This window comes from Pholcus phalangioides, unplaced genomic scaffold, assembly GCF_987345545.1.
Source record: "Pholcus phalangioides strain wild (caught in Gottingen) unplaced genomic scaffold, Ppha-v1.0 ptg000015l_1, whole genome shotgun sequence".
Lineage (NCBI taxonomy): Eukaryota > Metazoa > Arthropoda > Arachnida > Araneae > Pholcidae > Pholcus > Pholcus phalangioides.
In genome coordinates, this window is record NW_028301608.1 from 62,418,441 (window position 1) to 62,479,388 (window position 60,948).

The 60,948-nt window shown below is 33.0% G+C and overlaps 3 protein-coding genes across 4 annotated transcripts; 2 read left to right on the forward strand and 1 right to left on the reverse strand.

Moving 5' to 3' along the window:
* Window positions 1–5,809: 5,809 nt before the first annotated feature.
* Mekk1 (mitogen-activated protein kinase kinase kinase 4) lies at window positions 5,810–48,911 on the reverse strand. Its single transcript, XM_089243990.1, has 26 exons — window positions 48,679–48,911; window positions 45,909–46,431; window positions 42,942–43,115; window positions 39,050–40,138; window positions 37,877–38,110; window positions 37,204–37,356; window positions 36,753–36,910; window positions 35,559–35,678; window positions 34,964–35,066; window positions 32,087–32,170; window positions 31,865–31,907; window positions 31,039–31,244; window positions 28,594–28,743; window positions 28,074–28,235; window positions 27,699–27,832; window positions 27,217–27,298; window positions 26,447–26,670; window positions 24,142–24,197; window positions 23,408–23,581; window positions 11,347–11,417; window positions 9,346–9,462; window positions 8,909–9,068; window positions 8,098–8,217; window positions 7,401–7,507; window positions 6,856–7,035; window positions 5,810–6,390 (listed from the first exon to the last, which is right to left on the reverse strand). Exons 1-26 carry the CDS (start codon window positions 48,780–48,782, stop codon window positions 6,367–6,369), a joined length of 4,752 nt encoding a protein of 1,583 aa, XP_089100116.1. The 5' UTR covers window positions 48,783–48,911; the 3' UTR covers window positions 5,810–6,366.
* On the forward strand, window positions 15,360–21,195 carry LOC149076430 (angiopoietin-1-like). 2 transcript variants are annotated; one of them, XM_089243992.1, is made up of 8 exons: window positions 15,360–15,743; window positions 16,561–16,769; window positions 16,922–17,211; window positions 17,681–17,814; window positions 17,945–18,087; window positions 18,452–18,548; window positions 18,767–18,937; window positions 20,533–21,195. In XM_089243992.1, the coding sequence occupies exons 1-8, from the start codon at window positions 15,566–15,568 to the stop codon at window positions 20,937–20,939; spliced, it is 1,629 nt and encodes a 542-aa protein (XP_089100118.1). In that variant the 5' UTR covers window positions 15,360–15,565; the 3' UTR covers window positions 20,940–21,195. The 2 variants fall into 2 exon arrangements, with proteins under 2 accessions (XP_089100118.1, XP_089100119.1); XM_089243993.1 differs by having other exon boundaries at window positions 15,445–15,743; window positions 17,948–18,087; window positions 20,533–21,042.
* Window positions 48,912–49,061: 150 nt separating the features above from the next.
* On the forward strand, window positions 49,062–59,938 carry LOC149076431 (mitochondrial pyruvate carrier 2-like). Its single transcript, XM_089243994.1, has 5 exons — window positions 49,062–49,239; window positions 50,621–50,661; window positions 52,765–52,849; window positions 54,011–54,122; window positions 59,721–59,938. Exons 1-5 carry the CDS (start codon window positions 49,155–49,157, stop codon window positions 59,755–59,757), a joined length of 360 nt encoding a protein of 119 aa, XP_089100120.1. The 5' UTR covers window positions 49,062–49,154; the 3' UTR covers window positions 59,758–59,938.
* The last annotated feature ends 1,010 nt before the right edge of the window (window positions 59,939–60,948 follow it).

Genomic DNA, 60,948 nt, shown 5'->3' on the forward strand with positions numbered 1-60,948 from the left:
AGGCTGTTTTCTGAAAAAAAAATTGTATACTAGGTAGCTAATAAAGACCATGTATAGAAGAAATTTATCAATCTAGGACCATGAAATGTCTTTATATTCATAAATATTTGTATGAAGTTGATACATATATATGCGTTTTTATACCATACGCGATGATTACTAAGAATATACCTCATTTCTATTAAAAATATTTATTTATTTATGAGCTATACTGTGTATAGGAAAATTTGTAGTTTCACATATTACAATACTATCAGGTCTATGTATATATTTTTCATTTAAGGACTTTATTGCACTAAATTTTAAAACATTTAATTCAAAATTTTGATTAAACGTATAAATATTAGAAAAAAAATATCAATATATTAATGAATTTATATTTACTAATACTATGCAAAAAAACAAGTATAAAAAATCTCTACAGGTTAACTGAGTGTGTTTATTTTTCTTTATTTCTTTTCAATGTTGTGTGCTTACTTGTAACGTTTGGTATTTTACAGTTCACTGTCTCTTTACATTTTTGTTTGATTGTATCTGAATGTATAATAAAAAAATAAAACAAAGTAAATAAAAAAAGTAAAGCAAAAAGGTAAGTTTATGCAAAAAAATAATAAAGTTAGAGTAAGAAAAATAAGTAAAGATGATTCCATTCATTGGTTGATGTTACTAGACGTTTGTACATCATAATATTGATATAGATATTTAAATTTTATCTAAATTGTGATATCTAAATGGAATATAGCATTTTAGATACTGAGAAAAGCTATTTTCAATTAAAATGCTCTAAATTACAGCTTGAGAAAAATGAAACAAAAATATCCAACATACTAAAGAAAAAAAAAGAATTTATTACTTCTAACAGTCTTATAACTGAAATGCTTGAAAAATAAATCTTTACAACATATAAATGCTGCATCATTCCTGCAAGAAAATATAATCAGATGAAAGGGATAGGACGCAACTGGCCACATATTGAGAATTCTGTTATTTCAAGTAGCAGGTATATCACAGTACTATCAACTGTTTGCAAATTTTTATTTTTCCTCATAAATTGTGACATCAAGAACAGATAGCACTCACTGCAGAGGCTGAAGAGAACATCTATGGCAATAACAAAGATTTTTACATGGCAAGAAACAAACAATTCCATAGCATATATCTGTACCTCAGAACCATGCCATCATATGTCCATTTCTGTCAATTTTGAGTTCTTGTAGTTCTCATCCTGTAGTTTAAGGCCATAGTATTGTATTGTATTTTAGCTAAAATCATTTTTAAATAAGTAGACACAACCAGACTATAGTATGTACCAATATACTTTTCAAAGAATTGACAAAATGACGAGATAAATTATTGTTTTCTCTTCATACTGTAAAATCACTCAAAAAAAAAAGGAAACACAATAATATGGGTTCCAAGGTACAGATATATGTGCCATGAAGTGCATATATGAGAGTAACACTTATTTGTCTATCAATCTTCTGAATGAAAAAAAAAAATTGCTATTGAATTTTAATATTAACTTAAAACATACTGCACATGTCAACGCCAAAAAAACCTGATATAATATACTGCACACAACATATTTTGAATGAGAAATCGTGGATTTATCCTTTTAAAATAAGTCTTAATGAAACTAAACCTAAATTAAATAAAATAACATTTTCAGTCTGAATTAGCTTCCCAAAAATTATAATAATCAGACTATTTTTGTATCATTAGATAGCTTTTGGCATAAAATAAGCAGAGATGAAAGAAAAATTATCATCATAATTTAGCAATCAAAATTTCAATTTTTAAAAAATAATGAAAGAATTAGTAAGACACTAATGAACAACTCCTTTCAAAAACTAGTCTGATGAAAGAAGATTCTTTTGATTGAATTCCAAAGAATTTTCAGTTTATACAAAAACCTGTAACAAAGCCATTGCTCCAAAGCATTACTACAAACAAAAAGAAAAAAATTATCAATTAATGTTTAATTCTATTTGAAAATGGAAATGAATCAAACTTAAAAAACGCAATAAACAAATGATAACTAATAATTTTTTGTTTAACATTCAAAATACAGTAGACTCCGGACTATCCAGCCTAATGTGGTAGAAAGGTGGGTCAGATAGGCAGGAGTTCTGTAAATACAGTACTCACTTCCTACCCTCCCCCACCCATACCATCAAAAACATCGTTTTACCACCAAAACTTGCTCTAATTCATATATTCTGAACCTCTTAGTACAGGCAGGTACTTTATAAAAGTTACCGTATGATTTACAAATTTATAACGGAATTAATGGTCCAAGAATAAAAATATTGCACATATTTCAAGAACAACTTTATAATGTCTAACTTAAATTGCAGGAAACATAAAATTATATACACTGTATTGTAGTGTTTTTCAATGGACCTCTGTGGGTCCTTGGGACCATTTTCATTTGCTATTATTACATGAAGGAAACATTTAGTGTTGTGAAATTGCAATTTACCATTTCAATTTTTTATGAAATCTAAATTATAAAAAACAACATACTTTGGGTTTCATGGAGAGGCAGTGTGGAAATTTAACTTTGCTACAGGAAGTTTGTGGTGCCACTAAATGGGGTCTACTACAGTAAAAAAGGTGGAGAAACACTGCTGTACAGTACAAATATCCCCACTTTCAAAATGAACAAAACATAAACATAAAATGTAGGGCTAAGTTTTTAAAAAAATTATTTAAACTTATTTCACTGTTCATTGATAAATGATTGCACAAATGTGAAAAGATAACATTGTAATTCATTAATGTATTATTGTTTTAAACTCAGCCGGATGGTCGAGAGTCTACTGTAATCAAAAAAGAGAAATTATGAAACACAATTCTTGTGCATGAAAATAATTGCCAATAAAAATGGCTCTCAATTCCAATTAAGTAATGAATTCTTACCTCAATTAAGCAAAAACAAAGTTCCAACAAGAAATACAAATTACTTTCACTTCAGTATTTATCCTTGTAATCAAATAAAAATTATTACATAGAAACTTTAAAAAATATTCAGTACATATAGCTTTTTGGAAATGATATTTATCATTTGTAAAATCATAGCATTCATTTTTCAGAAGTGATTAAAAAAATGAAACTTCAAAAAAATCTTGATAAAAAAAATGTAATTTATGAAACCACGAAAGTTACATAAAAAAGGAATTATTTTCAACCCTTTATATCCGACATCATGAAGAGTAGAATAAAAAAAAATTATAATAAAATAAAAGTATAAATTTAATGATATAATATAACAAATATAGTTATCATATAAATTATTTGGTAAGCATTTTAGTTCTAATTATAAAGATGGAAAAAAAAAGTTTTTGAAACAGTGAAAAACAAATTATCTAATCTGGTACTTCAAAGTCTGTCATAATATAAAGGGTTAAAAAAATCATGACACAGTAATACAGAAGAACCTGTATGAAACAATATAGTCAAGAGACTGATATGATACTCAATTTTCATAAAAGTGCACATCAAATCACTAATTGTCGATGGAACTATCTTCTGATTCTCTTCAAGACAAGTTTCTGTCTCATATATACTGTTTTACACAGGTTTCAGTGTACTAACATTTTCCTTTTCTTAAGTACTGTATTATGATATGATTGAAAGTAAAATTAAGCCAAAAAAATATTATCTTTCAAATAACATTAGCTAAACACACAACATTATACTCACAATAGAAATTGTATATCTAAACATAAAATATATTATTACAAATAAAAACATTGGAATCACTATTTCTGTGCATTAAGTAACATACCGGTTTTAATATTTCCCTAGTCAAAAAAATATAACTTTACACGGAATAGGGCCGAAAAATTTTTCAAGACGGAAATATGCACCTCATTCTCAGGAAGATAATAAATCAAGTTTAGAAACTTGATTTTTTTTTTTAATCTAAATATTCACACATCACATCCATAGTCACATGAATATCTTTTAAGTGTTTTCTTATTCTATATATTTGATTTTAACAGGCAATAAACCATGAATAAATTTTCTTTATCTCATAATAAGAAATATATATATAACTATATGAATATACAGTATATCAAGTAACACACATCGACCAAGATATATTTCTCATTACAAAAATAACAGCTTTCTAAATTCACTGCAAGCACCTCATTTTTTATACCCTAAAAATAATTCAAAAGATTTTGATATTTCATTTGAATTCAAAAAAATATATTTTACTTCTCACAATTATTTTGCAGTCAGAAGAAACAATTTTTTTTCTAAATTTCAAATCAGAAACATCGGCAAACAACTAGTAACAAACATAGACTACATCCATAAATATGTAACATTACATTAAATAAGTTTCCAATGCATAACAATGTCGAAAAATATATACATCATATTTATCTTTTACTAACATTTAGAGTGGGGGTGATTCTCATACTAGTCCTTTAGAATTAAGAAACTAGTTTGTGTAATCTGCATAGAAGAACTAAATTTAACTGGGAACATATTGATCAGTGGGTTATTCATGTAAAATCACAATATGCTTCCATTTTAAATAGGGTAAGCTAAATAATGAATATTATATATCAGAGAAAAAGTTCATCACAATCAGAGAGAGAAACATCTGTTTAACATTTGGGACTGCACAAAACATTGTGCATGTAAATGAAACTTCGAACTAATTGAGGTTTCAGGGGAGACATTTGATAATATACTTGGCACTATGATACTTACAGTAGATTTGAAAAAAAATTACAATCTTATCTATGGATGTTTGAAATTCAACAATCAGATCTGCTTCCATTGCAGAGAACATGTTTTTAATCGCTAAAGATTTACAACACCTTTTACAAATTTCAATTTGCTTTATTGAGATCAACTCAATACATATTTAAGGCTGACTAGTATTTACAACAATAAAAAAAATTGCGGAAATTTGAAAACACATATTCCACTCATAATGCAGAGAAAAACTAAGTTCATTTTGTGAAGATACATGTCAGTGATTAAATCATGACTTTATAATTAAATCAAATACTTCACACAAACTCAATCACTAAAATCAGTGGTTCTTAACCAGGGGTACGAGATAGAAAATATTTCATGATACAAGTCAGTGATTCTATGTATTATACAAATGGGTCAAGTTCACAAAGAAAAATTTAACTTGACTGTGCGTGCCGAAATTCAAATTAAAATTCATTGGGGATGCAGTCTAGTAAAAAGGGTTAGAAACCACTGATTTAAATATTCAGTTGGATTAACTATTTATAATTTTAATATGCACGCATACACTTTTTCCTATATACATATTATAATTTTGAATGCAATTCATACATTTGATAGGAACCATACCCTCTTTTTCTTGTTTGATACATACTTGTGTATATACACAGAGTGCAAGCAAGGGGTATGGCAATTTACTGGCAAACCGTTGATCCTATAGAGGTATACTTCCAATCAGAAATAGTTTCCCAAAATAACATGTTGTACTCAAATATGTCATTTACATTCCAAGGAGTTGACATTTATCAAAATAACAAAATTAACTTTTATACAGTCCTCGTGTGTCCCAAAACCAAATTAGGAAGTTGTTGCCCTGCCTCTCCTGATGCCAACAAAAAAGTGCACGTTTCTAAGTGTCATATTCACAGAGATATTCAAATTCGAAAACAAAGAAAATTTGGGAAAGAACAGCGTTAAATTCAAAAAACCATTTTGCCTGCATTTAACGCTGTCCTTTCCCAAATTTCCTGTTTTTGAATTTTAATATCTCAGTGCACTTAGAAAAAAGGAATTTTTTTTTTTTGTTGGCATCAGGAAAGAAAGGGCAATAACTTTCATACTAGGTTTTTGAGCAGAGGATCTCTGCATCAAAAGTTAACATTTTTATTTTAATAACCCTACAACCCCTTGTAACATGAATTACATATCTCAGTACTACACATTATTTGAAAACATTTTTTAATTGGAAGTATACCTCTAGGATCAATGGTTTGACAGTATGCACCCTATATGCATATGTATTCATTACTCATACAGATATTTGCATATTAAGAAGAAATATTTAATTTTTAATTCTAAGATAAATGAAATCCTACTTTAAGGTTCCTAAAAGAAACAAAATATGCAATCAATCATACAGTAATTTTTGAAGAGATTCCAGCATCCTGCAAGTTAAGTACAATTCCTTTGAAACTTCAAATATTTTAAATGCAGATATGATGCTAATCTACACTACTTTAGATGCACACAAACACTTGAATGGAAAAAAATGGATCCTATAAAAGTAAATGATTGCATGTGATATGAATGGATAATGACTAAAATAACTTTTGAAAATACACTTCTCTAAATCTTTTAGTGAGATCAACCAAACTCTTCTTCTGGAACCTGCAAAATCCAAGAAAATAATTCAGATTTTAGAGATTTGTGAAGTAAGTTAGAAGAAAGCATTTTATAACTTTCTTATAATTCTAACCAAAGTTCTATAAATAAAAATCATGGTTCCATGACAAATAGTTTCAGGAAAGTTCCATTTGTATATAGGTGATTTCTTCTACAAAACAATCTAGTCTTTCTTCAACATTCTCATAGAAAACATACAATATTAGATTGTTTCTTTTATCACCTCATTAGTCTCACCACCATATTTTATTTGATACCACTATATGTACAGGTATGATGAACTGAAATCCAACTTTCATGAACAAGTTATATATCCAATCCTAGCTCTGTCAGATTATTATTTTTCTCATACTGTTACAGTACTTTAAAGAAAATATTGCAAAGAACTAATCAAATTTAATTGTCTTGAGCCTGTCAAGGAAATTTCTCAAAAAAAGGGATTTAGCTCACTTTGGTAAATGGATGACTGAGTAATTGGCTGGTTGTCCATCGTTCTTTAGGATTTATGAGAAGGCACTTGTCTAAGAAATCATGGGCTTCTTCGGCAACTGAATCAGGAATCTCAGGAACTTCGCCCATACCCACAGTGAACATAATTTGATAACTGTTTTCCAGTTCATGCCATGGTCTCTGAATGAGTGTATAAAAATATAAGTAATCAAAGCATAAAAAATTATGTGATATTTTTAGCATTATAAACATTTTGCTAGAATCCACATCATCAAGAAAGTAAGAGTCAAAAAACACCTTAAAATATGAAATTTATTTTAAATTGAATTTCACATTTAGTACTCAAAAACCAACCATAAAGGCAGCAAAAAGCCAGATTATTTGATAATGATTTTGTGTGATAGCAAAGAAAGTTTTTTCATTACTTCATGAGACAACCGCCAGTACATTTCCCAATTTCAAATTCAAGGTTGGAAGAACCCAATAAGAAAATAATTTTTAAAAAAATGACCTTTTTCTTTGGTGAATTAACTCAGAATACTCACTTTTCCAGTAAGCATTTCGAAAACAACACATCCAATGCTCCAAACATCAGCTGCTCTTCCATGACCACCCTCAACATTTTTGGTAAACACTTCAGGAGCCATGTAAGCTGGGGGGGGGGGGGGATCAAAACATAAATGAAACACCAACAGAACCTAATTCAATGCAGGTAAATATTTTGAATTTGAGAAGTTTGCATTTTAAAGATCAAACATCTGAATTTTCAACTGAAGTGTATAAGTATAGCTAACAAAAAATTATGTCGTGCAAATCGGTGCAAGATGAAATATTATAAAAAACTAAATAAGGTTCAAAAAGGTAGTAAAGCTCACAGATATCAGTGTTTATGCAATATTTCCAACATTAGAAATGAGAATAAAAATATTTCTGAATTCACTAAGAATGAATGAATTCAGAAAGTTTAAAAAAAAACATTCAAATCCTGTTTCACAACAAAAGGCTTAGAATTTAAGAAACTGCTGCCGATTTTCACAATTTTATATAAATAAAAAATATACAGAAATATATATATATAGATATGAATACCAATATGCATCAAGCTTGGGAAAACTTCAGTAATTTTTGGATCAAAAGACAGTATCCATAGTGAAGGTAAATGTGTGAACAATAAAAAACTTTCAGCTAGCCAACTTTCTACTAGAACTCATTAAAAATGTAATCAGCAGATGAAAAATGTACCTGGAGTGCCAACAAATCCGCAAAGTTCCCCTGGCATTGTTGTATTGTTTTTCAATTTTATGCAGCAACCAAAGTCACCCAATTTCAATTCCCCATTCGATGTCAAAAATATATTGGCACCTAATGAAATTATAACAATTTATTTTTTCAATAACAAATTTAAAAGAAATTAATAAAAATCAAAAGATGAGAAAGTGAATGATTAAACAACATAGTCATACGTCATTCTAATTTTGTTCTTTCGAAATCAAAATTTAAATTATACAAAATATTCATATACAGTCAAATCCCATTATAACAAACTCCAAGAGACCAGGGAAATCACTTCATTATAATGAATTCCAGGTTTTTGCATTGTTCCTATGAAAACTTGTCTGGGGATTAGAGAAGTGTTCATTAAAACAAGTTTTTTGCTATAACGGCATTCGTTAAAATGGGATTCCACTGTATTGAAAAAATATGTATTTAGTCACAAAGTTTTTCCCCAAATGGAATGAAATTGAAATGTAAAAACAATTTTTAAGAAACCTTAAATATTTAAAGAATCTTTTTTATAGGTTATTTTTGCACCATATACGTACATAAAGAGTGACTTCATTAGCATTCTTTCCAGAGCCATTTAATTGAGCGGACAAAAAGGCAGTAATTTGGTTAACTACCCAACAATTTTTCACTTAACTGCAAGTCTATGATTTCATTTTTATACAAATGGCCGTTTTAAAATATAATGATGTCATGCACACATGTTTAAAACCATATGTTTCTTCCTAATAGGCCTGTTGCAAAAATCAAATCTACAAGATAGAAGTACTTTTTATGTCTCTGTGAACAATATTATGCTCATGTAGAACATTCACAGCCTCGAGCAACTGCCTGGTGTATTTTCGAATCAAAGATTCCGGGAGATGCAGTTGAGCTGCACTTTCCAAGGATCCTTCGTTGCAGTACTCCATAAATATCAACATCTCTTCCTGTGAATAACGTAAGAAATAAATTCAATAACATGACAAATAATGTTATTCGCAATTATGCTCTTCATTTAAAATTCTATGGCTAAATACAATAAATATGCAAATACATTTCAGCAAACACACATACACACTACAAAAAACAGATTCTGAAAGTGTAACATGATGACTCTGTGAAAATTCTAGGCAGGCTACATCTACAACAACCAATCTGCATTCTACTCTGCAAACCCTTAATATAGAATCAAGTCAATTTTTACAAAGGTTCTTAAAATCATACCCTATGCACTTCTACTCCATAATATCTCACTAAACAAGGATGCTTGATGCCTTCGAATGTTCTGATTTCATCTAAAGCTTCTTTAATAGCTCTATGATCATTAGGCTGCAAATGTATCTGCAAAAGTTATTTTAAAAAATATATATAATCAACATATACATACTATACCAAAGGTATTGATAAAGAAACACAGAAATCATGTGCCTTAAGCAAAATAAATATGATAAATGCAGTGAAACCTTACTACAATGATACTCTACATAGCAATAAATCCCTCTACAGCAATATTTTTCAGATATTATTTGGAATTGAATATAGTCTAATGTTAACTTCCTTTTGATACAATAATACCCTTTACTACGATAAATACCATTATAAAGATATTTTCTGGGGAGCTTTCAAAACTGCTACAACATTCTTTATATTTAGCTTAAAAATATAATCTTCATATATATTTTTCAATTCCTCACCAGTTCTTGCTTTTTCAGGAGTGTCTGATAACATTACTGTTTTTCACTACTTTTTAAAAGTGTTAATGAAGTTGCAGTGAAACTATTTTTTGTGTAGTACACAAAAGTGTTGTGTGATAACATTAGCAGTGACTTTACAGGATGAAACAGACAATTTTATTCGAGTAATTATTTACAACTGAATAAACACATTTTATCATGGTATTAACCATGAAAATTAAGAAGAGATTACAACCGCCACATGAATGTGGTGCTGTCTGATGATAACGCTACCTCTCAATACACCAATAATCCCTTGATTGATATTTTTTCTTGGTGAACAGAGTATCATTATATCAAAGTTCTGCTGTATTTAAAAAACTGTATAAAGGGGGAAAAATGTGTTATGATTCAAAAATATTTTATCGTATCTCTATTGGTATAAAAATTTATGAAAATTCACATGAATAATCGATATTCAAAGTTCTAACAACTATTTCATTCTTAAAACTTTTTATATTTTACTTTTTTCATAGCAGTGACATAACATGCAAGGGAATGTACAGCATTTAAAATATGAACAGTGCAGGTTGTATACTAGAAATGGGCCCCGAATTGCAAAACAAAAAGTTTACACTCTGTCACATGGGTATAGTTCAATCAGAAGACTGCATGATACTGCCAGTTTAAAAAAAAAAGGTATGCATTTACCACCCTGTGAATTTTCAAAGTTCATACAGCCAACGCAAACATAGTCGCTTCTTTCATTTGCTTTTTTTCAAAATTTTATACTGGGCTCTTATTCTCAACAAAAAAACAGTTCATATGATCCATGTTTTTCTCTCCCCCTCCCCCGCCCTTCATACAGTCAGGCGCACATTAGTCTTAGTATGCCATAGTAATAATTTTCATACACTAATTTCTTTATTTTAAAAAAATGTTATGAAATTACATTTGACTCAATAATGCTACTGCACACTAAATTTAGCCCATCCGACATTTTTAGGTGGATTTTCTTCTAGCATTTGAGAGGAAAACATGTCACTGCATGTCTGTGTGCCAAAGTTTATATTATTTAAATGGGCTTTTGCAGTTAACTTCAAATAATCTAGGAATTTCAGTAATCCACAAAACCCTGGTCTGACAAGTATCAGATTAACGAGAGTCTACTGTACTATATTCTGTATTTCAGCAAAAATAATCAATATTTTCCAAAGTTTTAACAAAAATTCTCATAATTCATTTATTAATTACAGAGTTGACATTCTTTGAAATGCAACTGAGAAAGAGCTATGTTCATGTTTTTCAAAAAATAAGCCTCTGAAGCATTTTTATACAAGAAAAAAAATTCCAATATTATTTTATTATTGTATACACGATGTTTCACAAAGAGTGTCTGCAAGGAATCCTTAAGGGAAGAATGATTCTAAAATTAAAGTGAAATATCAAAAAATGTTAGAATCAAGCCTAGAATTTTCATTACTTTCTAACACTCGTTGCGAAACAGCCAGAAAACACTGTACGTACAATACATAGAAAAGATTCAATTTACCTCCTTCATAGCAATAAGTTCGCCAGTTGAATTGTTTACCGCTGTATAAACTTTACCGAATCTTCCTTCACCTATCAGATGAAATAGAAAAAAAAAATTTGAAATAATCTGAAACGTTATCAGCTCTACAGTGAAAATTAAAAAAAATAAATTTGCGTAATCAATTTTTTCTTTCCTAAGCACAAGAAAATTGTAAAAATGCTGATTTCTCCATAAGAAATATAATCAACTTCTTTGCACCACGTTTCAGTGAAATTTATTATTCTCTTTTAAATAGCATAAAATTTACAGTATTCCATAATAGAACCAAATCCCTGCATCACTTGGACCCAATACCGCAAACCAGTGCTTTTCGATCAGCACTTATCTGAAAACCTACTTGGTCAAACATTGAGGGAACCTAAGGCCACTTCCACTAGCTCAAGCCACTCGATACACAGAATCTTAATAAAATCTTTGAGCTCCAGATACATTTCGATACATCAGAGCTGGTGCTCTGGGCCTGATTTGTGAACAGGACTTTCCAGTAGGCCCCAGAATTTTGGGAGCCCCTGAATTTTTGATATATGTTCACTCTGACCAAGCAAATATTTTTCTCCTCCCTAATTGTAGTGCCTGTTGATGCTTATTTCATTCAGCGCCCCCCCCCCCATCGAAGTTGACTCCTGCTGTTTCCTGATTCCTGATCATGTTTAAAAAGAATCGTTCCCCTCAGCAAACTGTTGCCAACAGGGCAGATCAGCATTTTCCATAATGTCACAATATGAAGCGCCGGTCAAAGTGCCACGAAAGGATCGAGTCCACACCAGGAGAAACAGCCACATAGTCACTGATGAGACCTACTAAATTTCAAGAGTGTCCGGATATTCATGACCACATACTGTATATCTTCGGCATTCAAGCAAAAGTCACCAAATTCAAAAAAAATTTTGACAGACTGGACTACTGCAGTTGATTAGAAATTCGAATAAATTATTTCATGATACGAACAGTATGAACCACGTATTTAATCAGTAAATCTGCTATAGGAGTTAGAAATCTTCAAAATAATTTTTACTATTTTTCATAACAACTGAAAAGCATCGAGCTTATATTACTGGAGAGAGGGAGGAGCTGTTGCGATGGAAGTAACATCGAATACAAGAATATCACATGATATATTTAATACACATCTCATGCCAGGCAATTTCTCCATTTAAATGTAGAGTTCAATCTCTAAAGATAACAATTAGTTGTCTCCTAAAGATTAAAAAATGATCAAGAACTTCTAAAGATAAAAAATATTTAATTATCTCTTTCAATAATTCTGGAATAATATCTTTCATTAACTCTGGATTTATTAATTATAAAATTCTCTTTCGTTAATGCTGGAATAATTTTCATTTTAACTCTAGATTAATTGTCCATTGATGCTGGAGATTTTTCTTCATTAATACTTGCATTATCTCTTACATTAACTCTGGAATTGTCTTTCATTAATTCTAGAATTATTTCTTTCATTAATTCTAGAATTATTTCTTTCATTAATTCTAGAATTATTTCTTTCATTAATTCTAGAATTATTTCTTTCATTAATTCTAGAGTTATTTACTTCACTAATTCTGAATTTATTAATTATAGAATTATTTCTTTCATTAATTCTAGAGTTATTTACTTCACTAATTCTGAATTTATTAATTATAGAATTATCTGTTTCCTTAATTCTGGAATAATTTTTAATTTATCTTTGTATTTATTTATTTCATTCTAGTATTATTTTTCATTAACTCTGGAATAATAATTGCAAATCTTAAAAAACAAACAATCCCTTTCTTCCTCATTTCCCTTTAACTTCTTTAGGATCACAGGTGTAATATTACATTCTTACAACTGTGGAATAAATTTAAACAAATTCTCTTGTGTTTTCTTTCCTCTCTGTTCACCATCGTGTAGCTTTATAGTAACCCTTACTTTTCTTTCCCTCCTGATTTTTTTCCACACCTATAATGTATCTTTCTACTATAGAGTATATGCATGTAAGAGTGAAAGAGACCATGTAGGGTGAGGATGAAAAGAGGACTCTAAAAAAAATTCTCTTATCTACCTTTATCTATTATGTAATTTTTATTTTTATATTTTTCTTTCCCCCCCCCCCCTTCTTCTACTGTGCGTCAGGTTAGCACAAGGCTAGCATATTTATCGCCGATTCATCAAATAGAGATTCAAATTTCTTGCGAAAACCTTGCATGTTAAGTGGTTAAACCCCTATGGATGACAAGAAAATAACGGGGATTGCGCCAACACTCCCTGAAGTGGGGGATTCTTTAGGGGGTTTTGATTGCGCTGACATTAAGCACGTCACGTGATCTTTGACAAATAATGTCGGAAAACGTTCTCAGTACTGCCGAGGCGGAGACCGATGACGTCATTCTCCCTCCAGTTAAGGCTAAGACGCCTTCATATACAGTGTATTAAGGAGTTCTAGTTAAGGCACGACCTCCTATATAACCGTCTCTGTGAACAATATGCTTATATAGGAGGTCGTGGTTAAGGCGACTTGATAAGGACCCTTATTCTAGTGGCTATACCTCCAGTAATATAAGCTCGATGCTCAAAAGTTTAAATTGACAAAATCTAACAACTGGAAATGATGACTTCTGCTTGAACTCCGACGATGTGTTACCCTCCGAGCCCGATGTCTGGACATTTTGCATTTTACGAAGTGCCCAGACTTCGGACTTCACCACTTCACGAAGTCTTTAATTCGTCTGCACATTGGCCGTAACTTTTACGAGTTACATTCAAAAATCGTAAAATTAACTTAGGTTAGATAATCGCGGAACATTTTCTGACGACACGCGTTGTGCGATTTTGTCTATAGTGATATACCCTAACTTCATTGTTTCTCAAAGTGTGCGTCGCGGCTCCTAAGGGCGGTAGCGAACTGTTATTGATTTATGCTTTGAAGTAGTTCTTTTATATGGGAAAATATCAACTAAACTATTCTGGGGAGCCAAAGTTTGAGAAACCCTGCCTTACGGTAACACAGTAATGTAAGTTGGTTGAGTTTTTTTTTTTTTTCTAAATGAGTGTATCCAATGCGCTAGTGAGCATTTTGATGACAAAAATCGGACAGGAATTCATTTGAATTTTAGGAAATCAAACTATGCTGTGTGTGATCAGAATAAAAAAAGCAATATTTTTTTCTGCCAGATATGCTAGGCCGGTTCTGGATATTTTTCAAATGTAATCGAATAATATTTTGATGATAAAAAATCGCACCGCCCAGGACCGTCTTAAGAGCATCATGGGCCCCCGGGCCAAGTGATGTTTTTGAGGCCCTACCTCGAAAATTCTTGAAAATTTCAGCCACTTCTCATTTTTGTGAGGCCCCTCTCCTTTCCAGGCTCCCGGGCCGTGCCCGGGTGGGCCCATGCGTTAAGACGGCACTGCGTCCGTCCCCTTTAGTTGGCGCTTTCTGCGGCCGCGTAGTTCGCAGGATTCAAGATCCAGCCGAGGATATGAATTCTTTTCTTTGGACTACAAAATTCAGAGGAGAAAAAATCCCTACAGAAATTAATCATCATACATTTTCAGAACGATTGCGAGAGATTAACTTTTTAAAAAAAATTCTCTCAACCTAGTTATAAACGAGAGCATTAAAAAGAGAAAAAAAAATTAACAAATATTTTTCTCACTCATCAAACAATCAAGTAGGCAGTGGCGGATTGAAGTCGTTTGAGGTCCCGGGCGCAAAAGAAAATATTGGGCGTCTTAAATTAGAAATAAGTGTGAAGTTTGGGTTTTTTGGAGCTATTCAGAAGTCGGGGCACCCGGTGCGCCCGCCGTTAAATCCGCCTCTGCAAGTAGGCAAGCGTAAAGACACTTTTCGAAACACGAATACCATTTTTCACACGAAGAGTAACGACGACGTCGCAGCAAAGACAGAAAAAAATGATTCCTTGGCCTTTATTAAGAGAAAGAGATTTCTTAAAACATGTGTCAGGATAAAAACCAGATGTAGGCAGATTGTCACTTAAATTTACTCTCAAATGCTTCAATTCCTAGCTGCTCTTCTTACGCAGTATCAAAAAGGGGGAAAAAGTTTTCTTCTGTAAGAAAAATCTTATTTCTATACAGCATAACTGTCTTATAAAGAACGTTTCAACAGATCACAGAGTCGTAAGTTTTACGCAGAGTAATTTCTGACATGATAGACTGATTGCTAATCAAGTTAGCCATGGGTTTCGAAATATGCGTATCAACGTATCTCCCCTTGAGACGAACGGAAAACTTTCCGTGGTGGTTTATTCTGATTATTGCTTCATTAGATTTTTCAGAGTCTCAATTGGAAAATAAACCAATAAATTCTAGTTTATCATCGGTCGTGCCATCAAATCGGCGGAGCAGTCACAGAGGTAAGCGATTTCGAAAGATAACTCAAAACCATCTGAAAAAAAAAATGCAGATCCCTAATAAAAAATATGCGAAAATTTCATATAAAGAATCTTATGTTCATATATTTTAAAGGCACAGACTTTTAAATTAAAAAAAAAATCATGCGCGACCATTAATCAAATTCTGTTACTTCGTAAATACATCAATCTGAATGTTGTAACCCCACTCCCTATCCAAGAACTAAATCTCAATCGATTTTCAAACGACTCTCCTAAACGGTTTATCGATGCCGTACACAGATACGCAATGCTGATCCATCATTCAAAATCGAGTGTTTTTTAGAGAGTAAAACATCTCGATGGCCAAAAAGAAAAATATAAAACGTTTGATTACATTAATACCACATGGGTGAGGGGACCTTCAGCCCAGGAAGAAAATCTTTTCCAGCTATGAAGAAATCCGGCTCCAGGATGTGCAGGCCTATGATCGTAGATAAATCTCTGATCATAGAACGCTTAGAGAAACCTGTTGATCTTTAATCATCAGAAAGGATACATAAAAGATTAATGTATCCTTTCTCAGAAAAAAATGGGAAAGATTCTACGTAAATTTGAAAAAAAAACTACGACTGTTGATTAATCATTATACAATTCCTTAATTATCATGAAACAAATATAATTCTGCTGTTATGTTTAGAAAAATATTTGATTATAAAATAAACATTAAAAATTTTTGACTTTTTTTGGTCCTCATATCCAGGATAAATTGATCCTAAAATGGTAGCTAATGTCTAAAAAAACACATAATTTTCAGAAAGTACTGTACTTTTCTTTTCAGATCCTAATATACTTACTGCATTACAACAAATTCAACTGCAATTGAATATGCTGGAAACTGAAAGCCAAAGACAAACGTCCAGAATGCAAGAACTGACTAGGGTGGTTGGAAGATTAGAACTACAGAAACAGGATATTGTATCAATGTTGGATCGATTCGAAGGAAGAATATCACAACGCCTGGACGATATCAAAGGCGATGGAAGGAAGGTGAGAGAGACAGAGAAGCAAATCTTAACATGAAATTCAAAAATTTCTGCATTCGCATTGACAATCATGTACAATGGTGGGGGTGAACTTGGCTTCTGTAGTATCAAAAATTGTTTTAGTTTGGAGAATGAAGTTCTGAATTTCTGTTACAGATCATTACGTTGCAAGAGGTATTTAGAGATGACCTTGACAAAGTACAACAAAATCAGTTGGTGAACAAGGTGTGGCTAGAGCAGCAGATTCAACATCTGAACAGAGTAAATGTACAAGACAATGCACGAATTCAAGCGGATCAGAAAAATTTGGTCGGTGGAATGGATGTGTTATCGAATTTGCAAATTTTACAGACCAGTATGTACAGTTTGCGACGCATGGCAGATACTCTGCAGATGAGCATTGGTGCACTTACGAGCAACATTACTCATCTTACAAATTTCACAAGGTAATACAAATATTGTAACAATAAAAATTCACACCCTTTTTTCATAAATCTAGTTAAATCTTCTGGATGAAATGAGGAATTTTGAAACATGAAATAAATTTTATAAAATAGCTTGTAAGACAAAATATATGTATATCATAAGTGACTCTGACTCATACTTTATGGCAGATTTCCAGATACCAATTGGAGCTAAAAAAAAGCTATTCACTATTTTGGCAGATGACCTTAATTTTATTTTTTTTTACCCATTGCTAATAATGCATTAGGAAATAATTTTGATTATGAGAAAATTTGAATGAGATTATGGTTATCAATCATCTTATAACCACATAAAAAATAAAAGTACATTTTTCACTCTCAGTGAGATAAATTTTGCTCTTTGTTTTAAAAAAATTAAAATATCCTTAAATTTCACTGATCAGATAAATATTTGTTTTGAAAACATAACATGAATCAAATAATATTTCAGAAATATATCAGATCATCTGAATTCGAATATTGTTACTAAAACTTACCTGCAGTCATCATTACAAACATTAGCATCTGAGACGCAAGATAATCAATATACTGGATGTGTAATGGTTGGAGCACTCCAAAATCAAGGTGTGTTTCAGTGGTATTTATGTTTATATGAAAATTTCCAAATTCCTAATTTTAAGTTTCCAGTTTTTATTGAATCATACAAAAATAAAAAGCTTTAATTAATGAATAATAATGTGTGCGTTTATTTCAGAAGAAGAACATCTTCCACATGATTGTCAGGAAGTTCAGAAAAAAGTTCGAAATTCAACAGGAATCTACAGGATACAACCAAAATATGCTCAAAAGCCAATCTTTGTTTATTGTGACATGGAATCAGAGGGAGGAGGATGGACTGTAAGTGTGATTGGTTTGACATTCATAACATTAAATTTAGAAGAAAAAAAACACTTTTTGTGTCAAAAGTCCACTCAATCGTACTATTTTTCATTAAAAAATTTTAACCACATAAGAAATACAATGTAATTTTGGATGTTAATAGACAAATTAGTGACATCTAATGACAAAACAGGTCAGGCTTAAAGGGCTAGATTTGCATTGCATTGGAACTACTAACTTAACCAACCTGTTTCTTATATAATGATAATGAGTGAGTGTCTTCCTTTCTACTGACCTCTGATACCATGCTTAATTAATTTTGTGATATGCATCACAAATATGTAGTTGTATTAAAAGCATATTTCTGCACATCAAAAACTAGGTTATACAAAGAAGGCGAGATGGCTCTGTAGATTTCCTCAGAGGATGGAATGATTACAAACATGGCTTTGGAAATGTTGCAGGAGAATTCTGGCTGGGTAAGTACATGATTTTGAAATCTCTCAAAACACATACATACAAACTGATACCAAATCATAATGTTGGAATATTTTTAGGTATTTTTTTAAAAAACATTATATCTCTCAGACAGTGAATGAAAATAATTAACTATTAAATGAATTTTTTTGCCTCTCCTGAAAAAATTAGCAACAGTAAGCAACATATTTCATCTGACTGATCTGAATTTTATTCACAGGTAATGAAAATCTACATTTGATCACTCATCAAGGAATTTATGAGTTGCGTGTAGACTTGCAAGACTTTGAAGGTGGTCAAGCAAACTCTAATTATGCAGCATTTGCAGTAGGGAATGAGAAGGAAAGATATATGTTGAAACTACTTGGTCCTCTTATATCAGGAGAAGCTGGTAAAAGCCATTTCGGGCAAATTTTATAAATCCATGTTTAGTTAATAATCACTAACATAACCATTCCCTAAATATTAAGGAAAAAATATGAACGTTTGAGCAATAATCTGAGAACATGATTCATTAAATGTCCATCAATTAACTGCGTGAAACTATTCATGAGCAAATTTTTTTTGGTTTAAAAAAAAAAACTTCACACTAAAAAATTTAAGACAATAAATTTATGATATATTCAATCACATCAAATCTTAAACTTCAAAATCAACTAATGTATCCACAAAATCATTCTGTTCTCTATGCAAATATGATACTGCTAATCATGAAGTTGCAGAAAAAAATTTTTAAGCCTATATCGCTCATTTCAACAAACAGTTTTATTTTAATTATACTTAAACACTTTTACCATTTGCGCACAAAAACTTAAGAGAGTTTAACTGTGGTTGGAAAAGTTAAGTTTTTACCCAGATATTATTTTCATCAACATCATATCACTTTAATATTAAGCAGTTAGTTTTTTCACTGCATCCCAATCAGTCATGTGAGAGAGATCTTGCATTTTCTCTTATTTATTTAGTTGAACTATGGCTCCTTTTATACAAATGAGGGCTAAAAATACACACACGATGTCAAGAAAATAAAATATGGCGTTGCTTCCATGCTTTTCACCAGAATTCAAAGACCTAGACCTGTCAAATCCATCATCAAAGTTCCAATCTATCATGTTTTATCTTAGAGTTAGGCATCAACATATATTTTTGGGCAAAAAAAAAAGTCTCATCACTAATTTGATGGGACTTTTATTTAACCTGTATTTTTATTTGTTAACCTGTATATATACATTTTTACCATATTTACAATCTCAATATCCCATAATCGTGTCAATCACACCTACACAAATACAGTCACCACAACCTTAAATATGTGAAATCATGGAAAATAAAAATTTGACAGACCAGATTGATTGCATCAGATTTTTTTCCCTATAAGTATGCAATAAAATACAGTGAAACCTGTATGAAACAGAACGCTAACAGACTGAAATAATATTCCATTTTAGACAGATTTTCATTTTATAAAGGTGCAAATAAAAGCACTAATCATTGAACAGACTATATTTTGATTCCGTTTAAGACAGGTTTCCATCTCATGCAGTGTCCATCTTAGACAAGTTTCACTGTATCATGTTATGTCCACAGCATATGAAAAGCAAAAGCACTCCATTAGAATATGACATTAAATTATAATCAAACTTTTTTATTCCATTTATTAACGAAATCTAAAAATACGTTTTGCATAGAATAGATGTTGGCACAAGGGACAAACTGACGAGGCTCAAGCCTGGGGGAAGTGCTTGTATGAATAACTAATTTTCATTTTTTTAATGCAAGAAATTCATAACAGAAGGGAATTCCAAAGATTCTGCCATCTGAATTGGAAGAATAATTTTTATGAATATTTTTATAAAAATCTTAATGACAAAGGATAATCAAAACTGAATTTCATGGAAATAATGTTAAAGAAAGTTACAATTATAAAAGTAAATATTGAGGGAAATGAATATACATTTCTTTTGTTTGATTTTTCTTCCCTCTAAGGTGATGGTCTCTCATATCATGCTTCTCTTCCCTTCTCTACAATTGACATGGACAATGACAGATGGGAAGGTGGTAACTGTGCAAAGGACCACACAGGTGGATGGTGGTACAACCAATGTGATGCAAGCAACCTCAATGGTCAGTACCTTGGAGGACTAACAGTTCAAGAATATAAAGGTGTATATTGGCATGAGTGGCAAGGACCAAATTATTCGCTGATGAATACACAAATGATGATACGCCCAGTCCAGTACTTGACAAAAATAAACTATACTGGAACTAAAGCAAAAACAGAAACAACAGATCCATCAACTACTGAAAGTACACCCACTTTCCCTCCCACATATTTCGTACCTGAATACAATGAGGCTGAAACTTCTGATGACGTTCATGCAATAGATTTTTAAATATGTATCGCACCTTGATAACTTGTTTTATAGCTCATACAATGTTGTTGTCTCAACTTGTAAGTAATCTATACTATAAGCAAAAATATTTACTAAAAATCTTTTAACTTCCGAAGGAAATTTCTGGCTTATGAGGATGAAATGCACAAGCATAGGCATTTAACACGAAATACAGGATGCTCTGAAGAAGCTGAAGCCAACAGCAATGTTGGACTGAAATGCGTACATCTTGTAAATACAATATTGTGAATCTCCTGCTTCTCATTTCCCATCATAAGGACTATACAATATGAATATATGAGGGGAAACTTTGTATATGGGAAATGTTTCAAAAAGGTGGGGGGGGGGGGTGTCTTGATCTAGAGACGAGACCTCTTAAATGCGAAAATGCCTCAAGTGGAAACTTCTTAAACGTATCGATCGACTGTACTTCTACCACACTTAAAATACTCTATACTATTTTCTGCCAATGAATCTTCATCTTCATGTGAGTATTATTAATCCAGGAGCACATAGAATAAAAAGGGGTGATATTTCATTTTTCATGATGAAATTATAATCCTTTCAGGAACAACTTAATCTCACCAGTCGAGATTTTTCTATATACATAATCACCAATCAGACAAATTTAAATCACTAAATGATTATCTAGTTATTGAAATTAATAAATAATTGTAATTAATAAAAAATTAGCAAGAGAAGACCAGAAAATAGTTTAACATTTTAATATCTCGAGAGATCAAATGATACTGAAATTCAAAAGATTTTTTTAATCATTTTAGTGCACATATACGTGCACAAAATAAATGATGTATTTATCATTTTTGTCAGAAAAAAATCCCACATTGCATTTTTAAAAACTAGTCTTCTGGTTTCAAACAATATACCATTCCTTTAAACAACTTTTGGTTTCATGAAATGATTATTCAAGTCTTCACGAGTTCGTAAAAATTACTGTCAACTTTTTTTTGTTAAATTACGTGATAAGAACATTTCTCCCCTTCAAGGAAACCAAAAAAACGTTTGAGTTTCTAAATATATTCAAATGCATTAAAAATCTAATTTCTTGGGTGATTAAATTTTATTTACTAGCATTTTAATGTATATTTTCTACCAGAAAATTATGGATCTACATCTTCAAATAATTAAAATTTGGAAAAATAACTACTACTACTTTACCACACACCAACTCTGATCATATAATCACCATACAGCAATTTCCAACCACTAGAGCTGGGTGGGAAATGAAGGCACTATTTATCAGTGGTTGCTCCAGGCTCAGTAGTTAAAGAATTTGTTTCTGATATTCTTTGCCTGGATTCAAACTCGTGGACCTTGATGGTAATCGTTATAATACAAGACGAACATCTTACCCCGGCACCACACGGGCACAAGTGATAAAAATAAGCCTGTTAATTTTCCCAGATTGCACAGTTTCATCACACAGCAAGTATTTTACAACAATAAATAAAGGTATCACAAATCCCCGGATCAGGGATCATAAAATTTGCTTTGGGTCAAAATACAACAAAAAATTCCTTGAATTTTTATAAACATATCTTATCAACATGGGAGGGGTAGTAAAGTCTGGGAATAGTCAGTCGAACAAATATTTTTTGAGTTTTTCTTGGGATGAAAATATACCTGGCTACTAAAAATAATTTAGCTGTGACCTAAATATTTTCTCTGATTAGTTAAGTTCCTTTTTCAAAATCTCACATAAATATGATCCCTATTTATGGTACATTAGGTGTTATAGATACAGTGTGAAACTCTTACACAATAAATATGTCATGTAAGTCCTAATTCTGCCTTTATCTCATCAACCGTTTGTAGTAGAGATATGTTTCCAGTTTAAAACATGCTGAAAATGCATTCAGAAATCATCCTGTACCAGTTTTGAGAGTTAAAATACAGTGTGTCCCAAATAAAAAATATAAACTTTTATATGGACACCGTCCTAAAAACCCACGGTCTTCTCCTGAGACCAGGAAAGAAAATTACATGTTTCTAAGTGCAATATTCGCTGAGATATATGAATTCAAAAATTGGAAAGGGTTGGGGAAGAACAGCATAAGCTAATGGACTATGCTCCTTTCCCTCATTCATGCTGTTCTTTCCCAACTTTTTCTGGTATTTGAATTTAAATACCTCAGCAAATATTGCAGTTAGTAACATGGGATTTTTGTTATTGGTCTCAGAAGAGGCATGGGAAACTATTTGGAAGTTAGAAGACATGGGAACTGTATAAAACTTTTGATTTTTTTATTTTGTGAGACACAATTTTTTCACTCCAAAATTGGTACAGAATGATTTCTGAACACATTTTCAGAATTTTTTTTAAATTGGAACCATACCTCTACGATGAACAATAGAGTTACAGAAGGTATCATTATACCAGATTTTCTGCATATACAAAAAAAAATACATAAATTTTAAAAAACTGGTCAGGTTATTATTTGACTTACCAATTTTAAAGCACCTTTGCCAGGGAAAGGTAACTCTTCTTGCACTAACATGTAAAGGCATTCGTTCAATTTTCACTGTACTAAGTTGACCAATCACACCTTTTTTAATAAGCCTACTCTGTTGATTTTGTTCTAATAATTCCAGACTCTTTCTGACTCTCTCCATAGGTGATCCTTTAATAATAACAGCATGCATTTTAAAAAGCCACTTGAGTCAGTAAGAATCATACAGTGCACTAAAGTAAAAACACCCAGTATTTTAATCAGCAATATCAACTTTTTAATTGATGGTAAATTAATCAATATGAATAAATCAACAGACAATGATATTTTACTTGAAACCTATAATAAACATTTATTTTACCAAAAACTTTGAATGTCTTAACTTTTTTGAACTGTCGAATAGATTATTTGTATTATCAAAAAATGAATTACTTTTTTTTACCTGGCAAGGTGAAAAAATTATGAGTTTCTGCTAATAGAAATCCTTAAAAACGAAACTCAAAATTAAATTCAAAATAAAGAAATCTCTATTCAATGCAAAAAAGAAGTTTTTTAAGTATTTGTCAAAAAATACAGCTACTATTAAAAAATACAAAAAACTGTAGGGCTACTTATTTTAAAACAATTATTTTAGAATAAGTGAAGTTTCTTTTTGTGTTATCGTTATCATTCTGTTTATTCTATTATACATAAAATTTTCTCAGTCACAATAATTACTTATAAGAACTTACCTTCATGATCACATGGAGCTTTTACATCAATTTCTGAAGTTGTTTCATCTCTAGATCTGAAAAAAGGAAAAATAATTTATGATAAAATGACGGACAATATAAAGTCACTTTTATAAAATGATCCAAAAAATAAAAAATATTTAAAAATGCATTTAAATTTCAAGTCATCTATTTCCTGTGTCAACAATACATTTGAGATTTTAAAGATCTTTCAAAATTACTTCATTGAAATATATCACAATTTAGTAAATAAGTTCCTTGATTTCTACAATCAGCTGTCTTCAAAGCATGTTAAATGGTTGTTCTTTCTTTCTACATCAACATATTCTAAATATGTGGGGGTTTTTTTTTAATGTCATATTTAATAACCATCAAGTATCACATCAAAGCTATACTTGTGAAACAAGATATTTACATGATACTGATGAAGACATTTACATCATGGCATTTGTTTAGCAATCCCCATCCAACTCTAGATTTTCATAGCAGAAATCACCAAATCGCTGTAAAATACCATCTTTTTTATGAAGTAGGCTTTCTTCCAAGTTTCAGCAGGTGCAAAGTAAGGGAGATAGGAAAATTTATTAAATCGAAAAATCAGATTTACAAAACATCTGGGCTCAACATTGCAAAAATAAAAGGCTTTTAAGAAGGAAAGATATCTTGTCAATGCTGCCGAGATGGTTAGTAACTTCCATGGGAAAAAAGAAAGTTATATTTTTCAAGTATTTTTCTACTTATTAAAAAAAAATAAGTCGATTCTTCAAACAGTGAATCTACTTTGTATCAGTACATATCAAACCATGTATTTGTTTTTACATAAATCCTTGATATAGTTTCTGGGGCAAAGGCTTTTTTTAGCCTACAGAGAATAATTTTTTACAGAAAAAACAAATTTTATTTTCTGGTTCAATTAAACTAGTCATGTCTGTTTGGTATTCAGAACAGATAAAGACCTGAGAATATCAACTGTATTCAGACAGCTTCAACATAAAAAAAAACAATCTTTAACAAAAATAAATGATGAAAAACACCTATCTGAACAACCCTTCTAATTTTTTTTCTCTCCCTTTTTCTCTTTTGTTTCAAACAGCTTCTCATTTCAAGATTTCATTTTTGGCAACTTTTGTGGAAAAAGCATTGGGGGGGGGGGGGATAAAAATAAGAGACAAATTCTAGGTATACAGGCAAAAGCATATTTATGGTTTTTCCACCTGTGAGCTACACAAAATTTGCTGCTCTTCTATCATTCTAGTCTAATTTTCTGGAGCACTCACTGTTAAAGTTTGCTGCCCTTAATACACCCCCCCCCCCTGAAATACTCCTTTGTCTCCAAGACACTCTTTTGGTCACTCCCAAGCTTGAATACTTTTTTTGGTCATTTTTTGATCCCTGCCCCGCTCACACACTATTTAGGTCCCTCCTATGCTCACACAATGTCTAGGTAACTCTTTTGATTACTCACTGACATGATCATACACCAAGTCATGTTATTGCAAAGTTTTGGTCACTCACATGCATGTATACTTTTTTGGTCATTCAGATGCTTGTGCACGCATTAGGTCACTAAGTTGGTTACCCGCTCTCTGGGTCACTCCTATGCTACACTCTCTTTAGGTTTCTCTCCTATGCTTACACATTTTCTAAATGCTGCTTTTGGTCACTCACTGATTTGGTTTAGCACCCTCCTGTACACTCTTTTGGTCATTAACATAATCACAGTCTTTTAATCACTCACATGCTTGCATATTTCTTTGATCACAGACATGTTTGTACATGCTCTGTCTGGGTCATTCTTTCTATGACTCATCAACCTGCTCTCTCGCTCTCTAGGTCAATCTTTAGGTCATTCACATTCTTGCACACTGCTTTGGTCACTCATATGCTTGCGAGCACTCTAAGTCACTCCCCTTATCACTCACATGCTTGCACATATTCTTTGTCCCTCACTCTCTAGGCAGATGTGGATTTAATGTTTTAGTGCCTGTGACTCTTCTTCCATTATACTAATTTTATTGAAAATTCATTTCTCAAATTCGTCCCCCCCCCCTCCTCTGAATTTGCTGCCCTAGGCTTTTGTCCACTAGCCTCCTCCCCACTGTAAATAAGATTCTGTATACATAGGACCATACTTATATATTACAGAAATGTTATTTTCTCAATCTTATCCATCTTTCATCACCTCAGAACATCAGTTTTTGAAATCAAATGCAAAATTACTCTTTAAAATAAAAATTATAGATACAATCACGGAGCATAGCAGCAGTCTTCAAAGAATCATTAGTTAAAATGTTATTGGCAGTACCTTTTTCGTTTAACATGTTCCTCGCCTGAGAAAGATGATGAGGTAGAGAGGGTGCTATCACTGCTGCTGACAGACAACGATGTTCTGTTGCGCCAGTGTCGACCCTGGAACTGAAATCGATGAAAAAATCCAGTTTTTGGAGAGTTCAAAGATTGGGTTACCATTGGAGACTTTTCAGCACCACCAAGATGCATTATACAGCTGTGTATTGTTTGCTGCAATACCTGAAAAAATATATGAATTTGTTTGATCAATGGTATTTTACAGTTTTTTTTCCTTCCATATCCATTATTAATAGTAAGTGCTACAATGAGGAGACTCTTTTGAGATACCATCATTCAGATAACATTAAATTTTCTACAACAAACAGCATGGCACAAATGGATATGAATAATCATGATTATAATATTTAATAATCACATTCAGTAAAGTATAACTTCTTATTAATCTACAGAGAATTTATTAATCAAGCCTCCATTCAAGAGGGAAGGGGAAGGAAATAGCATTTAAGTACACATACCAATTTAGCATCCAGTACAAAGCCTGATCATATAAATATCAAGAAATAAAAGTTTACATTGCATTTGCACTGAAGTAATTTAATTTTTTCCATTAGCATAAAATATGAAATAAAAATCTCTTTGCATCTTCCATGAAAAAAAAATTACATATATTTATGTGAAGAACTAAAAAATTTGTTTCTTTAGTTGAAATAATTTCACTGCTCCTAAACTATAAATTTAGGTATACATACATGTCCATAAACTTACTTCAAAATCTTCATCGGGAAGTTTATGTCCATACTGTGAGTCATATACAGCAATTAAAAACTCAAGTCCCTGATTAGCCCATCTGGAAGATAAAATTGATTTGATGTGCATATCGAATAAAAATACATATATTAGGCTAAGGATAAAATAGCTAACGTCTAAAATCTTATTTATCACACATTTGAACAAAGATTGAGTTACGCAGTGAAATAAAAACTCCCTTCAATCTCAAAATAATCCCTCACATAATAAAATTCAACACAATAAAACCCATTTGAAAATAACTAAGTTTTATGTTTGAAATTATTGATGAAATTTATTTGGTAATTGGACAATTTAGTAAATATAGTCAGTAAATAAATTATGCATTATATGCAAAAGAAGATACTGTGCAAAAAAAATCATAATCAATTTCTCAGATGATTGGAGTGGCTATTGCATAATTCTTGAAATATTCAAATCATACAGCTTAAATGTATCACCTTGTTTGCAACCCCCTTCCATCATCGCATTTTTCCATTACAAATTTCATCCACTGTTCAGCAAACTTGGCAAGACTAGAATAGAATCTGTCTTTGGTTTCACCAGTAATCAGTCTCATCACTTCTTTATGATACTAAAATAAAAAACAAGATAATAATAGTAGTAAGAAAATCACATGTACAAAATTTTTAAAGAAAATATTTTTGAAAATAGAAATAGGTGAGTTGCATTTGAAAAGTAAGAGCTTGATGTGTCAGCATAATAAAAAACATTTGGTCACGTAGTTATCATCAAAAGGGAAACACCTTTTTACTCTGCACATTTAGATCATATCTATAAATATTAGTTAAGAATTTAATTTTAATGACACTTACTTCAAAAGCAAATCTATAGCCCTGATGAAGCACTTCTCTGTATGATGAGAGAAGTGATACTTGGTCAGATTCATCAAGGGTGCTCAAAGGAAATATATCCAGCTCTTCTTCAACCTGTTTCACTCCCGATACAAGAACATCCCACAGTTCCAGAGCTTCACTCTACAAATAAGTTTATGAAAAAAAAATTAAAGCATCCCAAATACATCTGTTTTGACAGAAAAACAATTTTTTGATTAAAATAGAGTATTTACAGTTTAACATAAATCTGTGTGTAATATTACTTATTTGAAAATTTAATGAGTGACTGAATTGTAATAACTAAAAGATTATCTACTACTCACCATGAGAGACTTAAATGCAACTACGATGAGTTAATTATAAATATAAAAACATAATTAAAAGAATTATGCGAGGTGCCAAAAAAAGATAAAATTAAAATTTTTTAAAAACTCTTCAATTTCCGAATTCAGAGAATAAACCGTTTAACATTCAGCCAATCCAAGTTACAAAATTCTACCTTCAAGTCATTGAGGGCACTCGCAATAGCATAATTGCAAGAAGTCTGCTGTCTGTCAATCTTAAGTGTGTCACCTAAGCAATTCTTGAATTTCTTGCACTGAGATATAAGCTGAGAAGAGTGGTTCACTACCAGAAGAACGCCATTTACCTAGAAAGTAAAATAAGATGCACACAAAAAAAACTTATTTTTTCTTCATCATTTTACTTACAATAAAACATTAACATATTGATGATTTTTAAATCAAAATTGATGACTCCCAATCTGTTAATATTTTATAGTTACATAATATTATACAGTTGTTTTTTTTTTTTGTTTTTTTTTTTTGGGGGGGAGGGTTGGTTTTATTCACGTGAATGGGTTGCATCAAGTTCAAGTTGAATACTCAAAAAGTAGCAGTAATGAAATTAGATCTACACTTGACTCGTTTAGATCTCAGAAAGTATTGGTAAACATTATTGTGTGTGGTGTAAGTAGATCGATAATTTAAAAAATGGGGTTTCCACAGAAATACATCTGACATGACTTTTTCTTATAATGTCCTGCAGCACCTTCAGTAATTTTGCAAATTTTAGTTGTAAACTTGGGAACAGTTAATTTGATCAACACTAGACAAGTGTTGAATAATAGCTTACAAGTTGCTGTGTAATTTAAAAGAAAAATATGATACAAAAAACAAGACTATAGAAAAAGCCTACGAGGAAGTGAAAAATTGTGCCAAAAAATTTTATAACATAAAAGAGTGTTTGATAAGTGATTTACCAAACACTTTTACATTATAAATTAATGTAATTAATGTAATTACGTTATAAAGTTATTTATTTATTTATTTATACAATATTGTTGGCCCTTGGGCCTATACAAGAGGATGTGATTGAGAATGACAAAGATATTGTTTGATGTTGGATAAAAAACTAGTGATAGAGGGAGATTCAACAATAGAGCTTGGGAGTTTGTTCCATTCACCAATGGTATGAGGAAAGAAGCTGTATTTAAAGCAGTCAGTGGAAGCAAAAATAGGTTTTATTTTAAGGGAATGGTCAAGTCTTCTAGAGATGTAGGATGGTTTGGCTAAGATACCAGAAGTATCTATGTTGAACTGACCATGGAAAATTTTATAAAGCAATGTTAATTGAGAAATGAGACGAAGAGTAGAGAGAGGGAGGAGATGAAGTTCATTTTTAAGTTCGGACACAGAAATGAAAGATGACCAGCAGTCGTGAACAAATCGGGCGGATTTATTTTGAATTGATTCAAGTTTGTCTGTATTGCTGGAGGTGTAAGGGTCCCAGATTTCAGCGGCGTAGGAGAGGACGGGGGATATATAAGTTTGGTAACAGAGAAGTCTGATATCCCGAGTAGAGTGTTTAAGATTGCGGCGGAGGAAGAAAAGTTTGTTAAGACACTTCTGGTAAATGTAGTCGATGTGTTTGTTCCAACGTAGGTCGGCTGAAATAATGACACCAAGGTATTTGATATGTGAAACTTGGGATAACGGTAAATGATTGATGGAGTAGGAGTATTCAAGAGGAAGAAGTTTACGGGTAACTTTCATGTGAACCGTTTTTGAGATATTCATTGGCATTTGCCATAGGGAACACCAGTCGGCGATAGAAGCCAGGTTATGTTGGAGAAGTTCTTGATCAGATTGATGGTGAATGATACGGTAAATTACACAGTCATCAGCAAAAAGTCTAGTGGTGCAGTTGAGGGATTGAGGAAGGTCATTGATATAAATTAGGAAAAGTAACGGTGAGAGGACCGATCCTTGAGGGGTCCCAGACCTTACGGAGGCGGATGGTGAGTTATGATCATTAAAATGAACAAACTGTTTACGGTGTTTTAGGAAAGCCTCCACCCAATTAAGTAATTGAACGTTAAGGCCAATGCGGGAGAGTTTGAGGAGAAGTTTATCGTGGGGAACTTTATCAAAGGCTTTATAGAAATCTAGGAATAATGATTTAATCGTTGCATACAGAAATCAATAATACCGATATATGCAGATAATATTTTATTGAGACAAATCTAGCTATACCCCTTTTGTAATGGTTATAAGTGCAAGAGCCCACAGCGAAAGACATAAAGAGCAGATGGTTGAGGCAAAGTATTCATAATATCAACAAATGTAATAAGCAGTTCTAATATAATACCTTGAATTCCTCTTTTTCCAAGCAATAAAAATATTCTTTTACAGATTTTATAAACAGCTTCCAAAACATCAAATTCCATTCATTTGGCACTTACCACACACAAAGCAAGGGCAAAAAGCATCTTTTATAAAAATTTGTGATTGCATATTGAAAAAACGGTCTACCACAACATTTTCAGTACTTATCTAGAGCTGGGAATCAATTAAAAATTATAACTGGTTAATCAAAAAATTTAATTGATTAATCAGCACAAATAAATAAGCACAAATTTAACAAGTAAATTCTTAAGAGCTACCTCAACATGTGAAAGAGTTATGTTTGCTTCTGCAGTAGGCTCCAATATGATTGTTGGACCATCCCAAAATAAACCTCTCAATTCAATCTTGCTGCATTCCATCATTACCAAATAGATAGCTTGATCTCCATCAATGTCTAATGTTTCATGCCCACATGTCATGTCAACAAGCTGCCAGATTAACATCTCATGATGCTGAAGGTTACCTTTCAAATGAAAATCACAGAAAAATATAGTTACGTTTGAAAATGAATTCATTTTGAAATGAATTACACAGAGTAACTAAAAATACAAGTGGGATGTGAAAAAAAAAAAATTTCATTCCACATTAATGATATTTATACATTCAAATATTGTAAATAAATCTGAAAGAACTTGAACAACCAGTCTTCAATTTTTAACTAAAGATTATTCCACAATCACAGGAATGGCCCAGTAACCACCGTTTTCATGTTAAAAAAGAAAATCCAAAAATAAGAAACGGGAAAAAAAATTTAAGAATTAAAACTTTTTGAAGATTCAATTTATTCAATATCATTTAGATATTAAAAATATTCCATTTTCTTTAACTTTTTAAAGCAAAGAAATAAAAGGTTGCACTTCACAAAGTAGTACTGAATGTGAATTCACAGACAAATAAAGCATGCTTCTCTTTCTTTCTATGTGAGTGTGTGATACTAAAAAAAATAAATGCTGCAAAAATATTTTTTATTTAATGAAAGAAGACAGAAGAAACTATAATTTCTGTTAATTCAGTTGTTTGAATAAATATTTAACTCACATGTATATGTCAGAGTTAATTAAGTCACAAAAAAGATTGATTTACCTGGCACAAACATAACGTGACCAGAAGTATGAGGTGCAATAACCTGTAAATACATTTTTTTTTAAATGTTAACTTCCACTGATACTTATATGGTAATATTTTCAACATAAATAGTAAAAACATAGTGTCAAATGTTAATTATATGATTTACATTAGTTATTAGTGTGCATTTACATTAATCCATAAAAAATTATAATTTATCAAAGAAACTGTTTGGCTCACTCTTATATGGCCTGTTTCTTTCAACTTCCTAATGAACTGATAAGTTGAAACAAGCAATGAAAATTCAGCTGCAATTTCTAGATCCTAAAAAAAATATATTTATTCAAAACATAAAACAAGCTCATGTTTCATGGTTCTTTGATATAAATAATGAAAATATATTTCCAAACATATGCAGAATATTGAACACAATTAATAAATAAAAAGCCATAAAATAATGGCTTATTTCTCCCATTTCTGTATAATTTCTAACCACTAAGCTGAAAATAATATTATAAAAGCAGGACCAATGGGATTTAAGCTGAATCTGAAACCCCAAGTAGTTGAATAAAAATGTACTACAGTGAAACTTGTCTAAGGCTGACACTGTATGAGATGAAAAACCTGTCTTGAACAGAACAGAAAAATAGTCTAGTGAATAATTAATGTTTTTCAATTATGGGAAATCTAAGACAGAAACTATCTAAAGCAGAGACGAAAGGCATATTTAGTCTATTTTTAGATAAAAATCTGCTAAAACAGAAAGAATTTTTGCCAAGTGCAAGTTTGCAAAGTTTTGCCAAGTTTTGTCCTTTGAATGGGAAGAAGTTAAAACATATTGATCCCCCTTTTGTTAGGGAACTCTTGGAAAAACGATGAATGTTTATTATTTATGTAAAGTGATTCTAGAAATAAGGAGTTGGGGCTTAGCTTGAGTGGAAGTTGATTTCTATTCAATATTTAGTAAAGCCCATATAGCATTTTATTTACAATAGAAATGGTCACTTTTGTTAGGAAACACTCTCGTTTTTTGGAAAAATGCTGATAATTTCCATTTAAAGTATTTCCGGACAGGAATATGCGAGGGAGATTGAATTATTGTTCACAATTTAGTGATACCGTGTGCTAGTATTTCATTCATTGTAGAGATGGTCACCAGTCACGAGAAACACTTCTTGGATTTGAACACGAAAATGAAGGTCATAGATGCAAAGGAAAAGGAAACTTTTAATTTTACAGAGATAATAAAGAAGTTTGCTATTGAAAAAATCAAATGTTATGATATTATCAAAAGAAAACCATGAAATTTGAGAAGAATGGTTGAATGGAAATGAAGAAACAAAAAAGAAAATGTACAAGACTAGAAATGAGCAGATTAACAAAATTGTATGGAAATGGTTTTGCAAATGCCAGATCGAGAAACCTGCTAATATCTGGGCAATAGTTTAGGCTGAAGCAAAAAAAAATTACAAAAAAACTTGGGTGGCTAGAAAGTTTTTGAAAACAACATTCAATAAAATTCAAGGAAGTTTGTGGTGAAGCTGCTGATGGTGGCCCTGAGACTGAATAACTGGAGGGAAAGACTTTTGAATTTAATCAAAGGATACAATGTTAAAGACCTAGCAAATGGTGATGAAACCGGATTGTTCTACGGGCCTTACCAAACAAAACTCTTTGTTTGAAGGGAGAAAGTTGTGCTGGAGGCAAACAGTCAAAAGAAAGACTTACTGGGTTTTTGTGTGCTTTCATGACTGGAGAAAAGGAAAAAACCTCTGGTTATTGGTAAATCCTTCAAACAACATTGTTTCAGGAATATAAATCCTAAAAGTCTACCAGATGAGTGGAAGACAAACAAAAAAGTGTAGATGACAGCTAAACTCATGGGAAAGGCTTGCTGCCTTCAATGCCAGAATTAAGAAACAAAAATGACAGGTTCTGCTATTTCTTGACAATGCAACTTGTCATCCTCACAGAGCTTTTGAATGTGAGACTGGCTTTTTTTTACTTGCCTAGCACAACTAGTGTTACACAGCCAATGGGTCACGGAGTAATTCACAAAATGTAAACAAATTACCAGAGCTTTGTAATGCAATCACTACTGCAAAAATTAAAAATGCATCAAGTTTATCAGAATTAACAAAATCTATCAACGTGCAAGATGCGATATTGTGGTTTTCTAAAGCATGGAAAAAAAATTATAATGTAACCATAAATCTTTTTTGTAAAAGCAAACTTTCCAGAGAAATCAATCCAATAGAAGAATCAGTCAATCATGAAATTGATAATCTATGAGACACATTAGATTCAGCAAAAGTAGGATTGAATGCAATTTCGTAACAGTGGATAATGAATTAGATACGGTAGCACCATATGAAATCTGTATTGAAACTGCTATTTGGGGGCAGCTTACTAATGAAGAAGAGAAATTCAACTCAATTGCAGAAAAAGATCTTGTGATAAAGTTGTATACACAAGTGCAGTTCAATGCTTTACGAACTTACAGGACTTTGCAGCTTATAAAGATGGCATGGAACTTTTGAGCATTATAAACAGTGCACAAATGTTTGCAGAAAACTGTATTGTAAGAGCATTGCTAGTACGAAACTGTACTCAATTATTTCAAAAAATAATTCACATATAGATAAATACGGCCAGAAATGTATAACCTTTCTTTCACAAAGTTTATTGGTTGTTGAGCTCATTGTCGCTATTTTTAAAAAGCTATGTCATTTTTCAATTATTTTTAATTTTAAACATTTTTTTTTTGCACTTTTGACATAAGTAAGAAAATTCATTCTATTGAGAACATTTTATAATGAAGTTTAACAATTAGTATATTAAGCATGAAATTTTAAATGTATAGTAATTTGAAATAACATGAAAAAATTCAAAATACAGTAAATAATATACATTTCACTGTTTATTACTCCTTGGTTTATAGTATTTTGGATGATATTCTCAAAATTTAAGTTTCCTAAAAAAAATGCTGAATATATTTTTGTGTGCACCTTTATAAAACGGAAGTCTGTCTGTAACAGAAAATAATTTCAGTCTCTTGAACATTCGTTTTACTAGGTTTTACTGTGATTTGTATGGAAAAATAAATATAACACAAACCTTTCTTAAACTTTTTGCTAAAGCAATGACTTGCCTTGCTCTTTCTGACAAATCCTGGAAAGTATGTTTGATATCTCGATATGTTTGAAGGGCTTTATTTTTTCTGAAGAAAAATTAAAGAAATTATGTGTGTGTATCTTCTGCAAATAATTACATAACATTTCACAAAACAGATATAAATAAATGCACAAAAACATGAAAATTATGTTGGCAGTTAAAGTAAGTTTGAATGTGTTTTCATAAGAAAAGGCATGCTTCATTTTCACAAAATAGGTTAAAGCAATCAGGCAGACAAAATGTTCTCAACTGCAACTAAATCAATTGACATAATGTAACAGAAAATTGTCTCAACTCTGTAATATTAAAAAACTGGCCCTACTGTATTTTACTGGCAGTATTTTCATTTAGTCAAATTAATTACAAACCAGTGACATTCAGAAACAGAAGCACTTAAATGTATCCTGTACACTAAAACTAAATCATTCCCTTTAATTTAAAAAGAAACATACTTCTCAAAATTTTTCAATGTTTCTCAATGTTTTCATAACAAAAATATAAATAAAAATTATTTATACAAATAATTTACACCAATTACCTTGAGAACATCAGATCTCTACACTTGTCTTCATCACTTTCATGAAACTTTCTCATTTCTTCCCTGATTCCATCCACCAAGACAATTCCAATAGAATGCAACAAAAAGCTGGACATGAAACTGAAATATAAAATTTGAATCAGAATAAAAAACTTTTCAGACTTTTAAAATAAATTCAATACCTGAGACAAAACTAAATGAAGAAAAAAAAAATAACAGCTAACATAAGCATAAACTTTTAGTTTTAAATTCTAGACTTAAATTTTTTTTCAATTACTGTAAAACCTCTCTTTTGCGGACACCAGTGGGACAAAAAAGTTTGGAAAAGAAGGGTGACTGTTAAACAGGGGTTTGAAATGCTTACATTTATTATGCAAGAGGGGAAATTATAATTTGGCCGTAAAAGGGGGAATGTCCATTAAGAGGGGTTTTACTGTGTTTCAATATTGATTCCTTAATTTATTCTCTCAAACATTTAACATTTTCAGTATTTCTACAGTAATGCAGTGATAATTTATTTTAAAAAACAATGTAACATGAAATCGCTAGTAGCATGTTGGTTCACATTTAGGGTGAATGCAAGGTATGGTATAGCCTTGAGAAATGCAAATTGTGCACCAAGGCAAATTCGCCAATACTTGTTGCAACTTGGCGATCATAACTTGATAAAGTTGTTGCTTGAACTGCTTGCCAATTTTGTAGCAATTTCTTTGATGTGTATTTTCTGTCTTTATTATTATTATTATTATATTATATATGTGATATGGGAGTATATACACATGAAACGCCTACATAGAAATATATAACAATACTCAAGGGACCTGTAAAACATTGTTATAAAGGATTAATTGTTATAGATGGAATATATCAACCCTATGAAAAGTGCACTGGAACCAGAAAGTAATATCATTACATGGGCAATTATCGTTTCATGATACAGGATTTTAACAGTATATGCATATCTATCAGACAATTTTCAATTATGCATTCAAAAAGTCAAATTAGTAAATTCAATGAAAAATAATGGAATTAAAACCCATATAAATTCATCTGTTTACAACAAACAAAAAAAACTTAATTCATTTGAAATTTATACCTGACATCTGGACTTGAATGACACTGTATCAAACACTAAAATAAACTTTAAAAAAAAGTATTAAATTATATTTTAGATTTAAATAATAAGCTTTTCACCAGAATTTTTTTGCAGCTAATGCTTCTCCTCCTGGTATATTTGGACATATAGCTCTCACAAAGCACCATTCTTCCTCCAAATAACTTTTTTGATGGCGAGTTGTTTGTGGCACATTGGGCATAATTAATATTCTGTGATGAAGGTATTCTAAGTAGACCTGAAAATAATTCAAAATATTTTAAAAAAGCTGTTATTTTAACAAATAAGTAGCATTTGATGAATGTGATTTGTGAATATTCATATTATATAAAGTTTGTTATTGTATCATATATTAGGAAGAAAACAAAGGAGCGTAAAAAATATAAATACATGAAGCATAAAAAATTTCATAAAAATTACCCAACTTACCAAAGTTGATGAACATTAATCAGAATTATAATATTTACTAGAACATTAAGTCAGAATTATAATACTTACTAGAACATTAAATGAAACAAACACTAAACACACCTGAAGCATTTTTTTCATGTCATCATCAAATGCATCCAGTTGTGCTTCAATAATTTCATTTCCACTTTCACCCAACACTGTCTGAGCAAGGTTCATGTACTTCTGCCTTGTCTGTGTAGAAGCTTTCAAAACCTCTTTACACTCTTTTATCAACTGATAAATTTAAAAACAAAACAACTTTGTTTGAATAAAATAATGAAGTCAATGAATTTCAAAAGCATGTTGAGACAATCCATTTTTCTGTTCATTATTCTTTATATTGTGTCAATGTAAAGTCTCGAATATTTTTTAACTTTACCCATATTTGGAAGATCTTATTCCTTCTTTCTATACTACTATTACACCACACACATGCACCTCTCAAACATTCATTTGAACTTCTATCAAATAGGTACATGCTAAAAAGTACTGAACATATTAATTCTTTAAATGTAAACATGAATAACAAAGGTGTGGATGTTGTGTGTTTGAAGTGCTGCGATCTATCTTCAGGATTGAAAGTGTATGAATTTTGGTGAGTGATAATTATTGTGTTTTAGATCTACCTGATCTCCCTTAACTTTTGAACTGGGGAGATGGCTTGCATTTGCACCTTGAAATTAGAAAATCAGATTCAGCTAATGAGTACAGAATTCTGGGTGACTAATTAAAAAGTCAAGAAATATACCAGTACCTGTCCCACACTGAGCAAAGAAGGTTTAGATGGCTGCTGTTCAAGTCTCAAACACAAGCATTCATGCATTACATCAAGAAATACTCGCAACAAGAAAAAAAATGGTTTGTGGAATGTTGGAAGACCCATGCTTTGAAAGCATTCTGACCATACACCAACTGATTCCAGCTCATCCAGATATTCTTTCTTGACAGGAAGAGCACTTTCAAAGGCTTTTGTTTCTTCAGTCACAAACTTGAAAAAAAAAAAGAAGATAAAATTAATAAAAAATATAATTTTCCAATTAAGAAAAAAAAACAATGAGCACAAAAAATAAACATTCTGATAATTTTTCCAATTTTTTAAGAAAGTCAAAACAAACAAGGAAAAAGGAAAATCTGATATATAATTGGGATCCAACTGTCATTCCACATATCTAGATATAACACTTTTCCAAGATAAGTTTAACAGAGGCAAAGCAATTTATATTTAAATGAATCAATGTTTCCAGGAATTCATATGGTAGAGCAACAATTAATTAGAACAATTAATTAGTCGCTGTGGTGGTCGAGTGGTTATAGTGACGGACTCGCGATGCGAGGATCTGGGTTCGAACCCCACAGTGGTGGTCGGCTGAAGTTGGTTTTCTGTGGCTCCCAACTTCAAGGCGCAAATGCGAGCCGATCTCCCCGTTAAAAAGTCTCGCCACAGAGAGCAACAGTCCTACAACGATAAATCATTCAATCATAACACTTCACTCATAGTTAGAAAAACTGGTGGCAGATGGCAGCACTACACATAACAAGCATTACAGAGAAACAAAAAACTTCACGTCAGGTTTCACTACACGTACACCACATTCTTGCATGTTCGTTTGGGGTTCCGCGGAGGGGGGGGGGGTGGCCGGGGCGCATGTGTGGTATAGCAGTAGTAGGTAGGGCCTCCAACAAATGGCTCGGGGATCCATGATGTTCTTAAGTTAGCCACCTCGTTGGGCAATTTGCCTGTTGTGGCCTTGTATTTGTAACATACCAAGAAAAGGGAAGAGCATGCTTTAAGCTTATTTTTCTATCATGTCATCAAGCTTTCTATTGTATTTGAATCGGCAATAAACATACTTTTTGATCAGTTTTAGCAAGATGAAAATATTGACAAAAATTTGATAGAAAATAAACAAAAATAGCAATAATATACCTTAGCAGGAATATCAGGTGAAAATTCTGGCTTTGGTTTTTTCAATGCTGTATGAACTTTGTACAATACAGGACGAAGAGGCGTGAAAAGATGCTTGTGCATGTGTTTCAACCCATGATGACGCAAGGTGTAATCAACATACCTTCTGTAAATACTTCGACTCGGTAAATTAGAATCATGGTTATATGATATAGTATGAGACAAATTGAATGGTTCATTTGCATGGGAGTCTGGAGATGATGGTACAGAATTTTTTGACCTTTCACTTTTATCAGAACCACTAGTGCTAGGACTGCTGAAATCTACAGAATAGTTTCTGAATGGAATAGTTCTAGCAACTATCTTTGTCTCACTGCCATACATAGCAACATCTGGACTTTCATTGCCCACGTTTTCAATATGTTCAGGTCTATAGCAAGGCCATCCAGCCTTTTTTCTGTCTTTAATACCAAAAAGCTTTGCCAAAAGATCTATCTTCTGTCTAAGCTCTTCGGTCAAATTTAGCCAAGTGTGTAGAGTTTTAAGCCTACAAGAAAATCTTCGACTGCGATAAGCAGGTACATGCTCAGCTAGAGATTTCAAAGATGGATACAAACACTCAACTTTGTCTACAGCAGATATGATTGCTTTGACACGATGAAGAGCAAAAGTCTCTTGATCAATACAATTCTGGCACAACTTACTCAATGTATCACTGCACTCACATGTGATATCATTGTTTTTCAATGATGGGAGTCCAGATCTATTGCCATCTATAAAGCATGGTAAGGATCCATGGCCACTTTCGCAGCTTCCATCAAACTGACTGGAACTCAACTCTGGCACTGTAATATCCAAAGAACGATTGAGATTTTTATTTTCCAACTTTAATTTCAATGTTTTCTGTGGATCTGCAGCTTTACCTTGAGAGTATTCCTCAAATTTAATATTGAAGTTGAGCACTGCTTGAACAACAAAGGTTATACTTTGCCGCTTCAAATTCAGTATACTTTCCATTTCATCTGGACTGCATCCTTTTTGCCATGATATCAACTCCATCCATATAAAATAACGCATTGTTTTTAAAGTCACGTCATCTTCCAAACAAATCTGTGATGAAAAAAATTAAGTAAATGTCACAACAGGTATAATTAGAAACATAAAAAAAACTTTCATTTTGTACTTTTTGGGTTTAAAACCTATTTACAGTGTGTTTACTAAACCCAGGACTGTTCTTTCTCAAATTTTCATCTCTAAAATTGGTGAGGTTGTTTCATGAGAGAAGAAAAAAAATGGTGGTATTCTGATGTCTACCAGTGCCTTATATTTGAATGAATTAATGGAATTAATCGATTCATAAACTCAAGGGAGTAGTCCTCTTTTTATATTTTTTGGAACACTGATTAAATTCACAACTTCAGTTACCATAATAGCAAAGTACAGGGATGTAAGCATATATATATATAGTGATAAAGCTAAAGCTGTTTTTTCTTTGCTCCTTTGGTAATGTTTGCTTGTAGCCATAATTTTTTTATTTATTTATCTCAAGAGAGAGGGGTAGTTATTTTATATCGTCCCACCTCACGCCAGAAAATAAATATGTAAGTGTTCACTTTTTTTTATCAACTGTTTGGATACTTTGTTTTGCTATCTAAGAAATGTGAATGTGCATCCCTTTTGGAACACATGTTACAAAACATTCTAGAAAGATAACTTCCATAGAAGTAACATGGGTAGAATAAGCATTCAAACGCATAGGAGATAGACTTGGTAGTCTGGGAGGGGGGGGGGGGCACGACATTATTGAGGGGGGGGCACGATGATGATGATGATGATGTCAATTCATATATACATTAGATCAGTCGATTCCACTTTTGATGCTTTTGGGGGGGGCAATGCCCCCCACGCTCCCCTCCCCCCTCGTATCTCTGCCCATGTTCAAACGTCATTTCCCATGTTTTTTTCTCCAAGAATTTGCACGTTCATGCTCATGTCGTGAGGGGGATGATATATGAATTTATCTCAGCCAGAAGTATATGAGAATTTAAAAATTTAACGGTGTTGAAAATTTTTCGTGCACACTTCAGCAAATACAGCTGAATGTCATCAACATGAAATGGAGTTTTAATGAAACATACATTTAGTCCGATGAAAAGCAATACAGAGCAGTGGTAATTCATGTTTCAACTAAATCTTAAAATAATTTAACACCAGAGGAGATTTTTTGTTTATCTAAGGAAGATTATGCTATTTTGTATGCTTAAATGTATTGGTTGTGTGTTTGACCCACTCTATTTTCATATGGTAATTTATAATTACTCCACTTGAGAAGAGATAATGTTTAACTATCTGTGCTCTGTGCAAACAAACTGTTTTGTTTGTTCACAAAATTGCAAATGAAAAGTTATGATTTTCAAACTTACTATAAAAATTGTGATAAGTACATTGTTGCTAATGGCACTGCAGTTAAATAGCACCGTGAAAATATTGGCATGGCTAATCCTTTTGAAGAATCTGAACTAGGGAGAAAACAACGCAGAACAGGCATAGCCAATTAATACCAATGAAATTCAATGGCCTTTCTGATTAAATTTCGGCCTTAAAAAATAAAAAATTCTCTGTTGAAATGTTCAATACGTTCATTATATTTGTCATGAACCATATTCAAGGATTCAGTTCTTTTTAATGTAATGTGGTTTTTGTAGTTTTTTTTTCTTTTGTATCGGACAAGATGAAATTCAGTCAATGCAAAATAACTGACTTGGCCCCTTTGATTTCACAAATCATGATCATTGATTTTTTTTAGATTGATATTTTGCATGCAATTAATTTGAAACTGTATATTGCTTATGGAACCACAACTGTCTTTGTTTCAATTTACTATAAATCAGCGGTTCTCAACCGGTGCTCCTTGTGCACTCTCCGCGGCCGCTCGAGGAAAATATAAAAAATAGTGAAATTAAAAAAAATAATTATACATATTTTTAAATAGTAAAAATAAATCAGTATCTTTGATGAATAATTAAAAAATTGGCCTATGGGACTCCGCCATATAATTTTTTGTACTAAAAAGGACTCAGTGAGTCAAAAACAGTTAAGAACCGCTGCTATAAATAAATTTAAATTTAAATTTAATTAACACATCAAGACAAATACAGAACACAAATACACAAACACATATTACATTCCAATATTAGCCCAAGGGATCGTACGATCCGTCCAGGGTTTGGCAGCACTCGTATCTGGACTTGAGTAGATAAAAATTAGTATTCGCTGTGCTTGCACTTTGAGAAATTAATATCATTAATTTGCAACCATAAATTTATCATGCTCACTGAAATTTAAAATTGATCAGATTACAAAAAAACAACAACAAAAAAACATAAATACAGTCAAATATAAGATATCCAAAAAATAAGAGTGAGAAAGGCAGATTGCATTCTACTTGATACTCAAGAGATTTGATTGATATCATTAATTAGTAATCGTTTAAATTTTCTAATACATTTTTCAGATTTTATATCATGATTTAGATTATTATATTCTTTAGGTGCGATGTATGAAAACTGTTTCTGTATTATGGTTTTATCCCTTCATATTGGGTTCCAGTTCTCCTTGTTTGTCTTACTGTTTGCTTTAATTTGAACTATGCAGGGTTTTTCTGGATAAATAAAATTGCTTTATAAAGATGAAGTTTCTGAATATTAAATCTATAGTCATTATTGCAGTCCTGGATCATGAACATTTTTTGAGATACATTGTTGATTACTTTTTGCAAAGAGCTTCTAACCATGTTAACATTAGTCTCATAGTCACCACCCCAAACTGTGATAGCATATTGTATGCTCAGGCTGTGTGAAATAAAATCACTAACAATTTGCTATTACTAAAAATACCTCTAAATCATACTTACAACATTGTGCAACTTTTTTTCTTGGCTTGACTGGCTATGACGCACAACATGTGAGAACCATTTGAAAAACTGATGACGCTCAGTTGGTGAAACAGGAGATGCATGACTCTGATTGTTATCAGATATTGAATTAGGAGTATAAACCGGAAGTTTCAATGGCTCTCTAACTTCAGGCTGTGTGAAATAATATCAGTCCATAATATATATAACAATAAAATAGGTAGAGATTGATTTTCATGATCATCATCTTTTTTACTATTTCTTAAACAAAAGTGATAATTTGAGATTCAATAAAAGCATCCTAGGTGCCCCAAAGCAGAATGTTTAGCACTGTTCTGCGACGAGCCCTCAGATGACTGCAAATGTTCTGCAGTAAAAGTCTCCATACATGTGTGCGTTTTTCCATACTTTTTCCTCAAAATTCTTCCAAATTGTTCTGCAGTAGCACTAATTGTTCAGCGACGTACGTCACAGATTTTGGCACATTCTGCTTTGGGGCCTAGGTGTGATGTTCAACATTGTTCTCACATCTTAATGCATCAAGTAATAATAGCACTGAGAGGTTACTAAATATGCATGAAGCTGCAATCCACTGATTAGGTTTTTCGGTCTGTCGTTCAAGGAACAAGATTCCCGTGGGCTTTGGGACCCATTGTGAGTTTGAGTATTGACGAGACATTTCCCTTACACCAGAAGTTAGTTATGATCAGGAAATGTTATATCAAACTGACTGAAATGAACAAAATCAACTTTAATGCCAGCCTTGGCCGACTGAATCATGGAAAAACTCTGCTCTCAACCAACTTGGCTTGAGTGGACTTGATGGAATTTGGTTGTTTCCCATGCCTTCAATATATCACTTCTGGCTGAGAGCAACAGTCAGTGTAGCATTTAGTTTAGTGTTTCTTAATCTTTTTTCACCAGTGGCCCCCTTTGAAAAATATATTCTTCTTGTGGCCTCTTCTCCATGGCCATTTTAGTACATGGGCCAACCTAGTGACTCCCTAGTGAGTGAGCGAGGCTTTTTTTTAAATTGATAACTTTTTTCAGCAAATTCATTGTGAAGAAAAAGTTTTTTTAAATATGGTCTATCTCTTTGCTATAGTCTGGTGAGCATTCTTGGTCTTGGCTCTATTCAGAGAAATCCCAACATCATGGGCTTCTTCAGCAAAATGATATCCACAAAGTGAGAGCACAGTACTGATCTGGAAGTAACAGCTCACATATTTACTACTTATTCCCGAAAATCATAGATATCATCATGTATGCCTCTTATGGGCATGGGATATGGCTGATTGTTCCTCCCATTGTTCGTGGATTGATTTCTGCATGGGCAAGTGGGGCATTTTTTCCAGGGCCCACATAACTTTGGGAACCCAAAATTTTTCAAACAACACTATATTCACTAGCCAACCGAACACCTGTGAAAAGTCTTGTTGCAAGAGCCTCTTCATTCCTGTCTGGCCCAGGGACCTCATCATGCTGGAAACAGGCCCTGCCCATGTGTTAAGATGACCCATCTGTTAATGGTTCTGCTGGATTCTCAAAGTAGTCATATTTGGTCCTACCATATTTCACTTAGAAACTTTATTTTTTCACAGCGCTCTGTGCCCCCCCCCCCAACTGTCATGGCTCCCCTTCTGCTCGATTTCCCCTCGTGGCACGCTTATAATATACACCGGTATTACAAGGGTAATCATTAGATTCCTGGTTGAGAACCACTGATTTAGTTGGCTCTTCATTCTCATATAGTCAGAATTCGGAGAAACATGAAGTTAATACTGAAACTAACAACGACTCTTAATATGTCTTGAAAGTAAAAAAAGTGGTCACAGGCATTGAGAAAACTTTGGTGTTTCTGTTAGCACGACAATAGATTGAACATGCCTGCTGAACAAAATACACATTTTAAATAACAAATCTTGATGATAGAAAAAATAATTAAAAGAGTACAACATTCATGGATATTTTTTACTGACTAAAAAAATACTCTGGTAATATTGGGGGCAGTTGTTAAATGTATGTGGAATTTTTTGGTTAATTTATTAATGGTTTTGAACCATTCTGATTTACTACTTGCAAGGAAAGGGTCCCAAGGTGTCATTCTCCAAAGATTACAATAAAATTTAAGTGCGTTCATCTCACTCAGAAACAAAATAAAAAGAAAAAATTATTGACAGAATGCAAATATTAAAGCCGCAAAAAAATATTTGAAGTGATAACAGTTGGCTACTTATCGTCTTTGGTGCTTCTTGATAATATCTATAAAAAAGTTCTTTTCGCTTTTTGTCACTTCTCTTTCCTCCAGCTTCTGTGTTTTAGAAACTAGTTATTTCTCTGTTTTCTCTCTTCCTTTGTCTACGCTGTACTTGATCATGTGTTGTTTGAATGACGCCATTCTAACAGTCTAGGTGGCAAGATTTTTAATTCGTTCTTGGCCTCTACTGTCATTCAAAACATTAATAGTCTATGCTTGTTTTTATGAACTTGTACAAACGTGCAGAATAGTTCATAAAATCGAAAGTTCGTGAATAGAAAATATGTTTAAAGAAATATTATATTGCTTGGGACCAGAAGATTAGTTCATAAAAGTGTACAGCTTATAAAATTGTGAATCAACTGCATTTACTTTCGTCCTTCCCTCTTTTTCTGAGTGACCTATAATAATTTTGCTGGATTTTTTAAATATTTTTGTGCGTATTTAAATGAGTAGAATAAATAGTAATTTTTTCAAAACTTTTGGAAGACATCACTTTGGGACTCTTTCCTATCTCAGTTCAACAATTAAAAAAAAATCCATAATTTATGTATCTGTATTCAGATATATATTTTTTAAATCAAACTGATTTAATTGTTGATAGGTAACTACAGTCGGGCTCAATTATAATGAACAGAGATCAGAAAATTTCGCACATAAAATAATTTCAAACTATATAGGTCTACCTTATAATTAAATAAAAAAACTACCTTTGTGACATCTTCAGAATGACATTTAACTGCCTCAATAACAGGCTGAGTTGGCACAACAGATTCTATGGCATGGTGATTCAATATGTTACTCAGCCCCGAGATATTCTGGTTGCTATGATTAATAAGACTCCACACTGGATAGCTGAAAGAACTCGACAGGGATGTCCCATTCACAGCTGCTGGATTTTGAGCAGCATCTCCATGTGAATGCTCGGAACATGACGTGCTGGTAACTTCAGTAAAATCTGAACTTGACAGAGATGGTCGTTTGTCAAAATTTGGCCTCTTGTATTGAGCACGGGGTGAACTCAACTCTAAGGTAGCAGCTTTGATTGTTTTGCTGGAAAGTTCAAGGGTGTCATCAATATCAACATCACAACAAAAACCAAGTTCCTGGAGTCCCTGCTCTAAGAATCTGCTGGAATATGAACGCTGCTGTCTCAGGAAATATGCTTCCAAAGACTGCAATGGGGACTCTAAATTATCATCAAGATGATTCTTCTCTTCGACTGACTTTTCCCTAAAAATGACACAATGCAAATAATTGTTTAAAAAATATTTCTTGGTTTACAGTCAAATGCCTATACAGGTTAAGCAGCCTTTATCTCATCAACTATTTGTCATAGAGGTAATAATAGATAAGACTATTTGTCATAGGTGAAAAGTTATTGGAAATATTGGGAGGGCTCAAAAATATTGGGGAAAAAGCATTTGAGTTGCAAGAAAAAGTTTCTCAATATATTACAGCAAAGGGAATTTTGTGTAAGATAGAAAAAGAATAGGACACTCTCTTTCTTTCTTCTCTCTTATTATACCAACTATGCAAAACACTGGTCTCGTTCCTTTTTATATGTTTACAATATGCTTCATAATGATATAAGTCAATGATGGACACTGTTTAGGACTGGGCCAAAAAAATTTGATATATTCGGACATTGATTCATAATTGAAATTTTTATGCTTAGAAATGGAGTGGTGCAATGTGTTGTATACTTTGATGGTGGTCTTGATGGTGACACCAGGAGGGACTTGTGAGTCCTTTATAAACATTTGTATGATTCTGTGAGATGCAAGAGACCAGATCTTTGGAAGGCCAAGTTGTGGTTTCTACATCATGACGATATGTCAGTTCACAGGTCCCTCCTAGTGATCCCTTGCCCTCCAATACTTCTATAACCAGCTTATTCCCCTGATCTTGCCCCATATAACTTTTTCCCTTTTCCTTGGATAAAGAATTTGCTTGGGGGGGCAACAATTCTCAGGTTCTAAAGTGCAGCGAACACAGACAATGGCCTTGGATGGTGTGACAAAAAAGGCTTGCAATCTGCATTTACATCTTAGTATGAACAATGGTAAAAATGCATAACTGCATGGGTAGTTACTTCAAAGGAAACACAATATAAACAGATTCTATCTGTATTCATTGTTCCATAATAAGTCTCGGAACTTTTTGAATGTAATAGTGAGAATTTAAAAATATTCTTTTTAAATTTGTGAAATAATCAAGACCAACAATTCCCAAATGCTTTTTAGTCATGAACCCATGGAAATCTGGGTGTCTGCCATGGACTCCCCCATTTATGGCAGCAGCTAATGATGGCTCCTCTCAGCAAAAATGTTCTGACCACATCTAATAAACTACTAGCAATTATTACTACTGCAGCCTATCAGCATTGCTTTTTAGCGCATTAATTTAATTAAAACTTTTCTTTTTTGAAGCAATTTAATTAATTTTTTAACTTGGTATTAATTTTTTTATAATTCTACAATTGGGCTACGGACCCATGAGGATCCAGGCACAACCCCCAATTGGGAACCACTGATCACCTTAACTAAGTAGAAAATGTAGTGCAAGGGTGCTTATGGAAAGTGTGGACCACTTCATTGGAGTTTGAAAAGATATCACGAGCCATTTCTTTCAACATGAAATGTGCTGAAGGCAGCTTAAGTGATCTAAATCTAAAAATGTGCTGGGGGTTTCTTAAGTGATCTAAATCTAAAAATGTGCTGGGGGTTTCTTAAGTGATCTGATCTGGGAGTGTGCCACAGGCTGCTTATGTAATCTGGATATGTGCCATGGAACACTTAATGGAAGTGAGTGTGCCGCAGGTCATTTAAGTGATCTGCAACAGGACTTCCCATAAATGTGTCACTTGAGCCATCTGTAAATTCACTGCAGACCACATAATTGAAGTGAAACTTTGCTGCAGGCCACTTAAATACCTTTAAACTGGAACAGCGCTCCAGGTCACGAAGGCTGACACATTTATAGTGCACAAAGTGGCACATTTATAGTGCTGTGGGCCACTCAAGTTATCAACTTGATCTGGGGAAAAGGTGCCGCTTAATTCATTTTTACAAATGTAGGTTTGAGGTCGTCAGCCAAATCAGATGACTCCAAGGGCCACATTTGGCCCATGGGTCATAGGTTGAGCATATATGATGTAGCAAGGTAGTGGTCAACCCATATATACGGGGCTCAATCGTGTACGCAGAAGAGGGAAGGTGTATCGCATTGTTTCTTCCAGAAATTGTTGTTGTGGGAGCTCAAATGGAAATGATATTCGTTAGCCCCTAGGTTCCGGCACCTATGTGACGCGGTGCATTAGTTTCAAGACGTGTTTTAAAATAGCCTCTGTGAAACTCTCAATGAAACTCAATTATTTATTGTTTATTCAAGGAAAAATTGCATTTGTAGATGACTCGATTCGATTTGAGGAAATGAGCCGAATGTTAATTAAAAAACAGAGGTAGAAAAGAAAATTACCGCTCATCCTCATTTGTGTAATTCAAGTCATCACTACCACCACCACAACCGGAATCTTGGACAATCGGCGATCCCACGTGTTTGACACCCACAGAGTTGAGCATTTTTCATGTAGACAATGTTTTTGACACATCAATACACATTTTCCTGATCGATGTTAACATTAATCAACGTACGTCGTCGTTCAACACCAGCCGCCGCGCGAGTATTACGCAATCTCTCTCGTGTTGTTTATTATCAATGGAACACAATATTAGTGGTAGTAGTATCTCTGAGATTATAAACGTAAAGTTACGATAAAGTTACGCGCTATACGATTTTTAACTGTTATTTTTGTAGTATCTATCCACCGTTTACGATAAAGCCGATAACTTTGTATTATATTTCCCTGATCACCGCCATTTAACAGCTGATTTTACGAGATTCAAAATAGTTTTAGCTTCCAGGGGGTTTTGCTCATAATTGCAGTGAAAGACATGTCTCTAATATATCGGAAAGTTATTAAATCTGTGGACAAGTTTGTCCCGCCGAAATTGCAGCCCTTGTGGACTCATCCTGCAGGTTACGTTTATTTTCTTTATGAATTATTAATAAAAAGTTAAGTCATTAAAGAACTGAGGATGGCTCAGTTCTTTAAATGGATTCCCAAACGGTGAACCGCGGCACCCATGGCCCCCACAAGGGGTGGGCTGGCAAGGCTCAGGCCCTGGGGCCCGGGATGATTTTCATTATTTTTTTTCGTTTTTTCACGCTATAAATCCATCATAAAGGGGCCCGCAAAATATCCCAGCCTAGGGCCCTGCTCCAGGATGTGGGGGCCAGGGCGGCACCCTACGGTACCGTGAAGTCAATAAGGGTTGCAGAAATTATATAAAGGAACTTGATTCTCAACCAGTGTGCCACGGAAATAAAGGGTGCCGCCAAAGTTCCTTGAGATCGGGCAGGAGCAGGCAGGGTCTATTCCTCCTAAGTTTGGGCCTTGGGAAACACAACTTTTTTTGGGGCCTTTCATAATATAGTCGAATCCCGTTATAACGAACTCCAAGAGACCGGAGAAATCACCTCGTTATAACGAAATTTCTTGATAAAGGAATTCCAGGTTTTTTCATTGTTCCTATGTAAACTTATTCGGGGGATTAGAAAAGTGTTTGTTAAAACGAGATTTTTGCAATATAATGAGATTCAACTGGACAGCACTTTTTGAGATAGGCGTACATGGGGGCTTGAAGGTCATGAAGAGGCTTGTGCTCCGCCAAGACAATCAAAAATTAAAAATATATGTTAATATTATTGTAAAAAAATTGAAATATGAAAAGAAGATGCCAATTTCAACATCCCTATAGCCCCAAAATTTTCTGAGCCCTTGGCATGTGTCTTATTTGTTCATGGGAGAAGCGGGCTCATGGAGGTAGTACATCATCATGGGGGTCTTCATAATAATCATAGTTTTTCTTTACAGCAAACATTTAAACTTGTAAATGGGTATTTCCAGCCAGGTAGAGAGGCCATCAAAACATCATTTTGACCTAGGGACTTGGTGATTCTGTTGGGACTACCTAACTAATTATAAGAGACTGCTATCCTGTTGATAACTTAATTGTTAGTACATATCCTTCAAAAAACGTGGGTAGAGAACATGTCTAGTTTGGAAATGTATTCCAAAATGAATTAATTTTACATCAATCATTTTATTTTAAAAAATCAACTACAGTGAAACCTGTGTATAATGTTACTGTCTATAACGATATTTTCTTCGGTCCTAGCGGAATTCCTACTCAATTGCAAATAGCGCAAGTGCTCGAACTGTCTTCAACGATAACCTGTCTATAACAATGTTTTTACTATAGGTCCCTACAATGTCATTATTGACAGTTGTTTACTGTATATATTGATTGTACAATAAATTTTTATCTGACATTAACTAGTGTGTTGAATTTTCCAGGTCCAAAAACCATATTCTTCTGGGCTCCAGCTTTCAAATGGGTATGTGAATACACATGCAGTATAACTCCTAGGTCTATACAATGATATCCAAGGGACTGGAGAAACGTATCATTACAATGGATTTAATGTTATAGATAGAATATATTAACACTAACAAAGTACATTGGGATCAGAGAATAATGTCATTTTATAGGCGATTTTTGTTGTTGAGAGTATCATTATGAAGAATTTTCACTGTATATGTTTTTTTTTTTTTTTTTGTAATACATGAAACTAATTTATATTCAATGCATGATAAAAAAAAAACATGAATCAATTTGAGGACATTGTTCAAATTTTCTGAAGATTTCACTCTGTTCTAACTAGTGGTTCTTTTCGACAGGCCTGTCGTTTGGGAGGGGAGCAATTGGATCTCCCGACTTTTACAAAAATTTTAAAAATACAATAGAAATGGACAGACAAGGTGAAATATATATACATGCATACATATATTGAGAAAGTTAGGGATCGACGGTGAATGCCACTGAGACACTGTAGCTTACAACTTTCTTTTCAATGATATTACATAAGCAATTAAGGGACAATGCCATTATCCACCATTATAAAGAAAATGGTAAAGCTTGTTCTTCTTTCGCTGTGACCCCCGAAAGTTAAAATGGACCACATCCATTCTAGGGAGTCTAATATTTTATCACACCATTCATATCTATTATAGGGCTAGGGCTGCCTAGCCCCTTTCAAACTGAAATTATTGTACAATACATACATACATACTACTAGTACATACTATGTAGTATTCCTGGAAGGGAAAAAGAAGTTGGGTTCTTGGAGAAAAAAATCAGAGAAAATAGAGTTTCGAGAGAGAGAGAAAGGTAATTCAAAAATTTTCCATGCCTCAGATTATCCGGAAACTCAAACTTTCAGGGCTCAGATTTTTGATACTCTACTGTACTAGTTAATTTTATATTCAATATCAATAACCCAAAAATGTTTAAGGAATTGAAGCAATCTCATTGTTTTAAAGGGAAAAACTTGTTTCTAGGTAAAAGTTTTCCATGTTGCAAATAACTTTTAAGAATAAATTAAACCTGTAACTGGATGCCACTGTATAATGAGTTGTGGGAATTAGCAGTGTCTTTAGTGTGAAGTACTAATTTCTTTTTAAAAGATAAACATGATGCCTATGCATATGTGCATCAACATGTAAACATAACAATGATCTTCAAACAAACTAGCAAAGATGAGCTAGAATAAATATGAATATTTCATGATAGTGGGAATACATGCCATAAAAGTTACTTATTATAGTATTATTGCTAGAAAACCAATGTTTCTCACTTCCTTTTGTTTTTTATACATATTCACTATTAATTTTTTTCCCAGAACAATTATAAGGAAATCTCTCATTTGTAACCATCTTTATTTTGTGAAAATAGTTTTACTCAACAATCATGCAGAGTGGAAGGATCTTCCCTTTTTATATATTTTCCTCCTGCAGGGAGTGGAGGATGAGAGGAGAAAGCGACAGGAAAGAGAGAGAGAGAACAGGTTTATAAAAATACTTCACACAATGAACAAAAGACACCGTTCAGAAACAATGCACAGAAAATCTTAAGCAGCCAGGTTATTTAATTGAATCATTCAGCCGCATAATGGTCTATGTTACATTTTTGCAAAATCAGTTTTTTGACTGAATAACAATCTATATAGCTTCCGTTACACGTTCCTCAAGCCAGTTCTTGCTAAAACTAAGATATGCTGTTGCTATGCCACTTTACACAGCTGCAACCCAGGCAAAAAGAAGTGTTTTCCTAATTTAACAATGGCTTCTATTGTGGCTCTTCTAAAGTTTGAAAAATGGACATAAACTGTTATAAGGCTGAAGGTTTTAATTGTAAAGGCAGTTTAAAACATGAAAAATGAGAGCCCCATGAAAAGAGAAATGAATAGACAAGCAAAGATGAAATGTTGGTTGGAAGGTTCAGCTGATACACTAGTTTAATATATGTTAAAATATGTTCTGATCTGACTAGCCCTGGTTCAATATCTCTCCCTATTTTTCTTTTTTAATGAATTATTTGTTTTCTTTGTATCTATTATAATAGATATGGTGTGTAACCAGTATGTTAATTTTTTTCAAAGGCACTTGTAATTGCTGGAATTGGAGATTTGAGTCGTCCAGCTGAAAAACTTAGTGCGAGTCAGTCTACAGCATTAGCTGCAACAGGTTGTTTATTTTTTTTTTAATTAATTTTTATATAAAATTTCAGTGGGTAGTTCTGATATATAAATCCATGGGCTGGTTCAAGGATGGCATCAACTAAAAGAATTTTTGAATTGTGAACATGAGATGGTGGAAAAACCTCTTTAAATATCCCGACATCCTAACTCTGTTTCATGGGCGGAGATACAGGAGATACACCCCAGGTTCAAAGGTAGAGCCAACTGATCTAATGTATACATGAATATGTGAACTGACATCATGTCCTGGCAAAGACAAGATGACTTTTCTTTCCGAGTTCACCTCAGCATAATATCCAGAAAATGTTTCCTTCACATCATCATGCTTTCCCCTTTCTCCAGCAATCATTATGGTGTCCCCCACCCAGACTTTCAAGTGTATCTCTGCCTGTGCTCTGCTTATACGCTCCTCACTGTAGTTTAATGTGAGTCAACTCCCATTGAGTTCCATACAAAGTGAATCTTTAAAACACTGATATCTCAAAACTGGGAGTTTTAACTTGTTGCCATCTTGAACTAGCCCATCAAAATCATCCATAGGTTTTGTATGTGTCTAAATGCAGTTATTATAGGCCTATACATAAATTTTTCTATAGGCCTATAAAACTCCCCTTTTAATTGCAGATGAAAGTATTTGAGTTTTTAATATAAAAAAACTTAAATATGTCTACCTTTTTTTTTATTTGTGTATCTCGTGTTGGGAATAAAAATAGATTAATATACTAAAGAAACTGCTTTTTGAACAAGTTAATCAAAAATTTATTGACTTCAAGTCTAATATCGAAATAATTTACACTGCAGGCTTGGTTTCAATAGAAAATTCTAGATGAATAAATGCAGCGACAAGAAGAAAGTTTAAAACTGTTGATTCATATATGTATTTTGATAGCATGGTAAAGTGTGTCATTCAGAAATATTAAAATTTTTAAAAAGTATGAAGAATGTAGCTGCTGAATGTACACGATATATTTTTTTTATTTAATTTAAAGCAAATGGTTTTAGTTTTAATTTGATAGCTGATCTGAAAAGGTCAAGCCTCGAGGGAAAATTGTAATAATCATCTTCAGTTGGTAACTGGGACTGTTTTGTTTAGGAGATCAAAAGCCTCTTTTCAGTTGATTGCATAAAAACTCCATTTTTATTTCAGGATTGATATGGTCTCGATATTCTATGGTTATCATCCCTAAAAATTACAACTTATTCAGTGTCAATATTTTTGTTGCAATAACTGGCTTATATCAGCTGTTTCGTATCTACAAGTAAGTAATTTTATCTTAGTTTATCTAGTTCTTATTTTTATATTTACTTTTTAAATTAGCTAGTTACTATTTTTCTTGATTATTGCAAAGAATTTAACCTGTATGCTACAGGGTGATAATGAGGGAAATCATACAAAATATCCATATGGTTTACATCTGAATTATATTTATTTTATACATGCAGAGGAATATCTTTTTGAGATGTAATCCATTATATTCTATTCAGAACTTTTCTTGATCTCATCTAAAGATTTCATCGGTTTTATACTGTTGCCTATGCCTGCAATGCAACCTATGCCTGCATTAATTTATCAAACTAATACAAATACAAATACAACGCCACAACAGGCAAAATGCCCAACGAGGTGGCTGATAAAAAGATGCCCATAAAAATATGGATGTCATATGTTTCAAAAATACAGCAACCCAATTAAAAATGCAATTAACACAAATTACAAACAATATATACACATGATAAAATATTATACAATGCCCATAAAGAATACTTATGGTTGTCTTATTCTAAGAATGGATAGCTTCTCGATTTACCCCAACATGTTTATCGTATTTCTTTTTAAACGTGTCAATTGTGTTACAACTTACTACCTCCGGGGGTAAGCTATTCCATTTATTAACAACCCTATTGGAGAAAAATTCCCTGCGACACCATAACCTTGCATTGTCCCTCACCAATCGATACTGGTGTCCCCTTGTAAAAGTAGTCGATTGGCGGTGTACTAAAAGTTCATGGTCCATCCTATCCATCCCATTGAAAATTTTGAACACTTCGATCATATCTCCTCGACACCTGCGTTCATTCAATGTAAACATATTCAAAAAATGAAGTCTTTCTTCATAACTCAATCCCTGTGTGCCAATAAGGACATGCGTAGCTCTTCTCTGCACCCCTTCAACCAAGTCTATGTCCCTCTGTAGGTATGGTCTCCAAAACCTTACAGCATACTCCAGTCCAGGACGAACTAAGCCTCGAAAAAGCGGAAGAATGACTTTAGGAGAACGCGAAGAGACCTTTTTGAAAATGAGACCAAGCATTCTATTCGCTTTTTTGACAACCGCTGAACAATGTTCAGAAAACTTAAGTCGCTCGTCAATGAGAATTCCCAAATCGGTGACTCTAGTTGCATCCGGGATAGTGACACCATTCAACTCGTAAGAGAACCGTGGGTTGTTCGAACCAAAATGAGCGACCATGCACTTATCTACGCTAAACGTCATGCTCCATTCATTTGCCCATGCTGCAATCTTGTTTAAGTTGGTCTGGAGCAACTCCCTATCGCTTTCATTTCCGATTACCCCCCATTAGCTTCACATCATCTGCGAATTTGCTAGTAATTCCATCGATACCCTGATCGAGTTTGTCGATAAAAAGTGAAAAAAGTATGGGGCCAAGGACACTTCCCTGAGGAACTCCACTTGTGACGTCTGTCCAACCAGAGAATTCCCCGTTCACCATAACTCGTTGCGACCTATCTCTTAATCACGATTCTATCCAATTCAGCAAGTTGCCCCCTATTCCAATCTCGTGTAAACGCTTCAAGAGTTTGCCATGTTGGACCCGATCGAATGCCTTCTGGAAATCAAGGTAAACAACGTCGACATTTTTGCTCTTACCCAAAGCCTTAGTCACGTAATCATAGAAGCAAAGGAGGTTAGTTACACATGACTTCCCCTTCCTGAACCCATGCTGATTATCCGACAATACATTATTCTCGTCTATCCACTTCACAAACTGCCTTTTGATGATAATTTCCAAAATTTTCGAGAGGGAGCTCGTCAAACTCACTGGACGATAATTAGACACCACTTCTCTACTACCCTTCTTAAATATCGGAACAACGTTAGCCAGTTTCCAATCTCTCGGGACGATACCCTCAGCAACACTACTCCTGTATATCTGTGCGACTGGCCCCAACAATTCATTAGCACCTTCCCTGAGAACCCTGGGATAGATATCATCTGGTCCTGGTGCTTTGCTTGCACATACATTTCTTAGAAGATTTAGGACCTCCACGTCTTCCACTTGAATATCGTTGAGCGTTTTATTACCCCATGCAACACCCGTATATCGAATATCATTATCTCCATTAAAAACCGACGCGAAAAAGTCATTGAAAGCACTACACATGCCTACATTGCTCTCTACTTTTGAGCCTCCTATCGAGAGGGGGCCAACTGTCCCCTTACATCCATTATTGACGTATCGAAAAAATGATTTTGGGTCAGAGCCAATGTTATCTGCCAACCTAGATTCAACTTGCTTTTTACTATCCCTTATCGCTTTCTTCAACAGTCTTCTTTTATCAGTAAACAATAATAGGTCACCTCGTCCACTTTTATACTCTCTGAATGCTCTTTTCTTTTCAAGATAAAGGTTCCGCACGCTATCTGTGAACCATAGAGGGTGTGATGTACAAACACGCTTTTTTCGAACAAAGGGTATGACGTCGTGCAAAACAGAGGATAGCTTCGTACTAAATTCTTCCCATTGACTTACCACCCCTACTGATTCCAACCGGTCTTTGAAAACTTCCGCTAACCTTCTTCGCAAAACATCAAAGTTAGTTCTCCGAAAACAAGGAACCAGTCTTTTGTTATCAACCTTACCCGAGGAAAAGTTACAGTGAAATCTGACGATACGATGATCACTGGAAGAAAACTCTTCCCCCACCGAAACATGTTCAACTAGATCCTCAGAACTAGTAAGAACTAAATCCAAAATAGCAGTACCCCTAGTGGCTTCTGATACATGCTGATACAAAAAATTTTCGAGCACCAACTTAAGAAAGTCTCTTTCATACTGATTTCCAGATGAAAGGTTCTCCCAATCAATACCCGGGTAATTGAAATCCCCTAGTATGAGAACCCTCTTTCGCTTACACATGTAGGAAATTTCATCATGCATTTTGGCGATGTAGTTTTGATCCCTATTCGGTGGATTGTAACAAACCCCAACAATAAGCTTATGACGTCTTTTGTTCTCAAGTTCAACCCATATGGTTTCAATATCACTTCACTGCACGTTACACTCTCTAGCCTTCAAACATGATTTCACGTATATCAACACTCCACCCCCTTTCCTATCAGATCTATTTCTCAAAAAAGTATCGTATCCTGAGATGTGTAAGAAAGATTCATCCCCATCGTTTGCCCAAGATTCTGTAATGGCTATAAGATCCAAGCCCTCCACAACTATCATAGTTTCTAAAAAATCTTTCTTATTACCCAAGCTCCTGGCATTTATTAACACACATTTTAATTTGCCCGGTGGTTTGTTGTCAATCGAGAAGCCATCCAAGTCAGAGGTGGGTAATTCCCCGTCAATACTGTTGTGATTATCATTAACTAACCCGCATTCCCGACTACGTGGTCTGGGAGTAAAAAACCTGACCTAAGACTATCGTAAACCTCCCAGACCCCTCTCTTATTTAGATGGATCCCATCCGAACGAAGCCACCTATCGGTAAATGCGGGAAGCTCCAAGAACGGTGACCCCAAGTGAGGAGCAAATGTCCTTCAGGCCTATATTGAATTGGTGGATCCTACTCCTATATCCCCTACTACCCCTTGGCAGCACTGGAATCACTGCCACATCTGAACCCCCCTCCCTAGCGGATAATAGTAAATCCCGGTATTCTGACAGAGACTCACTAATATTCGCTCCTACCTGATTTGTTCCCACCCACAGAATCACCCGCAAGGGCAACTTTCGGCGATGAAAAACGTCTCGAACGTTGCCAATCTTCCCCCCAGGAAGACAACAGCACTCGAAACCCCGAAAATCCCTACACACTCGGTTCCCAAGTTCCCTAACCATAGAATCGCCGATGATTAAACCCCTATCACTATTCCCCTCTACCTCATCCACGACAACCCATTCGCCCTCTAAAATGTCGTTGTTCGTGGAGATTGCTTCTTCATCAACAGGTGGCTCGACGACCAGAGGGTCCTTTATAACCGGGCCCTCTAGCACCCTAACTTTTTCCCGTAAAGCTTCGACCTCGAGTTCCAGCCTTTTTCTATCCAAGCACCCTTTACAATTGAAACTATCAGCTACTATACCCCTAGACCAGGGAAACCTCCCGTCGCAAGCTCTACACAACACTAGTCGAGGTCGAGGCATACTAACACTATTGCTAAAGCTAGATAATAATAATAATACTTAACAATAGGAAAATGAGAAACGTTAACTGGAAATTAAAATAATGCAAAATATACGTAAGAGACTATACGAAAAAATTACGTAAAGTAGAATGCTCAGCACTAAATCACGAAGAATAAAATAAATATCTATATAAAGAATACAACACCCTCTAAAAAAAGTATTAAGCTATAAAGTACAATTTATACTTATTAGAATTAGCTAACTATCTCAAAACACTAACACTACAACAATAGGCCCAAATGGAAGGAAAACAAAGTTACTGAGAGTACCAGGGAAAAAGTATACACTGTTTGCTAACACTAACGTCCAAAAACCTACGAACTTATATCAAAGAAGCGAGCGAACCTGGCGAAAAAACAACGAAAATGAAATGCGAACGAGAAAAATAAATATAAGTCGATCGAAAATACACAACGAAAATTTAAAAAAAAATGAGAGCAATATAATAAAAAAAAAACCACTTATCTCACAATCCAACGTGCGCTAAAAAAAAAAGAAAATCACCGCAGAATATGACCCAAAAATAAACAACACGCTAAGTAAAACTCACGAGAACGAAGGAGAGAGAGAGAGAGAGAGAATATGCATAACACTTAATGGTTAAATTTTCCTAAGATATAAATTTAAATAAGTCAGTGCATAAAAATTATGTTCAACATTGAATATGGTTTAAATTAATTTACAATATTTGCTGTGTGTTTCAGTCATAAAATATTTCTTATGTTTTCTCAGAATGCATTCTGTCTAGACTTTTTTGCCTGTTTTTCCTTTGATCATGTATGTTAAATTGTCCATATTATACTTTTAAAATGAGATAATAAAGAATGAAATTGAATGTGAAAAATGTGTCAATTAAAAATTTTAGTTTAATCAAATTATATCAAAATTTTTTGATTATTTGTCTTAATGTTTCTAGCTCTATAAAGAAATTACTATTTTTTGACACTTCCACTTTTTAATTCACTCAAAAAATTCGACAATACTTATTTAATATGCAAATTTGTATTAAATTCTCAGAAATAGAGTTTGGATGCAGTTGATGAGCTTATGGTATTTACCAGTCATTACATACGAAGTGAAAAAGTTAAACCTCATGGCAAATTCAACATTATTGCAAATTGAAAGTCACATGACTGTTGTTTTGTGAACTTTATTGTTGCCATTTTTTTAATATCCAAACAGAAAATTAAAATATAATGGTAGACAAGATGTATATTGAGTGATATTCGGTTACATAGGTAAGGGAATGTATCATCATATTTATCAACCAAACTACTTTATAAGAATAGATTCAACTTTTTTAAGAACGATGTGAAAGATTCTTGGTTACACATTTCAGTTAATTCTCATGTCAGTTTTTCTTCAGTATTTTTTCACAACTGTCTTGAATAACATTTATGTTCCCTTCATTTCAGCTACAAACAAAGTTTGCCTAAAGAAACAGCAGCATGAATCAATTTTTATTAACTTTAGTGAAATATCTTAGTCATTTAAAAAACAAAAAACAGTCAAAATAATGTGAATGCGTTCACACAGATTCAAATATTTTTGAATTTGTATATAGTCTTTTAAATAACTTGAATGTTTCTTGATGTGTTATTAGGAAATAAAGTTACATATTAGAATAACTTAAAACTTCTATTTTGTTGTGTTAGGCCTCTTGATCATTTTCATTTCCAGATAACTACAAGGATGTGAATGAAACTTTATAGTATTTAAGAGTACAAAAAATTATTTTCCAGGAATGCGGTATAGCTAAATAAATTATTTACATAGATAGATGCATATAAAAATCAGTGTTTCCCAAAAACTTCTTTTCTAAAAATGCCTTTTTAACATTGTTTTAGGCTTTTCTTTGAATATTAGGGGCCATATTCTGTAAAACTCAGATATTTTAGGCTTCGTGAACCTCAAAAGATTTGCTTTTTATAAAAATTTTGATTCTTAGCATTAATTCTTATCACAAGGACCATCCCAGCCCCCATTTAAATGCAAATAAGTGTTACTGTGTGACATTGTCAGGCATAAAAGTGAGCTTTTCATCTCTATTCAACTCATTCTATAGGCTTACATAGTTTTCACTATACCATCAAATTCGCATCAAGATTGTGAGAAGACATTTCATTTAAAGCATATTTATTCACTAATTATGTTAATGAATATGTACTGTATATGACGATAATTATTGTTTAATTTTAGCTAATATTTGCCATGTTAACTAATAATATATCTAGTTGAATGAAATCACCTCCGATTTAAGCTTGAAGGATCACAATAACTTCTTTTTGGTATGATATTAACTTATCTTGGCTATTGATGTAGTTATTATTAACTAATATGGAAACACAGACAAAATAACATTTTTAGCCATTTTTTTGTATCTTAGTTTTTATTTATTTTTCCTACTTTACATAAATTATACAAACCTTTTTGAGCCCAATTTAAGCATTTTTAGTGCCTTTTTGCCTACTTATTTTTAAAATTTTTAGTATCTAAATCAGGGGTTCACAAACTGTGCACAGTCAACCTTTGGAATTTGAATATATTCTTCATTAAACTGCTCTAGGGAGCTACGGATAAGCATTGATTAGGATAAAGGGTGCTACAGGTGAAAAAAGTTAGAATCCCTGACCTAATCTTCTG

What these genes read in the sequence shown, in the direction of transcription:
- LOC149076431 (XM_089243994.1), top strand. Translation starts at nt 49,155, where the DNA reads ATGTCTCTAATATATCGGAAAGTTATTAAATCTGTGGACAAGTTTGTC. An exon ending in GGGCTCCAGCTTTCAAATGG is followed by an intron (nt 50,662 to 52,764) that starts GTATGTGAATAC and finishes TTTTTTTCAAAG; the next exon opens with GCACTTGTAATTGCTGGAAT. An exon ending in CAGCTGTTTCGTATCTACAA is followed by an intron (nt 54,123 to 59,720) that starts GTAAGTAATTTT and finishes CCTTCATTTCAG; the next exon opens with CTACAAACAAAGTTTGCCTA.
- Mekk1 (XM_089243990.1), bottom strand. Translation starts at nt 48,782, where the DNA reads ATGCTCAACTCTGTGGGTGTCAAACACGTGGGATCGCCGATTGTCCAA. An exon ending in GCAAAGGTGCTTTAAAATTG is followed by an intron (nt 11,418 to 23,407) that starts GTAAGTCAAATA and finishes TTCATCTGATAG; the next exon opens with GTGAAGGAAGATTCGGTAAA. An exon ending in CGGATTTGTTGGCACTCCAG is followed by an intron (nt 7,508 to 8,097) that starts GTACATTTTTCA and finishes CCCCCCCCCCAG; the next exon opens with CTTACATGGCTCCTGAAGTG.
- LOC149076430 (XM_089243992.1), top strand. Translation starts at nt 15,566, where the DNA reads ATGGGTTTCGAAATATGCGTATCAACGTATCTCCCCTTGAGACGAACG. An exon ending in TCAAAGGCGATGGAAGGAAG is followed by an intron (nt 16,770 to 16,921) that starts GTGAGAGAGACA and finishes TTTCTGTTACAG; the next exon opens with ATCATTACGTTGCAAGAGGT. An exon ending in CATCTTACAAATTTCACAAG is followed by an intron (nt 17,212 to 17,680) that starts GTAATACAAATA and finishes ATAATATTTCAG; the next exon opens with AAATATATCAGATCATCTGA.